Genomic DNA, 72089 nt, shown 5'->3' with positions numbered 1-72089 from the left:
CCTAAAGAAGTAGGAGTTTTCCTTCATATAAAATAAAACCCTTAATACATGACCTGGAGTAGGGTAGCTTCTTAGTTAACTTAATTATTCCAAACTGTTCCTTTGAACATAACCACCGATGGTTCTCCGTCATCATTAAGTCCGGCAGTCAATGTCCGCAAAGAAAAAAGAAAGCAATATAAAGGCCTGCTAAGTCAAAACCTATTAAGGATACTTAGGCAAAATTGGGGCATCCCGCTGACTGTAGTTTTAAAACGAACAGTTCAGGCAAAAATTAGGGATAGCGAAGTCGAAAGGAGGTCACTACATACCCTCGACAAAAGGAAAATGTTACAAGAAAGGAGGATGACTGCCTTTGCAAATAAGCCTTGGATTTTTTAAACCATCATAAACATCAGTATTCCCAAAGTCTTTTGGAGCTTAAACACATAGCTAACTGAGCATAGGACCAGAGGACATCACGAAGATGGGGATGGGTACAAATAAATTTTGAGCCACTATCCTTGTTTCTTAAAACCGTGAACCAGGCCACGTTACAACCCTTAAAAGTCCTAACTGAAGCATGGTTAGTTCGAAAGCATATCATTACCAAAGGTATCCCGACTCCTTGAGGTCTACTATAACTCTTGAGTTGATATCACTTTCTTACAAAAAAAACTTCGTTTTATTCAAAAAAATGTTTTTAAACTTTCAAGACAGACATATGCATTCGCATCTTATGAATTTCATTATAAAGTACACTTGTCTATGTGGATTCAAATGTTTAAACATCAGGGAGAAGTTGCATGGGGCAAGGTTAAATGGCTAAAAATCCTACTGACTGACGAAGTAGCTTTAAAAGCTTGTCAAAAGAAGAAACATCTCTTACGGATGACTGGGATGGCTAATGTGTACACATGGCATGACTCGTCATTATACCATTTACATGGGACAAATCTAATCAAGATCCATAGAATCTCTCAAAGACGCTGAATGGCCCATGGGGCAAGCCCATTACCTGGGGGGCACGTTGCAAAGGTCGCTCAGTATCAGATGGTGTCAATTTCACTCTCAGCCTTTCTAGGTAGTTTTTCGTTGAGTACATCTCTTAACCTCTTCAGGTAGTCTTATTCAAGACAGGTTCAAAAATCTCTTATCCTTTCTAGGAGCCGTGTTCAGAAAGTCTTCTTTAAGACACATCTTCTCGTCCTTTCTATTTTCGAATCTTTTCAGATAGTCTTCTCCAAGACGTATTCCTTTCTAAGAACCTTTCTAGGTAGTCTTCTGTAAGACATTTCTTAACCTTTTTAGTTAATCTTTCTTAAAACACGTTCGAATTTCTCTTATGCTTCCAAGAACCTTGTCAAACTTTGTCTAAAGTACAGAATCTTCTATAAGACAGTCTCCTATCCTTTCTAGGTTAATCTTCTTCAAGATGTCTTTTCCTAAGTTTTGTTTAAAACGCCACAAAAACAGTCTCTATCCTCTATAGGAATCTTTTTGACCCTCTTCACAAACATGTCCCTTTGAGCTTTGTTTAAAGCACAGTCTTGTTTAAGACAACTTCCCATTCTTTCCAAGGACCTCTTCAGGTAATCTTATAGAAAACATCATCTCATTCTGAGTACTCAGCAAATCACTGTCCGTCGAATGCGACCGAAACGCATGACTCACTCTGAAAAGCATCTGCTGCACATTCAAATCAATAATTAGCATCAAGGGTACCTCGAGGTTGGTCTAACCAAAGGCGATCATTTCTGATAAAGACTCTTGAATGGGGAAACCACGTCCAGAGGGTTTTCCTAAAGCAGGGGCATACAATCAAGAATCCTATTGACTAGGGGCATATCTTTCAAGAATTCAAATACTGGGGCAGTACATATCAGGCAAGACATGGTGAAACTTGAGTTCCCTCTAAAGATCCCTCCTTCAGATCAAGGGGCATGTCTCTCAAAATTTCTGATATTGGGGAAATCACACTAGAAGCATTGTTGCATAATTGGTCTTCCCACGCCTGTATTATCTACGACCTGCAATGTAGGATCGTCATACATACATAATTCTCATTTATTTGGAGAATCTCATTACATGACACATACATCATCATGACATTGCATAAAACTAACACTGCCTTTTTAGGTCACTTCATAATCAAAAGGATGTTATCATCCAATTACAGTACAAATACGATCGTATCGACGACTCAATCTTAATAGACACAATTCTAATACCTCATTCCGAGTCTTTCTTCAAAGACAATCCAGAAGCAATCAAAGAATTTCTTACCTTTCCAGGTAGTCTTGTCCAAAACGGTTAACAACATTCCCAAGCAGTCTTGTTTAAGACATATCCTAACCTTTCTGGGTAGTTTTGTTTAAAATGTTTCATAGCCTTTATAGGAACCTTTCTAGGTAGTTTTGTTTAAAACGTCTCACGGCCTTTATAGGAACCTTTCGAGGTAGTTTTGTTTAAAACGTTTCATGTCCTTTATAGGAACCTTTCTAGGTAGTTTTGTTTAAAACGTATCGTGTCCTGTCTAGGAACCTTTCCAGGTAATTTTTGTCTAAAACATATAGTGCCCTTTACAGGAGCCTTTCAAGGTAGTTTTGTTTAAAACGTATCGTGCCCTTTATGGGAACCTTTCTAGGTAGTTTTGTTTAAAACGTATCGCACCCTTTATAGGAACCTTTCTTGGTAGTTTTGTTTAAAACGTATCGTATCCTGTCTAGGAACCTTTCTAGGTAAGTCTTATTTAAGGTATCGCGTATCCTGTCTAAGAGCCTCTCCAGGTAAGTCTTGTGTAAGACGTATCACATCCTTTAAAAAAAAAACTTTTCTAGGTTAGTCTTGTTTAAGACATATCATACCTTTCTAGATAATATCTTTAAAAAAAACATGTATCCAATCCTTCCTCATCCTCTCAAAAGCCTTTCTAGGTCAGTCTTGTTTGAGACATATCTAAGTTAACCTTATAGTCTTGTTTAAGGCATATTGTACCATTCCCAGGAACCTTTCTAGGTTAAATCTTGTTTAAGACGCTTTCATATCCCTTCCAGGAACTCCTTTAGGTTAATCTTGTTTAAGACATTCCATATCCTTTCTAAAAAAAAAAAAACCTCTCTAGGTGAGTCTTGTTTAAGATGTTTCATATCTTTTTAGGAGCCTTTCTAGGTGAGTCTTATTTAAGACATATCATGCCTTTCTAGGTAGCCTTCTTAAAATGTTTATCCAATCTTTTCTAAGACATGCCTAGTTCTTCTAAAGAACTCCTTAGTTAGTCTTCTCCAAGACATTCTTCCTAAGCATTGTTCAAAGCCTAAGCTTCTTCGCATCAACCTTGGGTATACCCTATTCAGGAACCTCTTCAGGTAGTCTTATGTAAGACGTTACTTCACATCTCCTCAGATGTAATCAAATGATCCATGTCTGAGAAGCATATGCTTTATACAAGTATCTTGTCAAGCAACTGGATGGCATCTTTAATCCCATCTCAAAAAATTGTTTCCTACACCGGCAATCGCAAATTTATGGGTATTCTAGTGTTCAATCCTCTTCCACCATCAGATCACGATAGGGGAACAAGCCAATCTACCTCTTCAGGTTTAAGAAGAATGAACATGGGCAGCTGTCATACCCCAAAATTTTCCTTCCATATTCCATTCACAATGATTCAAAGTTCAAGAGATTCATCCAGTCAATCTCCTGAGCAAGAGCCTCCTAAAGCTAGGGTTTGGTATTCTCCTGAGGGAACTAGCAAAACAAGGTCTCTAATGAAGTTCTCCATGGCCCATCATGATCTAAGATACCTCTATGATAAAAGTCAAGGCCCAATTCCAAAGGTCACTTGTTCAAACAGCTCAAAAGATTCACAGTCAACTGGTTTGACCTAAAAGTCAAACATAATCAAAGCACAGTCAAAATCTCCCAAGTTTGGCCAACATCAAGTGTGTGAGAGTATATCCATCATTTGATCAAAGGTTGATCATGATCCATCAATAGAAACTCAGAGATGAACAAATACAAAAAGGTTCAAATTAGGGTTTTCTTTAGGAGAAAGTCAACCCAACTTTGACTGGGCATAACTTTCACATGGAACATCAAAAATGCCCCAATCAAAGCCTATTTTGAAGGAAATTGGATTTTCTACAACTTTGTCTCTCACAAGCCAAGGCCAGAAATGCTTCATTTGAGAGGTGTGATGCAAAAGATTACAGGTCATTTTCAGGCATCCTTCAAAAGCAGTTTTTTGTCAGAGAGGATATGATCAAGATAAAAGCTCCAAATGAAAAATATGTTCCAAAGGGGCTCATAGAGGACATTCTAAGGTTTCCAAAAAGTCCTAGAACTCCCTCATAACTTAAAAATTGAGTGAGATACGCTTGATCAAAGTTGAGCAATTTTTGGAGGCAAAATGTGAAATAAGAAGGTTCAAATTGGAAAATTTTGCAAATGAGCCTATGGTATTATGATGCAATCTTGGTCCACAAGTCATTAGCATGCCCAAAATCATATGCCACGAAATTAAACATTTTATCTGATTTAATATGATTTTTTATTTCATTTTAATGATTTAATTAAGATAAAAATCAAATATTTTGGTAAGGGAGATATTTTGATTGATTCCAATCAATATTAATGGCAAAATATAATACAATTTTCGTGATAATGGGATTGAGAAAGATTGATACAATATTGGTCCAAACATAGCAAGTTTTCATTCAAGAATAAAGTGAATTTTCTCAAACATGGCAATATTGGATGCAAGGACTTTGGGCTCTATTTGTTGACCTAATTTTGTTCTCCTATAAGTATACAACACAAAGCAATGGAATAGGGGTTGAACATTCGGTGCAGAGAGACATATCCAAGAACTCAAAATTCTCCAAGAGGCTTGAATTCGGTTTCAAAGAATTAAGGTGTTTCAACAAGATTTGAAGGTTGCAATAGCTTGCTCGTGGAATTCTGAAGGTGATTGGACATTAGCATAGCATCAACACCCCCAGATAACCTCCATTAAAGCCAAGGTATGTCACGAAAAACTTGAGGTCGGGTATGACGAATCACGCATGTTTATGGAATTTTGTTGGTATATTATTGCTTAGGATGATGTGTTGACTGATTCTGGTTGTTTAATTGAGTTTTTGTGTGTGTTTGCGTGTGATTGCCGTATTAGGGTTCGTGATAAGAATTTTAGGGTTATGTGATTTGGTGCGAATTAAGGTTTGAAACAGAGGCAATTGAATTCGTCTGGCCAAGACAAAGCTAACCGTGGCCTTAATTTGGATTTTGGCGTGTGTTTGGGTGGTTTTGTGATAGGTAGGTGTAATAGATACAAGTTTTTTACAGCTTGCTTGTACAAGCGCTGTAAAAGAACATTTGCAGGTTTCTAATGAAGGAGACGATGAGGTGGCACGATACGGATGGTCTATTTGTATTTTGCGCGCCTATTTTTTGGCTAGCTGGCAACGACCGTATATTTTCTTTGTTACCCATGCTATGAACAACTAACTGAGTTAGTTGAAGTGGTAAGGTGCGCGTGGTGGTCACTCTAGGGTCCTGGGTTCGATCCCTGGCCCTTTACATATTTTTTCTGAATTTCCAATCTCTGATCATATGCGCCTGTAGCCTTAGGGTGTACCATGCGTCCTTAGATCTAACCCCTTAATTCATCACTAACTTATATCCCATGCTCCAGAAATTGGTCCTTATACCATAGTCCTTCCAGCCTGCCACATTGAATCCTAATCCTAATAAACTAAAATAATTTTAATTAAGTTATTTGTTTTAATTAATTCTTTTAATATATTATTCATATAAAAATTATTTTTATAAATAAATTAATATATGATATTGATATTAAAAATCCAATTTGTTGTTCGTTCCGATTAAATCGATTAATCGCGATGGGCAATAATAATTTTAATTAAAATGTTTATTTAATTAAAATGTAATTAATTTCTATTTAGTTAAATGGTTTCAACTATTTTATTAGTTGCGATGATTAACTTATTTTAATTTTCGTACCTTAATTCGTTATTCTTTTTAATCGAATCAATCAATTACGAGGAGTAACGATACAAACTAAATTCATTAAAATGTCTAAAAAATATTCTTATTTGTTATTAGTAATATCAGATCAATTGATTAAAATTGGTAACGATACAATTTCAAATCTGTTAACTATGGCGATCGAATCTATTGATCGTTGCGGTTAATAGTGCAAGATTAAATCAGGGTTGTACGCCCAAACCTCAAAACACTTTTCAAACCTTTCAAAACCTCAATATCAAACTACGGATTTTCATCCTTCTTCAAAACTGCGATAGGCCATTCAAAAAGCCTCTAAAACCATCTCAAATCAAATTTCAACTCTAAGGGCGTACAACCCTTCCCCGAACTACGTAGACTCTGATTCTCCTTAAGGAGATACGTAGGCACTTGGATAACCAAGGCGAGTCCCCCTCCCTAAAATCTCAATTCAGTCCAATCTCAATTTTGCCCTTTTCACTTCTTTAGCTATTATCCTAAATATTTTAGCCATAAGCCTTAACCTTAGATACAAACCTTGGGAAAGGGTTGAGGGTGCCTAACACCTTCCCTTGACCTGAATATAGTATCTTACCCCGATCTCTTAACTGCACAAGGTTTCCTGTTCGCCTTGGTAGAATAGGTGGCGACTCTAAAGGTTAATTTTTAGGCAGGTTGCTACAGCTGTCTCCTTTGCTATCAACCAAATCTGGTTTCAAGACAATTTGGGCTGGTTCAACTCAAACCAAAGTGTTTATATGACAAAAGGAATCACATGTGTCTACACACTTCGCATCTGGCAGAAGATGAATATGAATCAAAAATCTCCCGATATGTTGGCATCACCACTTTGTCTCCCGTTTCCTTCGAACCTGCTTTTTACTCTACCATATATTTTCATCAATGGTGGACAGAATATTATTCTACACAAATCTTCGATGCTGAAAGCCTTACTCGGGAAATAACTGAAGCTTTTGCTGATGTGCAGGAGAATTTCCATAAAGGTACTTCGACTCATATTAAATAAATCCAAGCATTTCAAAAGTTCTTTGAAACTATCTACAGGCCTGATGACCTTAGTCAGACCGTTCGTGAAGCTGCGGTCACTTTACGTGAAAAGTTTTCTTGTAAACTGGATAAGTTGAAATTGCCTACGTCTGTTCGACCTGAACTACGTTATAAAGTGGCTTTTGAACTTCATCCTCCAAAATTTCCTCCACTACCTAGTGCTGATTTTGGGATGGCCTTAAGCCCTCCTTTTCCAGACTAGTTTGTGTGTGGGAATCTCATAAAAATTCTTCAGGAAGAATCTAAAAAACGCGCTGAACGAGTGGTCCCGACTAAGCATACCTTGGATACTTTCAAAGGATATCTTTATATAGATATTGAGCACGTTCGCATTTTGACTCCAATACCTGAAGGTTGGGGTTTAGACAATCCTTCGACTAACTTTTCCTTTTTTCATTGAAATACTGATTTATATTTTGTTCACAGCTGTTACTCGAAAGAAACAAATCAAGGAAGCCCCTGTACAGAAAGGTTCTGGAACTTCAAGGAACACCAAGGCGAGTGGGAGTGATTCTGTCACCACTGGCAAGAAACCCACGGTACATACATACTCTCATATTCTAACATGTGAAACTTTATGAATATTATTCACTTGGTTTTAATATGTACTTCAGAGCTCGAAACCTCCAACGTCTTCGAAGCGAAAATTTCCTCAAACAGCCGATTCGGACGATGAAGATAAATCTCCTCCTCGCACCAGACAAGCGATAAAGAAAAGACAGAAAGCTGCCACCCCTTCAGCCAAAGGAAAGGGATCTGGGACTTCGAAGCTCACTTCTTCGAGTGACAAGGTATCTTCTGAGGACTCACCCTTGAAGGCTGCTAGTACTATCCCCATTGTGGAGAGTCATAACTCAAGCCCAGACAACATTCTAACCAAGGTATTTGGGTTTCATAATTTATTCATTTCTTTACATTCTAATTTTAATGATTAAGTTCACATTTTACCTTGTCAATGCAGGATGATGCTGGTACCACTACTTCTGATCTCAAAGCCTCACGTTTAAACATTGACCTTGACAACCTTCGAGGTAAATGTCTGCTCTTTCGAATGACAGATGAACTTTCTGCCCCTTTTCTGTTTTGATCGATTCTAACTGTCCATCGTAGGTGTTTCTCAACACAAATCTCATGTGCTTTCTCCCGTTCTCGAAGACACTCAACCTCTTGCAACTATCATTCCGACTGCGTCTGCTGAAGAAAGCCATTCAAATGATGAGTCTCCACCCATTCATCAAGATGAAAATATGGAGGAGAAACCGCAATGTTCGAATAGTGGTAACGCAGCTGGACAACCAACTGGAAACAAAGACACTATATCTGAACAAGATGCTGCAGAAGAAACTTCCCAACTGCCTACACCTGGTTCTCATGAAACTTTGAACCTTGGGACTACAGTCACTCCTATGACTACTTCGAAGCAGGCTCCTGCGATGCTTACTCCCTCAGAACTAGAGCAACTCAAGAAAACTGATCTTGTGAGCTTCCTCAAGACCATGATGAGTGTTGATAGTGCTATGCCCCTTGGGCTTGGAACCCCTTCTAATGTCTTGGCAGGTGCCGGTGACAAGGATGATATTCCTAAACTCCTTCGTCAGATAAGGGAGAGGTTCTTTGAAACCAACCTCGTCGAAGCTCTCAGCAAGGATTCCACTAAATATTATGGTCTAAACAACCTTCTGAAGAAAGTGGACTTACTTCTTGTTCCAGTGGAAGTCTCAGAAGTAATTGTTTTATTGAGTTCTCTGATTGAACAACTCCATTCTAATCTCCTTCGAAAATGAGATATTGACGGACAACTCACAGCAAAAGTGACTTCTCACAGTTCTTCATGGGAAGCTGCTAACAATGCAACAAAGAAGGCTGACACCCTTAAGCTCGAGCGTTCGAAGAACCAACAAGAATATGAAGACTGTGAGGCGAATATCAAATCCTGGAAACAGGAAATTAAGCAACTCAAAGGGAAGATAAAGGATGCCCAGTCTCGTCAGGTAGAAATACAAAAAGCCAATCAAGATAAATTAACTGAAGTGGCGCAGTCGAGGATTCGACACTTCGAGACGGCACAAAAGCTAGTGCCAGAGATCGAAGAACTAAAAGGACAACAGACATTGATCGAACGTCATATGTCCTTATGGGAGACTCAGTATTCGAAGATAAAAGATAATCTTCCCAAAGATTTTAATTAACTACTTTGGACCTTAGACTATTCTTCTTGTATTCCGTACTTAGTTTATTTTGTAATCGAACTTCCTCCAAAATCTATATGCAATTTCATCTTTCGCACATCTAATTTTGCAGTTGTCATGAGTAACGTTTTAGCAGTTCCTAACAATTGCCAAAAAATCACTTTATTATCAAAATGCTTTTAATAATGCACCCACGTGACATGATTACCCTTCGCAGCCTCTTAACCCTAGACTTGACGTTTCCACTTCCCTTAGCCGTAACCATCATTAAATGATGACATCACCTTTTTCAAAACGTCTATTTGAGACGTGCGTGCATCAGTTTTCAATCATGATTACTTTTCAACTTCCAAGGTGGGAAACGGCGGAGGCCATAACTTCTCTTTGGAATACCAAACGCAGTCCAATCAAACACTTAAACGTGAACCGTCGTTTCATTGCCAACTTACTCTATATAAAGCGTTAGCCTTCCACTTCTTTTTCATCTTTTCCCTAAACTCTTATCAACATTTTGCTCTCTTCCTCTTGTATCCTCTCAAACACAGAGTTTAACAAAATCTTTTTTCTTTCTCAAATGGCGCAACCCTTAACCTACAATACCATCAGAGCGTGTATCAAGAAAGAATTCAAACTTTCTGAGGAAGAGTTTGATGAAAACCATATTAGTTTCATCGCACTCTTTGCTAACCAACATCTCCAGTTCTCTCCTGAAATCCTGGAGGGATCTGATTATCCCAACATGTTAGCAGATTTCTGGATGTTTGTGTCTCTGCGCATAGATCCGGAAGGGAGGACCACTATCGTATCTGAGGTTCGAAGGGCTCACATTACCATCACACCCTCCACCATCTCTGACTTGCTGAGATGTGAAAATTTTGGAGAAGCTTTTGATGACAACACCATTAACATGACCACCTATCGTATGTTGAGGACCCTCATGGAAAAGGACCCCTTTAGTAATAAAGTCATCAAGATTTGGCACCAGCTTTTGGTGGGCAACTTCCGCCCACGAAGCCATAACCTAGACAGCATCATGATGGAGGATCTGGAGTTTATACTCTGTGCCCTCCGGGGAAAGAAGATAAACTTTCCATTGCTAATCTTCAAAGGGCGTGTCGAAGCTGTTTCCATGGCTGCTTCTCGCCAAGGTGTGGTCACGTGCCTTCCTTATGGAAGATTCTTGTCCTACATGTTCCTTAAAAAGGGCATAGTGAGAAGAATGCATAATTCGGGGTCTCTAGACATTTTCGAAGCAGAAAGCTTGCCCCTGCTATCCTTGCAGGGTTTAGAGCAAAGGATTAACTAGAGGGTGCTTTGTTTGAGGCTTTGACGAAGGCGTTATAGGCCTTAGTTTTTTATTATCCAAAATCCTTTGAGTGCCTTTTTTTATTAACCTCTAGTATATTTCTTTTCATTTGTAGTCCCTTTGTTAATGGAAACATAGTCTTTCCAGAAATGTAATGTATTCCCCAATCTTAATGAAATGTATTTTGATATTGCTTTGTCTGTGTTTTACTTTACTTACCATATAACATTCTTGAACATGAAGCCATTTTGGTGCTTGCTCAACCATTTTGGCCTACGTAGCATCCTTTGAATATCTACGTTTTTGTAATTTTAACTTCGTGCATGCTTGGTTTGTATCTTTTCAGATACTTCCCATTTACCCTTAAAATCCTACGATCTTATGCCAATTCTTCTATCTCATAAGCGTTATTTGAGAACACTTTCAAGATTCAAAAAGGGCCTTCCCAATGTGGGGACCATTTACCTAACGCCTGATTCTTTCGATCTATAGGTAAAATAGCTTTCCAAACTAAGTCATTACTGATAGACGTTTTACCTTTCACCTTTTTATTGTATGCTCTGGATACCCTTTCTTTTTGTCTTTTTATCATCTCCAATGCTCGAAGTCTGTCTTCGTCCAAATCTACTAATTCATTCATCATCAATTCCCAGTAAGTATTTGGAGGTATTTCTACTTGTCTTTGGATCCTGACTGATTGCAAGTAAATTTCGACTGGAAGCACTGCATCGTGTCAAAACGTCAATTGGAAAGGCGTTGTGTTTGTAGCTTCTTTTGGCGATGTTCGACAAGCCCAAAGCGCTTGGTCCAAAGTTTTATGCCAATTCTTGGGTTTTTTCCCTACATGTTTCTTTATAAGACCAATTATTATCTTATTTGCTGCTTCGACTTGTCCATTTTCCTGAGCATAGTAAGGTGTAGAGGTAAACAACTTGAACCCCATATCTTTGGCGAAATCTTGCATCTTTCGCCCAGTGAATACTGATCCTTGGTCTGTGGTTATACTTTCTGGGATTCCGAATCTGTATATAATGTGTTTTTGAATAAACTCAATCACAGCCTCCTGATCCACATTCGCAAGTGGTATCGCTTCGACCCATTTTGTGAAGTAGTCTATTCCTACCAAAATATATCTTTGACCTCTAGAAGACTTAGGGTGAATTTCTCCAATTAAGTCTAATGCCCAATCTCTAAAAGGCCATGGTTTTATTATTGAACTTAACTCGTTTGTAGGAGCATGTTGAATACCTGCATGTTCTTGACATTCTTGGCAACCCTTTGCAAATTCTATGCAATCTTTCAACATAGAAGGCCAATACATTCCATATCGAAACAAAAGCCATTTCATTTTGTGCCCCGCTTGGTGCGCACCACATGCTCCGCTATGTACATTTGAGAGAGCCAAATATGCTTCCGCTTCGCCCAGACACTTTAATAAAACTCCTTCGAGAGTTTTCTTAAATAATTCATTTCCCATTAAAAAGTATGATAAAACACGATATTTTACCTTTCTCTCCGTGTCTGTCGAAGGATCTTTTAAATAGTTCACAATTGGACTTCTCCAATCTGTGTCTGCTAAAGCGTCTATATTCAAAACTTCGAACTCTTCTTTGTTGGCAAAACCTAATTGTGAGTTCTCCAATTCACTTGGGGAGAGTTTGGTAGCCATTGCTTTGCCTCTTACTTCGATCAGTTCTTCTAGTTTTTCTTTTGATACCCTGTATCTTGAAGCTAATTGTGCCAAATCATTCGCTTCTTGATTTTTCAACCTTGAAACGTGATTCAAATTCACGTACTCGAATTTTTTGAGCAGCCTATTTGCTATGACAAAATACATGATCAAATTTTCTTTGATACACTTGTATTCTTTCGTCAACTGCTTAATCACTAGTTCAGAGTCTCCTTTAATTTCGACTCTAGTTGCCCCCAATTCTAACAAAGCTTCAAGTCCAGCAATCAATGCTTCGTATTCAGCTTCGTTGTTGGAGCATAAGGGACCTTCAATCTTGTACTTGAGCTTTGTTGGAATTCCATCAGGAGAAATTATTAGTACTCCAACGCCGGTTCCTTCTCTCTAGGTTGAACCATCGAAGTATAACTTCCAAGGCTTCAATTCTACATATTGTTGATGGTTCTCAACCACTGCATGGTCAACAATGAAATCTGAAACGATCTGACCTTTCATTGCTTTAAGGGGTTGAAATATCAAAGAGTACTACTCAGTAAGGGCCAACGCCCACTTGCCAATTTGACTATGCAATATAGGCTTTGATAGCATGTGTTTAATCACATCACAATGAGACGAAACATAAACATCAACTGGCTTTATATAATACTTTAGTTTGATACAAGAGAAATATAGACAAAGGCAGAGTTTTTCTATTGCGCTATACCTAGTCTCTGCATCATTGAGTACTCTACTTAAGTAATAAATGGCTCTTTCGATGCCATTATCGTCTTCTTGAGCTAACATGCTACCTATTGTATTATCTGACGCTGAAATATACAGGCGCATGTGTTTCTTCCCACTTGGGGGAGATAATATTGGTGGATGCATCAAGTATTGCTTGATCTTCTCGAAAGCTTCTTGATGTTCAGCACGCCATTCGAACTTTCCTTGCTTTAGTCGAAGTAAAGGAGAAAAAGCTTGCGTGCGTCCACTCAAGTTAGAAATGAATCTTCTCAAGAAGTTTATCTTTCCCAGTAAAGACTGTAATTCTTTCTTCGTGGATGGAGGCTTTGTTTCCATAATAGCCTTTGTTTTATTTTGATTAATTTCTATTCCCTTTTTGTGGACAACGAAACCCAAGAAATCTCCAGCCTGCACAAAGAAAGCACATTTAAGGGGGTTCATCTTTAAGCCATGTTTTCTCATTCTCTCGAATGATTGGCTCAGATGGTCCAGATGACTGTTATCCGAAACAGATTTCACCACAATGTCATCTATGTATACTTGCATGAAAGGTTCTATAAAATCTTGGAATATAGAATTCATTGCTATTTGATAAGTTGCCCCAGCATTTTTTAGACCAAAAGGCATTACAACCCATTCGTAGGTGCCTATGGCCCCTGGGAAATGAAAAGCTGTTTTAGACACATCTTCTTCTCCAATGAAGATTTGGTTATACCCAGAATATCCATCCAACATACTGAGATATTCGAAGCCTGCGGCTGAATCTACTAACATTTCTGCCACAGGCATGGGATATTCATCCTTAGGCGTTGCTGCATTAAGATCACGAAAATCTATGCATACTCTTAATGAACCATTCTTTTTAATAACCGGCACAATATTAGCAATCCATTCGACATACCTCGTAGTTCTGATGAACTTGCATCGTAAAAGTCTTTCGACCTCTGCTTTGATCTTCGAATGAATTTCTGGTGCGAACCTTCTAGGAGTTTGCTTGATGGGATTTTTCCCTTCCTTTATGGGCAGCTTTAATTCGACCAAATCTCGCCCTAAACCAGGCATCTCGTCGTAATCCCATGCGAAGCAATCTTTGTTCTCCTTCAACAACGTGATGACTTTTGACTTCAGCGTTGGCGCCAATTTCGCACTGATGTATGTTACCCTCTTTTGATCTTCATCTCCAAGATTTACTTCTTCGAGTGGGTCTTGGGCTAACATTTTGATATTTTCCCCCATTGGGTCTTTCTCGAATCCAAAAGGTTCTTCGTCGTAGATTGCATCCAGCCTTTGACTCATCTCCTCTCCTGAGATTTCTTTGGCTTGAACTGGATCTTCGAGGAATTGGGGGGTAGGATGTATTCCAGAATCCCTCGTTTCTGCTTCTCTTTGAACCGTACTGACTGTCATGTGTGATAACCCGGCTTCGAGAGCCGTGTTTCTTTTGTTCTCGGCTATATAAGCCGAAATCTTTTCGAAAAAAGATGCTTCAGACATGACCAACGTCGTCATCCCAGCCTGTTGGCCGTATTGTTGGTAAATGCTCCTCTGGTGGGGTATCTTCTGGACCGTCCATTATCTCTCTATTCCATTGGAATCCATTAGGATGTAAAGACAGATAGTATAAAGCATTTCTGTTTGGAGTGTATATATCTTCAGCAGCATGGCAAGGTCCTATGTTCGCCAAATTCCTGTCGAAACTAGTTTTATTGACCTGATTGACTTCAGCCAGGTAGTAACTTTGATCTCCTTCGATGTTTTCTACTATGCCGTCTTCTCTCCAAATGGTTAGTCTTTGATGCATCGTCGAAGGCACAGCCGCCACTCCATGGATCCACTCTCTTCCAAGCAAGAGATTGTAATTAGACTTTGCTGGTATCACCATGAACATCGTTGGCCTGGTGACGGAACCCACAGTTAAATTCACTTGAATTACTCCTAAAGTTTGCCCTATCTTGCCTTCATAGTTGGACAGAACCATGTTATGTGGTCTTATATCGGTGTCGAACATACCAATTTTCTTCAACATGTATTGGGGCATTAGGTTCACTGCTGCCCCCCCCCCCCCATCTACTAAGACTTTGTTAATGCCAACATTCTCAATCTTGGCTCTTATGTAGAGTGGTTTCAAAAGATTCCTCATACCTTCATCAGGCCTTTCGAAGAAAGCGTTCTGCTCTTCGACTGCCCCATTGTTCAGCACATAGTAACACACAGGTCTGTGTCTTTCCATCTCTTCCTCATCAGCTTCCTCACAATCTTCAACTTCTGTCTCTTGGTTAAACTCATGAGGGAGTACTGACACAACATTGCAATTTAGGTTTATAGACGATACTCCATCTGAGTCGAAATCATTTGTCATCCTATCGTCTTCCTTCCAAGGGTTGGAATGCATTTTTTCTTCTTCTTTCTCATTTTCAGAATCGAACAACTTACGCTCTGCTGGAGGCTTATTGGTCCTTGCCCCCTGCATTGGAATTTGTTTGCTACTTGATTCCCCAATCTTCCTTGGTTTGTATTCCCTTTGGGCCTTCTTCATCCTCAGGTGCCTTCTCCATTGGGATCTAGACATAGGATTTTTGCCTTTGTAGTTCTCCAACCTGTACATCTCTCGATCGGAAGTCTGGAATTGCTTCCTATATGCCATTGCAATTCTTCCTCCTTGGTCCCAACTTCGCCATTTGTTGGTTCTGGCACCAGCTTGCATCCATCTATCCCTGGGTATGTCTGCAGGAACTTTGAATGTGACCCTTCGAGCTTTAGGGTGTGGGCTGTCAGGCCTCCTTGATGGGGTCCTGTTATCGAACCCATACAAGTTAGGACGAAGTCCCTGAGTTTCCCGACCCATGTAGAAATACACCCTTTCGAATGATCTCGCTAGTAATTCATCATAAACTGCTCCACACCTAGGGCAGAATGCAATCTCAGAGTTATCTTTGTGACATCTGACCAAGAAACCCACCAAGCTTTCTTCAGTCCTTGGGTACACCTTCAGCGGTAAGTTTCCTCCTCTCCAAGGCTGCTCCATTCTTTCTCGCAGGGCCCTCTCGAAATTGGCTTGAACCCTTCGATTTAGCATAACTGAACATCTTGGGCACATAAGCATTTTTCCACCATTTTTCACATGACAATCCCAAAGATAATCCTTCAGACTGTTTCCTCTTGGTGGAATCTCAATGTTTCCTTTCTCCCTTACCAGCCACTTTTCTAGTTCTTCTATTTCAGATAAAGGCCGTCTAACATTGACCATGTTAACAACTGCCGGAGGAGCCTCGGAAATTCGTATCTGCTGAAGCTTCATTTTGAGGTCTTCAGTGGCCTCACTTGTTTTTCCTTTCAGATCTTCGGTCATCTCAACATCAAAGGATTCTTCAACATCAGTATTGAAGATCAAATTGTCATTTAGGCATTCAGTAGCCTGCTTTCCGCTTGAAATTATCTCCGACTCAGCAGCATCAATTTCATATACTTCCACCATGTTGACGTCAAGTGGTTCACACAAGTTAGTGTCAGCCACACTCAAAGGATCTGCGTCAACCTTCATATGCTTCTTGGTTTTGTCAGCAAATTTCAGACGTCCATCCTTGATAGCATTCTGAATTAGATCCCTGAAAAGAAAACATTTTGAAGTTTTATGGCCTAAAAAACCGTGATATTTGCAAAAACCTCGCTTCTTCCGTTGTTCTAACGGAGGAATTTTTGAATTGGGAGGTACTATCATCTGGCCATCTTTTACTATTAAGTCAAATATTTCGTCACATTTAGTGACGTCAAATCTATAGGTTTTCTTAGGAAATCTATCGCTTTTATCATTCTCTACTAGATTTTTTCCATTAGAAGGGGTGAGCAATTTGCAAGAATAAGGTGGCGCCTCTTTTAATTCAGCAAGATCTATTTCGACCTCTTCCATGCTGTACGAATCTTCGAAAGGTTCGCCATCAACATCGTCCGCATCGACGTATGCTACTCTCTCCTTCTTATAATTTTTACTTGCTCTGGCCTTTTCTGCTTTTAGTCGTTCGACTTGTCGAACCCTGTCTGCCAATTGGGCCATATCCCTTAGGTATTGAGTATCCAGTTTCTTTCGAATTGAATAATCTAGGCCACCTGCGGCCATTTCAACTAATTCATGCTCTGGGACAGTCGTGAAGCATCTTGATTTCAACAAACGGAACCTGTTTAAGTAATCATCTATAGACTCCGTGAACTTCCTCTTGATGCTAGCCAATTCTTTCAGACTTATCTTGGTTTGACCCATGTAAAACTGTTCATGGAATAATCTCTGGTGAACCAAACAAAAGCATTTTTTGTTAGCGAACTAGGGAAGTATTTAATCCTTAAATCTTCGTTCCCTGCTAGATCCCCTGCTTCCGTCAGATATCTGGCTATGTGCTCCACGGTAGACTCATTGGTGTCCCCTGAAAATTTAGTGAATTTTGGTACTTTGGTACCCCTTGGTAACTCTGTTTGCATGATATATTCTACTAATGGGGATGTGTAATTTGGATGTCGAAGCCCGGTATTAAGGCCATTGTTAGCCATTATTCTCTCTATCATGGCAGTGAGATTGTTCTCTGTTGCCAAATTGTCTCTCCTAACCCTATGGACCACTTCGTCAGGATGTTCGTTTCTTCTTACTACAACTAGATTAGGCTGTTGCTGGGCATCCGCTTGTTGGCCAACGTTAGTCGTTTGACCTCGAGTTTCTAAATCTATCACTTGGTTTCGTTCAACTGGTGTTGGCCTAGGTGGCTGTATTGCGGTTCGAACTGGTTCTAGAATGGGTTCCCCCTCCTAATAGGTTGATTGGTTGTTTCTTCGCCTATTTTGTGGAACTCCTAAAAAATCCGCCATTCGATTTATTTGTGATGATATTTTCTGGAAAGTTTCCACATTATCCTGGTTAGTCCTGGCAATGTTTGTTGCTAATGGGTTCAAAATCGACCTCAATTCTTTAGCAAGGGTTCCTAACATATCATGGTTACTTGCATCCATTTCTTGTCGAAATGCTGCCTGACTATTTGTAGTGAAAGGGGGTATTTGGGCAGAGAAACCAGTATTCTGTGCGCTTCGACCTATCGAACTGACATTCGGCGAAAATGCCGTCGGGTTAGTTGTAGTGTATGTAGGCCCTTGTCCTCGTAATCCTGTCATATATGAATATGGCATTCCATATGGATTGTTGGGTCTCCATCCTTCAAAGGTGGATGATGGTTCTGGGGAAAATAACTGACTTGCAGCGTTTGTCAAGAAAGGTGGTATCTCGCTTGTGCTGATGAATGGAGGCGCGGTGGTCGAACTCGAAACTGGTATAGTCCCTGTCGTCCCTGTAGTATTTTCGGACATCGCCTGGGAACTACCTATGGGTTCAGATCCTGTCGAAACAGGTATAGCCTGTGCCTCTTGAGTAGAAGTCGAAACGTGCGTAGAATTTGTCGCTACTGTTCCTGACCCTTGTGGGGGATCTTGAGCTCCCCCTCCACTGGCCGCATTGACCATTTTTCTGTTGTACCTTCGTTTAGGAATCGGTTGTGCACTGTTGGTTAATTTACCGTTCCTAAGGTTCATACAAGGTCTTGATATTTTCTAGACAAAACAAAACAATCAATTAATAACAATCTATTTGACACTGTCCCACTGGGCATGCCAATTTGTTTACGGTGATTTCCGGTAAACAACCGCTAGTCCTCCAAACTATAAAATATACTTTGGTTACTCGCAGGATCGACTAGATTGATCCTAGGACATAGTCAAACAAATGTCTTTTGAAATGATTCGATTCATGTTTGCCTGTTCTGACTTCGAGAAAACTCGTTTTGTGATTCGATCTTATGAATGTTCACTTGAAACAATACTGGTTACACACATTAATATAACTTTCGAGGAAACATAAATAAAAGCATGTAAATTGCAGAAAAAGTAAAGTGCAGAAATATAACATGCAATAATGTAAAATGCAGGAATGTAAAGTGCTTCGAAATGAAAGTTTAGACGGAATGAAAGAAATGCAGGAAGACAAATAACGGAAATTAAATGAAAGCAGTAATAATGAAAAGATTCTTGAATAAAGGAAAATACAAATGTATTTAAATTGATGTTGGTGTCATACGTACATTTCTCAGCGAACTCGTTCTCCAAACACTTGATACTTGAGTGATTTGTGAGTGATTTGTACAAAATGAACACACGGAATCCTAACATCAAGACCCTTATTTATACTAAATTCGACCCTAACGGTCCTACACTAATCTGATGCCACGTTGCCTATAAGAATCCTTGGGATGCCATCTGTTTTTGTGCGGTTACACAAACTACTTCGAAATTCAAATCATCCCGCCTGAATCCTCTTTCGACACGTGGCAACGTGACCAGAGTCGAGAATTCCACGAAGACACGTTCAGCCTCAGTACTTTACATATTTCGCAAAAACTTTTAAGTCTTTTAAAGATAATCCTCTTCGAATTAGCTCCAAGTCTAACCATATTTTACTCCAACTCAAACCAACATTCTCGAAACATGGCCATCAGTAGCCATTTTTAATCTCAGAAATGGTCATCAGTAACCATCTTCCTTCGAATTGTAACTCTTCAAAGGATATTCTTTCTAAGCGAAATCTTCAGCCAACACTTGGTAGAATAGGTGGCGACTCTAAAAAGCTTAATTTTTAGGGCAGGTTGCTACACGGGGATTCAACACATCGAAACGGCCCAAAAATTGGTGCCAGAGATCGAATAGTTGAAGAAACAACAGGCCACAATCGAACGCCGCTTGTCCTTATGGGCTTCTCAATACTCTACAATGAAAAACAATCTCCCTGAAGACTTTGACTAATTATGATAGTCTTCATAATGCCTTTTTCATTTTTTCATTTGTCCTGCTTTTTGTAATCGAACTGGCTAATGAATATATATATATATATATATAAATATATATATATATATATATATTATTTGTTTTTTTACTATACATATATTCTACCATGCGATGTCACAAATGACACTTTTAACAATTTTTTTAATTGTCAAAATCTATTCTCTCAACCATCATAATGACCTCGATAGCTTATGCACTTGATATGATTACTCTTCGTAGCCACTTCGTTTTTTGACTTGATGTTTCCATTCTACTAAACGTAACAGTCAGTTAATCATGACTTCACTTTTTCCAAAACGTCTAATTAAGACGTGCGTGTGTCAGTTTCCACTATGAATACACTCCAACTTCCAAGACTAGAAACGGCGGACTCCATATCTTCGCTCGGGGATCCCACACACGGTCCAATGAGATTTCAGAGCGTAACCACTCTTCAAGATAATCACCCTCTATATAAACCTTACCACTTTTATCATTTATTTATCCTCTTCCACATTTTTATCAAGGTTTCATCTTTCTCATACCTCTGTCTTGCAGCGATAATGCCTCTTACTTATAACAATATTATTTCTGCCATCCAAAAAGAGTTTAAACCTTCTGCTGAAGAGTTTCACCAACATGACATTGATCTGGATGAACTGTTTGCCACCCAAAACCTAACGATCTATCTCGGTATCTTAGAAGGTCCTATCTATCCGAACATGCTTGCTGATTTCTGGATGTTTGCATCCATCCAAATGGACCTAGAAGGAAAAACCACAATCGTTTCCTGAGTTTGCGGGTCTCGCATTATCATTTCTCCAGCACTTATTTCTGAAGTGATGAGATGTGATAATACTGGTATCGTTTGCGACGACTCTTTTACCAAGAGCACCTCTGATGTTTTAGCGAGTATTTTCGCTAACAGTCCTTTCAACGCACTCCTATGCAGAGTTTGGCATCAACTTCTGGTGGGTAACTTTCGCCCACGAAAGGAGGATCAAGAAAGCATCATGGTGTGGGACCTTGAGTTCATGCTTTGTGCTCTCCAGAAGCGGAAGATCAACATTCCACTGATGATCTTTAAACATCTCACCGAAGCTGTTGCAGTTTCTTGCCATGGCAAACCCTTTTGTCTTCCTTACGGAAGACTCCTGTCTCATATGTTTGTCAAACTAGGGGTAGCACGAAGGTTGCGCAAGGACGGACCTTTTGACTCTTTCCAGGCGGAAAGCCTGCCTTTGCTAAGCTTAGAGGATTTGCAGCTTAGAGTTAAATGAAGGGGTGTTGCAGATATCGTGGGTCTTTACTTTTACTTGGTTATCTTTTGATTTTTAGTACTTATTTTGTTTAATAGTACTTATCGTAGTTTTAGGTTTGCATATATTGTAACCTATTTTGAACGCATGTATCTCGGTTTCCTTGCAGTAATGAAATATATTTCAACTTCAATTCTCTATTTACTTTATATTACACGTCTTGTCTAAGGATAAAGCCATTTTGGCGAACGTTCACCATTTTAGCCCACGACATATATTTTAATATCTACGTTTTTGCAATCTTTACTTCGTGCATAACTGGCTTGTATCTTTTCAGATACTTTCCGTTTACTCTTAAGATCCTACGATCTTCTGCCAGTTCTTCTATCTCATAGGCATTATTTGAGAATACCTTTAAAATTCGAAAAGGGCCTTTCCAGTGTGGAGACCATTTTCCTAGAGCTTGGTTCTTTCGATCTATAGGGAAAATAACTTTCCAAACTAAATCATTATTAACAAACACTTTACCTTTCACCTTCTTGTTATATGCTCTTGATACCATTTCTTTTTTACTTTTTATCATCTCCAATGCTCGAAGCCTCTCTTCGTCAAGATCAACTAATTCATTCATCATCATTTCCCAATATACATTTGGGGGAATTTCCTCTTGTCTTTGAATCCTGACTGATTGGAAGTATATTTCGACTGGAAGTAGTGCATCATGTCCAAACGTCAGTTGGAATGGTGTAGTATCTTTGGGTGATGTTCGACAAGCCCAAAGTGCCTGGTCCAAAGTCTTATGCCAATTCTTAGGTTTCTTTCCTACATGCTTATTTATCAGCCCAATTATTACTTTATTAGCTGCTTCGACTTGTCCGTTTGCTTGAGCATAATAAGGTGTGGAAGTGAATAACTTGAATCCCATCTCTTTCGCAAACTCTTGCATCTTTCGACCAGTAAACACTGATCCCTGGTCTGTGGTTATGCTTTCTAGGATTCCAAATCTATACACTATATGTTTTTGAATAAACTTGATCACAACCTCTTGGTCCACATTGGCTAGCGGTATTGCTTCGACCCACTTTGTGAAATAGTCTATTCCTACCAATATATACCTTTGGCCTTTGGATGATGTGGGACGGATTTCTCCAATCAAATCTAGTGCCCAACCTCTGAAAGGCCATGGTTTAATGATTGAGCTCAATTCGTTTGCAGGTGCATGTTGAATACTTGCGTGTTCCTGACATTCCTGACAACCCTTGGGAAATTCTATGCAATCTTTTAGCATAGTGGGCCAATACATTCCATAACGAAACAACAACCATTCATTTTGTGTCCCGCTTGATGAGCACCACATGCCCCACTGTGTACGTTCGAGAGTGCCAAGTAAGCCTCTGCTTCGCCAAGACATTTTAATAGGACCCCCTCAGGGGTTTTCTTGAAAAACTCATTTCCCATCAAGAAATATGATAAGGCTCTATATTTTACTTTTCTGTCCGTATCTGTCGAAGGATCTCTTAAGTAGTTAACAATTGGACTTCTCCAATCAGTATCTGCTAAAGAGTCTATATTTAATACTTCGAATTCCTCTTCGTTGGCGAAGCCTAATTGTGAATTCTCTAGGTCGCTTGGAGACAATTTTGTGGCCATTGCCTTTCCTCTTACCTCGATCAACTCTTCTAATTTTTCCTATGATACTTTTTATCCCGAGGCTAACTGTGCCAAATCAATTGCTTCTTGATTGTTTACTCTTGAGACGTGTTTCAAATCCACGTATTCGAATTTTTTGAGCAACCTATTCGTCATTACAAAATACATGATCAAATTCTCTTTGATGCATTTGTACTCTTTTGTCAGTTGCTTTATTACTAATTCTGAATCTCCTTTAATTTCGACTCTGGTTGCCCCCAATTCCAACAAGGCTTCAAGTCCAGCAAGTAATGCTTCGTACATAGCTTCATTGTTGGAGCATAGAGGGCCTTCAATTTTATACTTGAGCTTTGTTGGAATTCCTTCAGGAGAAATTATAAGAATACCGACGCCACTCCCCTATTTGTGTGTTGAACCATCGAAATACAACTTCCAAGGTTTCAAATCAACATATTGTTGAGGTTTCTCAACCACTACATGATCTACAATGAAATCTGATATAACTTGTCCCTTCATTGCCTTAAGAGGCTGAAAGATTAAAGAATACTCAGTAAGGGCCAAAGCCCATTTGCAAATTCGACTATGCAATATTGGTTTAGATAGCATGTGTTTAATAACATCAAAATCAGAGGAAACGTAAACATCAACTGGCTTTATATAATACTTGAGTTTTATACAAGAGAAATATAAACAAAGGCAGAGTTTTTCTATGGCACTGTACCTAGTCTCTGCATCATTGAGTACTCTACTTAAATAATAAATGGTTCTTTCGATGCCATTTTCATCTTCTTGTGCTAACATGCTACCTATTGTAGTATCAGAAGTTGAGATATAAAGTCTCATATGCTTCTTTCCATTTGGGGGGACAAGATGGGTCGGTGCATCAAATATTGCTTGATTTTCTCAAAAGCTTATTGATGTTCAGCGTGCCATTCGAACCTTCCTTGTTTCAGGCAAAGTAAGGGAGAGAAAGCTTACGTACGCCCACTCAAATTAGAGATAAATCTTCTCAAGAAGTTTATCTTTCCCAATAGTGATTGCAACTCTTTCTTCGTGGATAGAGGTTTTGTTTCCATAATAGCCTTCGTTTTATTCTGATTAATTTCTATTCCCTTCTTATGGACTACGAAGCCTAGAAAATCTCCAGCCTGCACAAAGAAAGCACACTTAAGGGGATTCATCTTAAAGCCATGTTTTCTCATTCTTTCGAATGACTGGTTAAGATGATCAAGATGTCTGTCATCTGAAATAGATTTTATAACAATATCATCTATGTACACCTGCATGAATGTTTCTATAAAATCGTGAAATATAGAGTTCATTGCTCTCTGATAAGTTGCCCCAGCATTTTTTAAACCAAAAGGCATAACAACCCACTTGTAAGTGCCTATGGCTCTAGGACAACGAAAAGCTGTTTTGGACACATCTTCTTCTGCAATGAAAATTTGATTGTATCATAAATATCCATCTAGCATACTTAGATATTCGAAACTTGCGGCTGAGTCTACTAACATCTCTGCCACGGGCATAGGATATTCATCTTTAGGGGTCGCTGCATTTAGATCACGAAAATCTATACATACCCTTAAAGAACCATTCTTTTTAATAACAGGTACAATATTAGCAATCCATTTGACATACCTCGTGGTCCTAATGAATTTTCAATGAAGAAGTCTTTCGACCTCTGGTTTAATCTTCGAGAGGATTTCTGGTGCGAATCTTGTAGGAGTTTTCTTGAAGGGCTTCTTCCCTTCTTTTATGGGCAACCTCAATTCGACCAATTCTCTCCCTAAACCAGGCATCTCATCATAGTCCCAGGCGAAGCAATCTTTATTTTCTTTTAGTAACATAATGAATTTTGACTTTAGGGCTGGCTCCAATTTTGCGCTGATATATGTCACCCTTTTTTGACTCTCGTCTCCAAGATTTACTTCTTCGAGTGAGTCCCAAGCTAACATCTTTATATTTGGTGCCATTGGATCCTTTTTGAACCCCAAAGGTTCTTTATCATAGATTGCGTCTAATCTTTGGTCTGCTTCTTTGCCTGGAACCTGTTCGTCATGGATTGTATCGTCAAGTGGTTGTGGAATAAAGTGTATCCCAGGGCCTGATACTTCTGATTCTTTTTGTGTGGCTTCGACAACCATGTTTGATAGTTCGGCCTCAAGAGCCGCTTTCCTTTTATTTTCGGCTATGTAAGCCGAAATCTTTTCGAAGAAAGATGACTCAGACATAATCAACGTCTTCGTCCCAACCAGTTGGTCGTATTCCTGGTAATCCTTCGATGGGCTCTGTCTCTTCTGGACCTTCCATTATTTCTCTGTTCCACTGGAATCCCTTGGGGTGTAAGGATAAATAATACATATCATTTTTATTTAGAGCGTATATATCTTTTACTGCATTGCATGGCCCTATGTAGGCTAGGTTTATGTCGAAACTAGTTTTGTTGACTTGATTCACTTCAGCCATATAGTAACTTTGATCTCCTTCTATGTTTTCGACTATTCCATCTTCTCTCTAGATAGTTAACCTTTGATGCATTGTTGAAGGTACGACAGCAACCCCATGAATCCACTCTCTTCCCAACAAAAGGTTATAATTTGCCTTTGCTGGTATCACCATGAACATAGTTGGCCTTGTGACTGAACCCACAATTAGGTTCACTTGGACAACTCCCAAGGTATGTCCTACTTTTCCTTCATAGTTGGACAAGACCATATTATGTGGCCTTATGTCAATGTCGAACATGCCAATCCTTTTCATCATATATTGGGGCATTAGATTTACCGCTGCCCCTCCATCAACTAGGACCTTATTAATGCCGACATTTTCAATTTTGGCTCTTATGTAAAGCGGTTTCAGATGATTCCTCATACCTTGGTCAGGTCTTTCGAAGAATGCATTCTGCTCTTCGACAGCCCCATTATTCAGCACATAATAACACACTGGTCTGTGTTTCGCCATTTCTTCTTCGTCAACTTCCTCGCAATCTTCGACTTCCGTCTCTTGGTAAAATTCGTGAGGAAGAACTCACACCACATTGCAGTTGAAGTTTATAGATGACACTCCATCTGAATCGAAATCATTAGTCATCCTGTCGTCTTCTTTCCAAGGACTAGACTGCATCTTTTCCTCTTCTTTTTCATTTTCAGAACTGAATAATTTGCGTTCTACCAGAGATTTGCTTGATTTTTCCCCCTGCATTGGGACTTAGGTGCTGCTGGATTCTCCAACATCTTTCGCCTTGGATTCTTTCTGGGCTTTCTTCATTCTCTGGTGTCTCCTCCATTGAGATCTGGACATCGGGTTCCTACCTTTATAATTCTCAGACCTGTATATTTCTCAATTTGACATCTGGAACTGCCTTCTATAAGCCATTGCAGTTCGTTCTCCTTGGTCCCAGCTTCGCCATTTGTTATTCCCTGCACCCGCTTGTTGTTAGACGCTGGCCTTAGGATCTAGAGGGGGGGTGAATAGATCGTTCACAGTTTTACGGATTTAAACGACTTTTCAGCGGAAGTGATTCTGAATCGACTCGCGTCTATTCCGAACCACTATCGAAACGATTATATATGTGTTTAAAAAACCAGTCAAAGACTTGAGGTAAGTGATAAGAGTATATGTTGCAGAATCAAAGCGTTGCTCTTATTGAAAATCAGATTAACTTTTTGTATGATGGACAATGTTTGCAATGCAGTAAGAGTGATAGAAACAAATATACAAACACTTGGTGATAATGATCAAATTGAAGGTAATTCAATGTGTGGTGGATCGTGATGTTTATGTAAGTTCTTAATTCACAATCTTAACACTCGAATCGTTGATCAATTTGCTATTATAACCAAATATGAACAGAATGTAAATGAAAAAGTAAAAGCGACAAGAACACAATATTTGTTTAGGCAGTTCGTCGATCGTCCTCGCTACGACTACGTCTGCCCCCAATTCCAAATTGAAATTGGGTAATCTTTCATTAATGTTGAAAGTAGTATATACAAAGAAGATAACAAAGCGATAAACGATAAACCAATTATGTTGATCCTTTGAATCTTCTTCCCCCTTAATCTTGAGCAAGATCAAGGTTATCCAAGAGCTTCACTTTGATTCCCTTCTGCAGTGTCTTGATTCCTTGAACTCCCTGTTCCTCAATCGTTACACTCAGCCGAATCCTCAATGAACGCCTCTTGATAAAAACCCCCAAGAACCACCCGTCGTGGAGGACAAAACCCGCAGATTTTATTCACCAACAAACCCCACAAACCTTCACCCACTAGGAATCTTCAATTCCGTTCCATGGACGTTATCGAACTCATCACTAACCCGCAACGCAAGAATGATTATGTGTAATTGTGTTGGAGATGATGAAGAACGAAGATGAGAAGCGTTTGTGTATCTTTCAGTCGTTGGTGTTGTGTTGAATAATTGAACCTTTGACAATATATATGATAGCTTAACAGTTGGAGATGAGAGAAACAGAATTTTTGGCATTCTTGATCAGTTAGGTCGACCTCTTGTAGTGCTTAGGTCGACCTAGCAGAGCTTGCAGAATTTTGCTCCCAGTTAGGTCGACCTGTTTAAGGAGTAGGTCGACCAGAATCTTCTTCAAATGCATTCTGGGGACATTTTCTCAGATTAGGTCGACCTAGTTGTTGTGTAGGTCGACCTAGCAGAGGTATATGGATTTTTCTTCATTTTAGGTCGACCTAGGTTGACAGTAGGTTGACCTAACTGCTGCTTTTCTGCATTCTTCTTGTTTTGCTTGTGTTGAGTCAACCTATAAGCATAATAGATCATCCTGTACTATCATGAGTGATCAATGCTTGCTTTTCTTTGAGTTTTCTGCTTCCGCCTTGTTGTTTGAATGCTTATTTGAGTTTGCCATGAATCAAAAACATCTTTGAGTGTAATCTTGTATTCACATACTCCCCCTTTTTGATGATGGCAAACCATTCGTCGAAGCTTTGGTGATAAGTGATAAGGACTCACCAAAGCTCCCCCGTACATTCAGCATCTATCTCTCAACCAAGCAATCTCTTCACAAAGCTCCCCCGTACACTCAGCATCACTCAGCATCTATTGCATCTATCTCCCCCTTTGACAACATCAAAAAGAGAAACAAAGAGACAGAATAGGAGAGTAACAAGAGAAATATAAAGAAGATATCGGCATTCATAGTAATAGATAACATGTAGATATTGAACCAATAAGAGCCAATCATGTTTTAAAGAAACACCACAACATACATAGTAGTCCAAGAGATTTATAGACAATAACACAAAAAAGGTACTACATCATATAGAATTTTAACATAATGCTTAATGAAATGAAATGCAATGAAATGATGATATGATGAAGAATCCATCCTAACGCCTGCCCCTTCTTCCTCTTCCTCTTTGAAATGTATGAGGCCGATCTTCTTCAACTTGTTCCAACAGATCCAGCACAGACATGTTAAGAGTATTGAAGCTTTGACTTATGTTTGCATGACGATGCAATGCCGTTTCCTCAAACTGATTCTGTCTTAGAGTAGAGTTGGAGGCAAAAGTCTCAAAATCGCTTTTGTGGTCTTGAACCAAACTATATAGCGATTGATATTGACGTTGTTGTTCATCATACCTATCTTGTTGAAGCTGCTGTATGGTTTGGAACTGAAGCTGCTGTGTTTCAAAGTTCTGCTGTTGTTGAAGTTGCATAGCTTCAAGCATAGATACTATGTTGGATTGATCAGAAGGAGGTGGAGCAGTGTATCCCCAAGGAATTTCTTCCTCTTGAGACGGAACATATTGCCAATTTGGATCCGTGTCATGAGCTATGTCTTCCATGGTTTGATCCTCATCATTTGCTATTTCTTGATCATTTCCCTCTTCCTCATTTCCTATATTGTTTCCAAACTCCGTGGGATCATCATAGTTGTAGATAACCTTCCCTGTTCCCTTTTGAATGAGATAATAGGTTTTCCTAACAGGATTCCAATGGTATCCCATAAGAGTCAAGGTGGTTTGTGAGAATTCTTGAGATTGATGTATGCGAGTGTAGTGTAAGTGATCAAGTCGCATACCGAAGTGATTGACAATTGTTTGAATGATTGATCCATAACACAGGGCTGTAGTTTTCTGTTGGACCTCATGAAACTTAGCAGCTAGGAAGTGAGGCCAATGTAAACGCGTTCTATTTTGCAGCAGATACATGAGCACCACTTCATTCCTTTCAATTCATGAATACCCTCCTGCCCTTGGTCGAATAATTCTTGAGATTACCCAATTTAAGAGCCTAGGATCTCGCTTCAGATGACCGGCTGTTATTGTTTCATTAGGTCTGTCAAATACGGAAGGGTCTTTGAGGATAGTCTTCATGTAGGCCTCATGGTCATAGTTTCCCGGTACATCCCCGTCTACCATACAGAATTCATCACCTACAATTTTCAGACCAAAGATACTAATCCAAGCCCGTTTGTCAACAACATGCGACCTAGAGCCCATTTTGAAACGGAAATTACAACCATCCCCTTTTGTAAATCCTGCATAGAAAGCCCTAACGGTATTTTCACAGTACGGAGTATCACATTGCACTAAGGGATGAATATTTTGATGTTCAATCAAAGCAGCGACATCAGGGATATGCATGTTTTCGACAAGATTTGGATCATAGGTATATTGCTTAACAATTTTTCTTTTCATCTGCCACTTCTCAAAATTTTCCCTACAATCAGGATGAACAAGAGCACTTACCGGTTGAGATGATGAACTAGAAGCAATTTCCTTTCCTTTTCTTGATTTTGGAGGCATGGTTGGAGATGATTTGTGTGAGAGGGATGATTTTTGGACAATTTTGAGTTTGAGGAATTAGGGTTAGCCGTACCAAATGTGATGAGAATGAGAGGGAATGAAAGAATGGAATGTTTTGAATGAATGAGAATGGGTCGGGTCGACCTAACAGACCTAAATCTGGAAAAATGACAGCAGTAGGTCGACCTAAAGTGAGGCTGGGTCGACCTAACAGAAGTAACAAAAAAATGACCAATTTAGGTCGACCTAAATTATGAGTAGGTCGACGTAACTGGACCTTTTTAGTTTCTGTAAAGAAAATTCTTCTGTAGGTCGACTCAAATACAGAGTAGGTCGACCTAAGTTTCCTTAAATGATGAAAATGCCTTAGAAATGTTTCTATATGATGTATTTTTGTTTTGTCGTTTGCTTGAATGCCCAAACATTGTATGTTATGAATGGAAATGATGAACACATATACATATGTAATTGAGAAGAGTAGATAAGAACACATGAAGTCACTATAAGCATGTTAATTGATAGCATATTATAGCATCAATAAAAATTTTGGAAGTGAACAATAAACATGTTACCGCTTTCACAATATGTAGGTGTTTTGTCATCATTGTGTGGAGTCTTCTTGTTAGTGTCCCATACTCCTAGATTTGATGATGAATTGTTTTGATGGAATGTTTCACAGCTTGATTTGCTTGATTTTTGCGAAAAACTCATCTAGTATCGATTACTTAATGTTCTCCCGGATGCGGGACATAGTCCCAAACAATATTCTGCTAAGAATAGGTTTAAAATCTCTTTGCAATGCAACTTGCCAATTTGCACATCAAGTAATGCGTCCTATGTGTTTTTCGGGTTAACTGTATTTGTGATGTATCTTATACATTTGTGATGGCCAGGTCACCTACATTTCCTCTGCCAAGTATGGTTCTTCAATCTTTCTTTATAGATGACATACCAAGAGTGGTATGTCTTCCTTTATGTGTCTTGAGCACCAGCTGTCAAGGAACCACCACCTTTCGGCGATGTCAAGACACTTTTCCTGCAAAATTAAATTAGAGTGGAAGGTCCCCAATCTTCATTGGGTCCTGAATGGTGAGTACACAATTTGTTGCACTTAGGCAACCATTGAAATACTCCTTTAGGAACTAAAATTCTCCTAAATTTGCATTTTTCAATGGTATGTCCCTTTTTGCAACAATAATGACAGGTAATATGATGAGAATATGGAGTTTTGCTAGTTGATACTTTTGGTACAAAAGTGTATTTACTATATAAAGGAGTATACGATCTTTTGAACTTGTTTGGATCAGCCGCAAAAGTCACTTTTGGTTGTAGAGCCTTGTCTAACTTGGCTTTTAGATCTCTTACTTCTTTTTGCCAAATGTGACATGTCTCACAACCAAACCATGATGTAGGATCTATTTCAACTTTATCCTTTTGAATGTCTAGCATAGATTGTTTTAAAGCTTCCATATCCTTTTCGGTTTTCTCAACTTTTGATTCAAGATATGAAAATATTTTCTTATTTGAGGCCAAAAGTTTGAAAGCTTTAATTGCATCTCTATGTAATTCTTCAAAAGCAAGTTTTAGTTGAGAATGAGATACCTTATCTACGAGTTCAGGTTTAAGATGACTTACAGCTTTCTTTTTCTTGTTTTGATGAGCCATGAAACATAGGTTTGCTGATTCTTCTTCATCGCTTGATGAGCTTTCACTAGATGAATCACTTTCCCATGCTATGTAGGCTCTTTTAGATTTGTTATGACCTTTGCTTTGGTTCTTCTCCTTTTCTTTCTTAAGGTATGGACAATCCGGTTTGTAGTGACCGGCTTTCCCACAATTGAAGCAAAGACCTTTGATTTTTCCCTTGTTGTCGTCATCTTGTTTGAACATGTTTGATTGCTTTCTATAGTTGATCAAGCCTTTGTCAGAATGTTTTGCTCCATTTTTCTTTAGATATTTGTTGTATCTTCGCACAAACAGTCCCATTTCCTCATCATCGGAGTCTTCGTCATCACTTGTGTCACTATCCTTTGGCTCTCGTTTTGAGGTCTTGGAGCTCGAAGCTTTTAGAGCTATTGACTTCTTCTCTACCTCTTTCTCCATGTTCTTTTCTTTCTTTGTCCTTTTCTCATGCATGTCAAGGCATTTAAGGTGTTGTTCATGTTCCTCTAGTTTACCAAATAGAGTTGTGATGTCTAAAGTGTTTAGATCATTTGCTTCCTTTATTGCTGTAACTTTGGGTTGCCATTCCCTGTTCAAACATCTTAATATTTTGTTAGTAGCAACTGCATTTGAAACAGGTCTATCAAGAGAATTTAACCGATTTTTCAGATGAACGAATCTCTTCTGCATGTTTTCGATGGATTCACCATCTTCCATGTGGAAGAGTTCGAACTCTTGAGTTAACGTATTGATCCTAGCTAGTTTGACATCATCCGTTCCCTCGTGGGCAACTTGCAATGTGTCCCACATAGCTTTAGCTGATCTACAATGGGAAACGCGATAGTATTCATCAACTCCTAGAGCTGAGATTAGAATGTTTCTCGCTTTCCAATCGTATGCATATCTCTTTTCATCTTCAGCATCCCAAGTATTTTCTGGTTTTGGAACAACTGCACCAGCTGCATTTGTCATGGTGATCTGAAAGGGACCATTGACAATAGCTGTCCAGATGTTCCTATCAATTGCATTGATGTGGACACACATACAATCCTTCCAATAGCCATAGTTTTCACCGTTGAAAACTGGAGCTCTATTGTGAGCCCCTTTAGGTCCGGAAGCCATCTTTCCAATAAGTGTTTCACGTAGCACGGAATAAACCAGAGCTCTTGATGCCACTTGTTAGACGCTGGCCTTAGGATCTAGAGGGGGGGTGAATAGATCGTTCACAGTTTTACGGATTTAAACGACTTTTCAGCGGAAGTGATTCTGAATCGACTCGCGTCTATTCCGAACCACTATCGAAACGATTATATATGTGTTTAAAAAACCAGTCAAAGACTTGAGGTAAGTGATAAGAGTATATGTTGCAGAATCAAAGCGTTGCTCTTATTGAAAATCAGATTAACTTTTTGTATGATGGACAATGTTTGCAATGCAGTAAGAGTGATAGAAACAAATATACAAACACTTGGTGATAATGATCAAATTGAAGGTAATTCAATGTGTGGTGGATCGTGATGTTTATGTAAGTTCTTAATTCACAATCTTAACACTCGAATCGTTGATCAATTTGCTATTATAACCAAATATGAACAGAATGTAAATGAAAAAGTAAAAGCGACAAGAACACGATATTTGTTTAGGCAGTTCGTCGATCGTCCTCGCTACGACTACGTCTGCCCCCAATTCCAAATTGAAATTGGGTAATCTTTCATTAATGTTGAAAGTAGTATATACAAAGAAGATAACAAAGCGATAAACGATAAACCAATTATGTCGATCCTTTGAATCTTCTTCCCCCTTAATCTTGAGCAAGATCAAGGTTATCCAAGAGCTTCACTTTGATTCCCTTCTGCAGTGTCTTGATTCCTTGAACTCCCCGCTCCTCAATCGTTACACTCAGCCGAATCCTCAATGAACGCCTCTTGATAAAAACCCCCAAGAACCACCCGTCGTGGAGGACAAAACCCGCAGATTTTATTCACCAACAAACCCCACAAACCTTCACCCACTAGGAATCTTCAATTCCGTTCCATGGACGTTATCGAACTCATCACTAACCCGCAACGCAAGAATGATTATGTGTAATTGTGTTGGAGATGATGAAGAACGAAGATGAGAAGCGTTTGTGTATCTTTCAGTCGTTGGTGTTGTGTTGAATAATTGAACCTTTGACAATATATATGATAGCTTAACAGTTGGAGATGAGAGAAACAGAATTTTTGGCATTCTTGATCAGTTAGGTCGACCTCTTGTAGTGCTTAGGTCGACCTAGCAGAGCTTGCAGAATTTTGCTCCCAGTTAGGTCGACCTGTTTAAGGAGTAGGTCGACCAGAATCTTCTTCAAATGCATTCTGGGGACATTTTCTCAGATTAGGTCGACCTAGTTGTTGTGTAGGTCGACCTAGCAGAGGTATATGGATTTTTCTTCATTTTAGGTCGACCTAGGTTGACAGTAGGTCGACCTAACTGCTGCTTTTCTGCATTCTTCTTGTTTTGCTTGTGTTGAGTCAACCTATAAGCATAATAGATCATCCTGTACTATCATGAGTGATCAATGCTTGCTTTTCTTTGAGTTTTCTGCTTCCGCCTTGTTGTTTGAATGCTTATTTGAGTTTGCCATGAATCAAAAACATCTTTGAGTGTAATCTTGTATTCACACTTGTGTCCATCTATCTGTGGGTACTTCTGCGGGGAGTTTGAATGTCACTCTGCGAGCCTTGGGATGAGGGCTATCAGGCCTTCTTGATGGTGTTCGATTGTCGAACACGTACATGTTGGGATTGACTCCTTGAACATCCCAACGTGTAGAGAATAATATCCTTTCGAATGATTCCGCCATCAGATTACCATATACTGCACCACACCTGGGACACATAATGATTTCAGTCTTTGCCTTGTGACATCGAACCAAGAAACTCACAATACTTTCTCCAGGCCTTGGGTAAGCCTTCAGCAACTGATTTCGTTGCCTCCAGTCCCCCTGCATCTTGTTTTGTTGGGCCCTTTCATAGTTAGCTTGGACCCTTCGATTCAGCATAATCGAGCACCTTGGACACATTAGCATTCGTCCAACATTTTTCTCGTGGCACCTCCAGAGATAATCTTTCAAGCTTTCATTTGCTCGTGGATTTCCATAGTTTCCTTTTTCTCTTTCTTTCACCAGACATTTCTCTAGTTCCTCGATTACAGATAAAGGTTGCCCAACGTTCACCATATTGACTCCTGATGGGGGAACTTCAGAAATTCTTATCTGTTGGAGCTTCATCCTGAGGTTTTCAGTGGCCTCACTAGTTTTCTCCTTAAGACCTTCAGTGGCCTTTGACTCGAATGACTCTTCAACATCAATATTGAAGACTACATTGTTGCTTAGGCTCTCAGTAGTCTAATTTCCTGCCAAAATCGTCTCCCATTCTGCGATGTCAGCTCAGACACATCCACCATATTGATGTCGACTGGTTCAGCATAGTTGGTGTCAGCGATATTGAGGGGATCAGTATCGACCTTCATGTTGTTCTTTCCTTTATCAGCGAACTTCAAACGACCATCCTTGATAGCATTCTGAATTAGATCCCTGAAAAGAAAGCATTGTGAGATTTTATGGCCTAAAAATCCATGATATTTACAAAAACCTCGTTCTTCCGTTGTTCCAACGGGGGAACTTTGGAATTGGGAGGCACTATCATCTGGCCATTTTTTACTAGTAAATCAAAGATTTTGTCACATTTAGTGATGTCAAAAGTGTATGTGTTCTTTGGGAATTTATCATTCTTGTCATTTTTGACATGATTTTTCCCATTAGAGGGGGTAAGTAGTTTACAAGAGTATGGAGGTGCTTCTTTTAATTCAGCTAAGTCTATTTCGACTTCTTTGAAATTGTATGAATCTTCGAAGGTTTCACCTTCAGCATCTTCAGCCTCAATATATACTACTCTCTCCTTCTTATAATTCTTATTCGCTATGGCCTTCTCAGCTTTCAATCGTTCGACTTGTCGAACTCTATCTGCCAACTGGGCCATATCTCTCAAATATTGAGTATCCAGTTTCTTTCTAATTGAATAGTCCAAACTTCCTGTAGCCATTTCGACTAATTCATGTTCCATAACAACTGTGAAGCATCTTGATTTCAATAAACGGAACCTATTCAAGTAGTTATCTATAGGCTCTGTGAATTTCCTCTTAATGCTAGCCAATTCTTTCAAACTAATCTTGGTTTGTCCCATGTAGAATTGTTCATGGAACATCCTCTCCAAGTGTGCCCAAGCATCTATGGAATTTGGAGGAAAGGCAGTGAACCATGTGAAAGCATTTTTTGTTAGCAAACTAGGGAAATATTTAATTCTCAAATTTTTGTTGCCCGCTAAATCACCAGCCTCTGTCAAATATCAGGCTATGTGTTCCACAGTCGATTCATTAGTATCCCCTAAAAATTTTGTAAATTTGGGTACTTTGGTACCCCTTGGTAGTTCAGTCTGCAGAATATACTCCGCTATAGGGGAAGTGTAATTTAGACGTCGAAGTCCAATATTAAGGCCATTATTGGCCATAATTCTTTCTACCAGGGTGGTTAGGTTGTTTTCTGTCACCATATTGTCTCTCCTAACCCTGTGCAATACTTCATCTGGATGTTGGTCCCTATTAACTACGACTAACCTAGGTTGTTCTTCGAGAACTTCTTGTTGACTAGTATTGGTCCTTTGGTTCTGATTTTCTAAATCTATCACTTGATTTATTTCACCGGGTCTTTGCCTAGGTGGCTGAACTAAATCTTGAACAAGTGACAAGATTGGTTCATCTTCTCGAACGGTAGCCTGGTTATTCCTTCGTCTAGTAGATGTTTGAGGGGCTCCAAAGAAATCTGCCATACGTCCTATTTGTGAAGATATCTTTTGGTATGTTTCTATATTATCCTGGTTAGTCCTGGAAATGTTTGTTATTATGGGCGAAAAAATCCATTTCTCGAGCAAGGACACCCACCATATCGTGATTTCTTGCATCCATCTCATGCCTAAATGCTGCTTGATTATTTGTAGTTAAGGTAGGCATTTGGCTTGATGGTCCTGGGTTTTGTACACTTCGACCTACTGAACCGGCGTTAGGCGAAAATGTCGCCGTACCAGGTTGAGTGTAAGTAGGCGTCGCTACCGTGAAAATTAACAGAGTCGCCACTAACATATTTATCCTGAAAAGGAAGGGAATGCCAGCAAACCACAAAACAAAACAACGGTCTCACGACCAGATAAAAAAGGTAAGGGAGTCGGTTACACGAGGGGAAGGTGCTAGCACCCCTCGCGCCCATCGTACTCGATGGTATCCACGTCTGTGTCTAAATCTATGGGTGTGTGACAAATCTACGCTAATCTGGACTAAAATGAATGCAGAATGTAGGGAAAAGAAAGGATTATGCTCGCACGGGCCCTACCCCGCTGCCTATGTATCTGTTTTGCAGAATCAGAGCTACCGTAGCTTGGCTAACTAATTTTTGTTTGTTTTGTGTTTTTTAGGTGAACAAGTTACATTCACACCCCGCTACTCGACCTTTGGAGGCTTAGGCTTGGGAATGGAGCGGATATAACAAGCTTTTAAGAAAAGAAAATCAAAGAGTGTGGTTTGTGTTTTAAAGAATGCATGAGGAAGACCTAAGCTAAGGGGGAAAGCTTGCTACCTAATGTTATCATACAAATGATACAAGTCTAAACTAAACTAGCAACCTATGGGGAAAAAGGCCAAAGCAAACAAGAGTATCACACAAACGAGCTCCGCTCGTAAAGCAAACAAAACCAACAGCACTGGCCGAGTGGTAGAAAAGCAGTCCCGCCATAGCCAAGGGGAGCGAATCACCCAAGTCAACCAAACATTAGACCTCACGAAAATGATTGGGAATAGACAAGAGGAGCGGGTCCCTCTCAGCAACCAAGCCGTCACGGATCTGAAAGGGAAACGGTGCGTGCGTACACCGAGCGTCAACGTCGATCAACGTGAGCTAAAGAAACGGCAGGGGTCCGGTTGAATGAACCCTTTTCTTGACATACTCGATAACAAGATCTTGTGCAGGTTCAGAAGCAAGCAACGCGTAACATGCGCATACTGAACGGACTCGATGAGACTGGGCGGGGGTTGATTGCTAACCCTTTCCACATGCCTTCCATGAGGACTTAACGGAGTGCTATATAGGACTTATTACACCGTGACTCCCTGCCGCAAAGCACAAATGTAAACACACCAACAAAAACAGAGCCTCTTTCGAGGGCTTGGCCAGATGTGTAACACCCCTTTTTATACCCCAAAATATGTAACATATAATCAGAGAATAACATGCATATAATTCAAAAGGGCGTTACATCGATGCTTTTAGAAGAACTAAAACCTTAAAAAGAACTGTCAGCCTTTATCTACACACCACAATACTCCTGGTCATTTTAATAACACTCAATATAAAATCACAATTTAACCTGGATATGCATTCACAGCGGAAAATATGATACTCGTGTGATTCATGATGATTCATGTCCCATACCATGATCATACATCGACTAGTAGTCTCAATTCAACATAAAGTATAATCAAAAGGTTTGGCTTATAAGCCTCTCAAAATAACAAGTAATCAACAAATAAGTTCATAAGTCATAGCATAATAAATGAGCAATATAACATGAGTTCAATACACCTAGTCTACCCAGTGTTACATGACCCGAGCATCGACTCACTACCTAGTCTCCAATAACCAAGGAAGAACCTCCGGCTAGGCACACGCGGCTACTAAACTCCAGAACCTGCATGTCGCCAAACGAGGGCAACATTAAAACAGAAGGGTGAGAATACGAATCATTATGAAGAAAGTATAACAAAATATAATAGTTACATCAACACTTCAAGTAATTAGTCATACTATGAAAAATAAAATAGATAATAGTAATCAACACATATTTCACATGTTATCGAGTATACAACAAGCTTAAATAGTATAATATTTCAATTCTACTATTATATTCTCAATTAAGTATACAGTCATAGTTATCACATATTCACACATTTTGTCCAATATGTATTCAAACTTCACCCGTTTCAACTATCAAACTCATACACATATCACAACTACATCAACTTCACATAATCAATTATCGCATAATTTTAATGTGACTCAATGCAAGATATGTGACACTAATGCATGTGGTACCGAATTGTGAACCCAAAGTTTCACCGCTTTCCGATTCAATATCTAGAATCCAAGCCACGCTTCCGATCCGGAGAAGACCAAAGCCCACCAAAATGTAAACACATAGTCTACCGCCTCCGATTCACTCTAGAATCTAAGCCTCGATTTTGTTTCAAAGCAAACCACCTTTGTTTCAAGGCACACCATGACATGAATGTATGTACAATGTTAACAAACATATGTAATTAAGATCATCTCTACCATCTTAATATCTAGCATATCACAATAATCCACTCTATGAATTATCCACAATATTGTACACAACATTCTCATCACATACGCATTATTCACATATAGTAGTCAACACGCAAATTTCCAATCCACATTTCAATTAATACTAATAATTAATATTTATGACATGCTAATTCATAATTTATCATTTATATAGGAGTTATTCTTTTCATAAATAAAAAATAAGCTAAGAAGCCATATGAATATACCATTTAAATACCCAGAGGAGTTGCAACCCTTGTAATAATCAAGGAATATCTCCATTTATTAATTACTATATATATATATACATACTCACCACGCTTCCATCACTTGTGTATGATGTACTCACGTTCCTCTCTTAAGTGACTAGACCATATACAGCAATATTCATATCACTAAAAAAAATAGATTGGTCTCGCGTGTGATGTTTAACAAAATAACATCATCAATCTAATAAGTGAATAAGGGGAACATTTAATGAAACAAGTATATTTTTCCTTTTGACCGAAAAAACTAGTCAGCAAGGAAAGTATTCTATCCATAAGAAAATTTAAGTGGTTCACGTTTCCCCCCCTGCGCAACAGTCAACAATGGAAAAAGTATATATTCATTTAATAATAATAGAAAAAAAATGTTGATTCAAGTTTCCATATAATAAAGTTAAACGCTACAGTGAAGGGGCATTCCAAATGGTGTTTTCACGTTTCCTCATGGCCCAGGAATGGTAAAAGTGGCGTGTAAGCTCAAGGAGGAGAGCCGACCACGTTGTTAATATAAACACCAAGTATTCCAGTTTTTCTTTGTGCCAATGAATAGTAGTAGCAGCAATTCTATCAAAAAGGTACATTGGTTCACATCTTGAAATTTAAATAAGAATTAGAGGTTATCAGCTAAGTAACACAATATGGATGGAGTACGTTTCTCAACGTAGCACAACAACAGCTTCGTCCCGTAGCTAAAGACATTTTTTTTACATTTTCGTTTGTTAAAAACAATTTTCATGAACACAGAGTAGTTGTTTTCCGGCATTAAGTTTTAGTTTTAAAATTCCAGTTTCTCTACAGGTTCTAATACACTAAACAGAATTTAAAACACACATTTCATAATATTCAACCATGAACAAATATCAATATGTTAATCTACCAATTACCCCATTATACTAGCCCACAATGATTAGGGATTCTCCCCCTTACCTCTTGATTTCTCCTCCAAAACCCTAACTTTCCTCTTCTTGTTCCTCTCCTCCACTTCTATTCTTGAAAAGCAGAAAAATGAAAATGATGCTTCTCCCCTTATTTTCTCTCTTACTATGTTTATTTATTATATTGGGCTTTAAAATTAATAACACCCCCTAATTCCTTATAACTCCAATAAATAGGCCCAATTAATCTAACTCTCTAATAACTTAATTAATTCTATTAAACACAAATGCACTCAAGTTTAATTAATTAAATTAATAATTAAATCTCATAATAGTTAAATAATTAATTAACACACTAAAAAAATAAAAAAATATAAAATATTATAATAAAATAAATACTATAAAAAAACGGGTTGTTACAACTCTCCCCAACTTAAAAGATTTTCGGCATCGAAAATTACCTCAAACAAACAACTCCGGATACGATTCCTTCATCTTATCCTCGAGTTCCCAAGTGATGTTGCCATTGGCGACTCCGCCCCATACCACCTTCACCTAAGCGATTTCCTTGCCACGAAGCTTCTTCACTTCACGATCCTCAATCCGCATAGGTGTTGTATCAACCGTCAAATTATCTCTTACTTGAACATCATCCAACTGAACAACATGCGATGGATCCGCAATATATCTCCTCAATTGTGACACATGAAATACGTCATGGAGATTAGAAAGAGACGGTGGCAACTCAATCCGATAAGCTACTTCACCCACCCTTTCCGAAATTTGGTAAGGGCCAATAAAACGCGGTGTTAACTTATGTGACTTCAACGCTCTACCAACTCCCGTTATTGGCGTAACACGAAGAAACACATGATCATCCTTCTCGAATTCAAGAGCCTTCCTTCTCTTAGGCTTAAATACACTTTTGGTCCCTGTAAGTTAGCGAGTTTTTGATTTTCGTCCCTGTAAGTTATTTTTTTTTGTTTTAGTCCCTATATCTTACTTTTTGCTTGAGGTTTAGTCCCTAAAGCCAAAATCCGCAGGAAAATCTGCAGGTTACCTGCGGATTTTCCTGTGAAATTTCCTGCGGATTTTGATTTTAGGGACTAAAACGAACGCGAAAGTGAAATATAGGGACTAAAACAAAAAAATTTAACTTACAGGGACGAAAATCAAAAACTCGCTAACTTACAGGGACGAAAAGTGCATTTAAGCCCTTCTCTTATCATGGTAACTCTTTTGACGGCTTTGAGAAGCCTTCATCTTCTCTTGAATCATCTTAATTTTATCCGTAGTCTCTTGGATTAATTCGGGTCCACCCACAGCACTCTCTCCCGACTCATACCAACACAAAGGAGTTCTACACCTCCTACCATAGAGAGCCTCAAAAGGTGTCATTCCAATACTCAAATGGAAACGGTTGTTATAAGTAAACTCGATCAACGACAAGAAACTATCCCAATTTCCTCCTTGTTCCAAAACACAAGACCTTAAAAGATCTTCATGTGACTGAATAGTCCTCTCCGTTTAACCATTGGTTTGGGATGATACGCTGAGCTCAAACGCAACTTCGTACCTAATGCACTTTGCAAACCTTCCCAAAATCTCGAAGTGAACATCGGATCTCTATCCGAAACAATACTCGACGGGATACCATGCAAGCACACAATTCTCTCGATGTATAACCTAGCAAGTCTTTCCATTGAATAATCCATCCTCATCGGAATAAAATGAGCACATTTAGTCAACCGATCTACAATTACCCAAATTGCCTCACAATTACTCGATGTTCTCGGCAAACCTGAAACAAAATCCATCGAGATACTATCCCACTTCCACTCGGGAATAGATAACGGTTGCATCAAGCCAGACGGTTTTTGACGTTCAATCTTTGACTTTTGACAAGTCAAACAATAATACACAAATTCCGCTATGTCCTTCTTCATACCTTGCCACCAAAATATTTTCCTCAGATCTTGATACATTTTAGTAGCGCCCGGATGAATACCCAAACCACTTCTATGTCCTTCCTCAAGAATCCTCTTTCTCAAGTCCGCAACATCTGGAACACAAATTCGATCACGACACTTCATAATACCATTCTCATCAATTCGAAAGTCACCGCCTTTTCCTTGATTAATCAATGTGAATCGATCAACCAAACCCAAATCAGATTTCTGTCCTTCTCGAATCTCATCCAAAATACCACTAGTAAGCTTCAACATACCAAGCTTCACACCACTAGAAGTCTCTTCGCATAACAAACTCAAGTCTCTAAATTGTTCCAACAATTCAAACTCTCGAACCATGAACATAGACATGTGTAATGACTTCCGACTCAAGGCATCGGCTACAACATTCGCTTTACCAGGGTGATAGTTTAAACCAAAATCGTAGTCCTTCAAGAACTCTAACCATCTTCTTTGTCTCATATTCAACTCCTTCTGATCGAACAAGTACTTCAAGCTCTTGTGATCACTAAACACATCAAACCTTGATCCAAACAAATAATGTATCCAGAGTTTTAACACAAATACCACAGCTGCTAACTCCAAATCATGTGTAGGATAATTCCTCTCATGAACCTTGAGTTGCCTTGAAGCATAAGCTACAACTTGTCCTTTTTGCATCAGAACACCTCCCAAACCCAACAAGGAAGCATCACAATAAACCACGAAAGGTTCTAACGGATCCGGTAAAATCAAAATGGGAGCAGAAGTCAATCTTCTCTGGAGTTCTTGGAAATTCTCTTCACATTGCGAAGTCCAAATAAAGGCTTGTCCCTTTCTAGTCAACTGCGTCAACGGTAACGACAACTTAGAAAACCCCTCAATGAACTTCCTGTAATAACCAGCCAAACCAAGAAAACTTCTAATCTCAGCAACAGACTTAGGAGCTTCCCATTGGGATAGAGCTTCTATCTTCGAAGGATCAACAGAAATGCCTCCACTTGAAATCACATGCCCATGAAAGCTTACTTCACTTAACCAAAATTCACATTTAGATAGCCTAGCAAACAACTTCTTCTCTTTCAACACGGACAAAACAACCCTCAAATGCTCAACATGCTCTTCCTCACTCTTAGAGTAAATCAGGATGTCATCAATGAATACCACAACAAACTTATCCAGGTAGTCATGAAAGATTTTATTCATATATTCCATGAACACACCAGGTGCATTAGTCACACCAAACGGCATCACAGAATATTCGTAATGACCATACCTCGTTCGAAAAGCAGTTTTCTGAATATCTTCAGTTCTAACACGAATCTGATGATACCCAGACCTCAAATCAATCTTGCTAAATACACATGCTCCAACCAACTGATCCATCAAGTCATCAATTCTCGGAAGTGGATATCGGTTCTTAATCGTCACTTTGTTCAATTGTCTATAATCAACATATAATCTCATCGAACCTTCTTTCTTCTTGACCAATAGAACAGGTGCACCCCACGGAGATACACTAGGATGAATAAATCTCTTCCCAAGCAATTCGTCTAGTTGACTCTTCAACTCTCTCAGCTCTGAAGCGGACATCCTATATGGAGCCATCGACACAGGACTAGTTCTCGGAACTAAATCAATCGAAAACTCAACTTCTTGTTCTGGTGGTAAATCAATTATATCATCAGGAAATACCTCCGCAAATTCCCAAACTATAGGCAAATCTTCAATGGTTCTCTTCTCGCGCACATCTAAGGTCGCTAACAACATAAACAATTCAGCTCCACCTTGAACTGATTTGTCGACTTGCTTAGCGGACAAGAATAAATCTTCTTTAACACAATTCTCAGGAAAGATGACCGTCTTATCAAAACAGTTGATATACACACGATTAAATTCCAACCAATTCATACCCAAAATCACATCAAGTTGTTCTAAAGGAAGACAAACTAAATCGATCCCAAAACCTCTACCAAAGATACTCAATGGACAATTCAGACATACATAAGAAGTAGAAACAGAACCCATAGCAGGTGTATCAATAACCATACTTCTACGCATGTCAGATAATACAAGATTCAATCTTCTAGCACAATCCAAGGAAATGAAAGAATGTGTCGCACCGGTATCAATAATAGCAATCAAAGGTGTACCATTAATGAAGCACGTACCTTGGATTAGTCTCTCATCAGTAGTGGCTCCCACACCAGACAATGCGAACACTTTTCCTTTTGCTTGCTCCTTCTTTGGCTTGTTGCATTTTGTACTAACATGGCCTTTCTCTCCACAGTTGAAACAAGTCACATTCGAACCACCTCTACAATTAGTAGCTATGTGACCATACTTGCCACACTTGAAACAAGTAGTAACCTCCTTCTTGCACTCCGCAGCTTTATGACCCTCAACACCACATTTGAAGCACTTAGGTGAAGTAGAAGATCCTCCCCAACTTGGCTTCTTGCCAAAACCAGCTTGTTTCCTCTTGTCATCATACGGTTTCCCACGATCCTGATTCTTTCCTTTCAAACTCTTGTAGAGAGAAGCACTCTCTCTACTATCCTCATCATAAATCCGACTCTTGTTAACCAATTCAGTAAAACGGGTAATCTGTTGGTAACCAATAGCCTTCTTGATATCATGTCTCAAGCCATTCACAAACTTCAAGCATTTAGATCTCTCAGCATTAGCAGTATTATAGTGAGGACAATACTTGATAAGCTCTTGAAAATTAGCAGCATAAACAGCAACAGTACCATTTCCTTGCTTCAACTCAAGGAACTCCACCTCTTTCTTCCCACGACAATCTTCTGGAAAGTAGTTCTCCAAGAAGACATCACGGAAAAGATCCCAAGTAACCTCAATGCCATCTTCTTCAAACCTCTAAAGAGTGTTATTCCACCAATCTTCAGCTTCCTTTTCCAGCATATGAGTACCAAACTGCACTTTCTAAGCATCAGTACAGTTCATAACTCTGAAGATCTTCTCAATAGCCTTCAGCCAAGCTTGAGCTTTATCAGGTTCATGTTCACCCTCAAAGACAGGAGGATTGTTCCTCTGGAATCTCCCGAAAGCACGGTACTCATCATCATCTCCATTCCGGTTACCCGCATTCGCTGGAGGAATCTGACCAATAGCACCAGCCAACATCGCCAATGCCTCAGCAATAGCATCATCATTCCTGCCTGCAACCATCGTCCTAGACAACCAAACAACCAGACAAACAGTATCGATTTTTTCAGATACACAAATCAAATACAACAAGATAAGAAAACATTAACTACTATTGACCAACTGGTCGACCATGCTCTGATACCACTAATGTAACACCCCTTTTTATACCCCAAAATATTTAACATGTAATCAGAGAATAACATGCATATAATTCAAAAGGGCGTCACATCGATGCTTTTAGAAGAACTAAAACCTTAAAAAAAACTGTCAGCCTTTATCTACACACCACAATACTCCTGGTCATTTTAATAACACTCAATATAAAATCACAATTTAACCTGGATATGCATTCACAGCGGAAAATATGATACTCGTGTGATTCATGATGATTCATGTCCCATACCATGATCATACATCGACTAGTAGTCTCAATTCAACATAAAGTATAATCAAAAGGTTTGGCTTATAAGCCTCTCAAAATAACAAGTAATCAACAAATAAGTTCATAAGTCATAGCATAATAAATGAGCAATATAACATGAGTTCAATACACCTAGTCTACCCAGTGTTACATGACCAGAGCATCGACTCACTACCTAGTCTCCAATAACCAAGGAAGAACCTCCGGCTAGGCACACGCGACTACTAAACTCCAGAACCTGCATGTCGCCAAACGAGGGCAACATTAAAACAGAAGGGTGAGAATACGAACCATTATGAAGAAAGTATAACAGAATATAATAGTTACATCAACACTTCAAGTAATTAGTCATACTATGAAAAACAAAATAGATAATAGTAATCAACACATATTTCACATTTTATCGAGTATACAACAAGCTTAAATAGTATAATATTTCAATTCTACTATTATATTCTCAATTAAGTATACAGTCATAGTTATCACATATTCACACATTTTGTCCAATATGTATTCAAACTTCACCCGTTTCAACTATCAAACTCATACACATATCACAACTACATCAACTTCACATACTCAATTATCGCATAATTTTAATGTGACTCAATGCAAGATATGTGACACTAATGCATGTGGTACCGAATTGTGAACCCAAAGTTTCACCGCTTTCCGATTCAATATCTAGAATCCAAGCCACGCTTCCGATCCGGAGAAGACCAAAGCCCACCAAAATGTAAACACATAGTCTACCGCCTCCGATTCACTCTAGAATCTAAGCCTCGCTTTTGTTTCAAAGCAAACCACCTTTGTTTCAAGGCACACCATGACATGAATATATGTACAATGTTAAAAAACATATGCAATTAAGATCATCTCTACCATCTTAATATCTAGCACATCACAATAATCCACTCTATGAATTATCCACAATATTGTACACAACATTCTCATCACATACGCATTATTCACATATAGTAGTCAACACGCAAATTTCCAATCCACATTTCAATTAACACTAATAATTAATATTTATCACATGCTAATTCATAATTTATCATTTACATAGGAGTTATTCTTTTCATAAAAAAAATAAGCTAAGAAGCCATATGAGTATACCATTTAAATACCTAGAGGAGTTGCAACCCTTGTAATAATCAAGGAATATCTCCATTTATTAATTAATATATATATATATATATATATATATATATATATATATATATATATATATATATATATATATATATATATATATATATATATATATATATATATATATATATATATATATATACATACTCACCACGCTTCCATCACTTGTGTATGATGTACTCACGTTCCTCTCTTAAGTGACTAGACCATATACAACAATATTCATATCACTAAAAAAAATAGATTGGTCTCACGTGTGATGTTTAACAAAGTAACATCATCAATCTAATAATTGAATAAGGGGAACATTTAATGAAACAAGTATATTTTTCCTTTGGACCAAAAAAACTAGTCAGCAAGGAAAGTATTCTATCCATAAGAAAATTTAAGTGGTTCAAGTTTCCTCCCCTGCGCAACAGTTAGCGGCAGTGGTATTACATAAACAAGTGCTATTCATTTAATGATAAGAAGTATATAATCATTCAATGGAAAAAGTATATATTCATTTAATAATAATAGAAAAAAAATGTTGATTCAAGTTTCCATATAATATAGTTAAACGCTACAGTGAAGGGGCATTCCAAATGGTGTTTTCACGTTTCCTCATGGCCCATGAATGGTAAAAGTGGCGTGTAAGCTCAAGGAGGAGAGCCGGCCACGTTGTTAATATAAACACCAAGTATTCCAGTTTTTCTTTGTGCCAATGAATAGTAGTAGCAGCAATTCTATCAAAAAGGTACATTGGTTCACATCTTGAAATTTAAATAAGAATTAGAGGTTATTAGCTAAGTAACACAATATGGATGGAGTACGTTTCTCAACGTAGCACAAAAACAGCTTCGTCCCGTAGCTAAAGACATTTTTTTTACAATTTCGTTTGTTAAAAACAATTTTCATGAACACAAAGTAGTTGTTTTCCGGCATTAAGTTTTAGTTTTAAAATTCCAGTTTCTCTACAGGTTCTAATACACTAAACAGAATTTAAAACACACATTTCATAATATTCAACCATGAACAAATATCAATATGTTAATCTACCAATTACCCCATTATACTAGCCCACAATGATTAGGGATTCTCCCCCTTACCTCTTGATTTCTCCTCCAAAACCCTAGCTTTCCTCTTCTTGTTCCTCTCCTCCACTTCTATTCTTGAAAACCAGAAAAATGAAAATGATGCTTCTCCCCTTATTTTCTCTCTTACTATGTTTATTTATTATATTGGGCTTTAAAATTAATAACACCCCCTAATTCCTTATAACTCCAATAAATAGGCCCAATTAATCTAACTCTCTAATAACTTAATTAATTCTATTAAACACAAATGCACTCAAGTTTAATTAAATTAATAATTAAATCTCATAATAGTTAAATAATTAATTAACACACTAAAAAAATAAAAAATAAAAAATATTATAATAAAATAAATACTATAAAAAAACGGGTTGTTACAAGATGCATGTCTAGGTCCTACTTCTCATGTTAAGGGATGATGCGAGAAAGCGATAAAGTACAGAAAGAAGTAAAAAGGAATAGGGAACGATACCAAACGGATAGTAAATCCGCAATGAGCTAGCAAGCGTAAGCAAAGAAGTTCGGAATACTTCGCGTAAGCCATCATCAAGCAAAGCAAGTCAGAAAGCGTCGTCGTAAAAATAAATCACGAGCGACATGTGGTACACGTCGAGCATAACCACATGAGCAACCTGCAAGAGAAACAATCCAGACAATACAAGAGTATACATCTCAATGAATGAGAGATCAGGTGGCTGGCATCGGAAATAGGTTCGTGTCCCACAAATAAAGTGGAACACGACGCAAATCAAGACGTAAGACAAATCGCACTGGAAGCGAATTCGTGTCCCACATCTCAGGTCGAATACAATTGAAGGCTCTCTCAAAGTATCTCGCACATCTCAGCAAACAAATCAGTAGTAACAAGGAAATACGCTATAGAAAATACTAGCAATTAAGTTCTAATTAAATTCTAAAACAAAATCTAACAAGGCTAATATTTTTCATGACATTTTCATCTAAAAGTAAGAACAAAACTATGTAACAAAACAACTAAATTTTAATAAGAAAAAGATTACATGTTTTTATTCATCTAAAACAAATATAGAAAACAAAATCTAATTCTAACTAAAAAGATTACATGTTTTTATTCATTATCGATTTTATCATGCAAAAACTAACAACAAAATATTCAATTTTTTTATGTTTTTATTACATGAAAGAAATAGGGAACAAAACTAGTTAAAACAACTAATTCTAATGTGAATTAAAATGAAACAGAGGGGTTTAAGTGTGAAAATCAATGGTGTAGCTAAGTAAGGAATGCAGATCCAAGAATATGGCCCAAACAGAGTGTTTTATTGTTTCAAAAATCTGAAGCCAAAAAGAACTATGATTGGGCCGAAGCTAGGGTTTGGCTAGCATATCGTATGGACAAGGCCCAAGGACTGTTTTTGTTTCAGCTTTCTGTGACCAAAAAATAGTATGGTGTTGGGCTAAGGAGGAGAAATTCGTTAAAGGCCCACCAGTCATATGATGATCCATGGCCAATGCAATATATTGATTCAACAGTTGCAAATTACTCTAACGTTGATATCAGACTTAACTAATCAAATTAATTCAGATTTGATCACATTAATCTTATGCTAATCCATATTTTATTAACAGTAATGTTCAGATTAAACAAAAATTGAAAGAGGAATTAGGGTATTACACTTGTGGCTTCAGCTTGGCATCGCTCTCGACCTCTCTCACTCTCCTTCAACAACGGCGACAGCGGCGTTCCTCCCTTCTCCGGCGAGTCGCGACACACCCCTCTCTTGTTTCCACCTCACTCGTACGAAGACGGCAACCGGAAATTGACTCCTCTCCTCCAATCCGAAGTTCACCGCGCCGCCACACCACCGCTGTCACTACCTCGTCTCACTCTCGTTCTCTCTTCCACTCGATTCATGTTCTCACATCACTCATCTCTCTTTCAAATTCATCTCCGATTGTAGATCGTTGTTTTCGCAATCACCGAATCGGATCCACAAACACGCACGCTCATCATTCAACGACGGAGAGGTGCGTAGACTTTCTCTTCTTCTTCCTTTCTAATTCTTGCAATTCGTTTTCAGTTGTGAACTGAGGTGTTGTTGTTCTTGCTATGTAGTTGCGAAGATGAACATGAACGTTGTTGAGGATCGCAGTTGAAGAATAGTCGACGATGAATGATTGCACTGGTGATTAAAGTGTGGATTTATGAAATCGGAGATGATGTGAAGTTGAAGGTTGAATTCAATTCAGATGTTTGAAGGTGATGAATCGGTGAAGGTCCAAGGTTGATGATGAGGACGAGTTGCTTTGCTGACTGATGATGAATTCAGTGAAGTTGATTGAAACGGCGTGAAGAATTAACGTTGAAGATCCTTGAAGGTTGAAGGTTATGGTGGTTGCGATCTCTGTTAGATATTTTTGTTACTTTTTTGTGAATCTTCTTCTTCTGTGAGTTTTCTGTTAGATTTTTCTGATGACTGATTGCAGAATCAATTGAAGATCTTGTTGATTGTGGATTCTCTGCAGAGAGGTTGAAGATTGGTGATAAGATTGGAGAGGATCTGTGATGGCGGATGGTTGAAGGTGATTGAAGATTGATGGAAGAAGCTTGAAGAAGATGAAGATTGGAGAGAGTTTGTTACCGATTCGGGTAGAGGTTGTTCTCCAATTCTGTTATCGTTTTTTTTTTTCTGTTCCGTCCTTTTTTGTTGATATTTTTTCTCTGTTATGAATCCTCCCTCTCATTTTGTGCAGGTACGGTTTTTTTTAGAATCTGTAGAATTCAAATTTGCAACTGGTTTGTCAACCAATATGGGCTGGGCTTTCAATTTCTAACGGTTTCTATCAAGTCGCAGAGCGCAGCTTCGGGTTTTATTTTGCACTATGTCGCCTGAATTTTGGTTGTTGGCTTCTCTTATAATCGAGGAGAGTCCTTTACCTTTTGCAACATGGGCTACTGGTGCCAAATTTGTAATGGTGACAATTTGAATGTATTTAAATGGACTTTCCCTTCCAAGTATTTTTTGTAACTTCCATACTTTTTCTATTTTGTGAATGAACCTTGCGTATACATGTTACAATGAGTCTTGAAGGAACTTTGTGATGAATCTGGATAGAAATTTAAATGGGCCTTTCTTTTGTAATCGGGACATCAAACAATTCAATACCTTAATTCAACCAAACTTGCATTAACAACAACAAACAATTGCTTCGATCATAAGGAATTCACAACTTCATATTTCGCACCATGACACAAATTTCCTCAATTGACGAGCACAACATGCCTCGATTCAAAGACCCCTAAGAGATCATCATATGAAAATTCTCATTCATTATTCCTTGAGCGGTAAACCATAAAATCATGACTTGTACGAGTAATTGGAGAAGACCTTTGCACCGAACTGTCTTAAAAATAACGAAAGCTCTTTTAATTTTCTCTTGATTTTCAAGTGACGAAATAAACGTCAACATAACTTATGGCACGAAGAAGAGGGCAAATTTTGGGGTGCAACAGCTGCCCCTATTCAAACTTCTTGAACCTGACGAGTGAGAAACGAAAGTTTCGAACCGTCGAGGAGGAAGGAGATTGAATACCAGAATGAACTCAAAAATTTACGCTCTTGATCAATAGAAGATTCCATCTTGCAATAAGAAGGAATGTATCACCCCGCAAGCAGGGAGAAAAAACTTCAATTGACCTGGATAATTAAATAAGCTCCAACTTGCGATAAGAAGGAACGAGCACCCACAGGCAGGGGAAAACACTTCAAATGATCTGGTTATCAAGAGAAGGAACATCTCGACTGATGTGAGTATCAGACGTAGCAGATGTCTCTGAACTTACATCGGGATAGATGTCTTAAGTCGACCTGGGAATTGAGGGAGATACATCGATTGATTCGGACATCAACGGGTAATAAGTATCTTTGATCTGGGAATCATGATCTGGGAATCAAGGCAGACATCTCTTCTGATGCAATTAAATCATCAGGTAGATATTCCTACTAATCTGGGAATTAGCGGCTAGCTCCTTCGTATGACCACGGGGATCTGGAGGCGGTTCCTTCAAAACTGAACTGGAAATTAGGATAGGAACAATATCTCTTCCGAACTGTGTACGCCGGGGAAAGAATGCCTTTAAACTGATCTGGAGATGATGCCAGAAAATAAGTAGGACAATCTTCATCTAAAAGACAAAGTCGATCAGGTAGACATCTCCATCTGATCTGATGATATCAGTGGCTTGCTCCTTCGGAAGATCGACAGAGATCCGGAGGCGGTTCCTTCAACTAATTTGAATCTGAATATTAGGATAGGAACAGATATCTCTTCCGAACTGTGTACGCCGGGAAAAGAAAACATCTTCAACTGATAGTAAGCATCAGGACTGGGCAGACGAGTTCTTCTTCTGAACAAAAATAAATCGTCAGGACGTAGATATTTCCAACTGATCTGATGTATCAGAGGGCTTGCTCCTTCGGAAGATCGACAGAGATCTGGAGGCAGTTCCTTCAAAACTGAACTGAATATCAGGATAGGAACAAATATCTTCCACCGATCTAGGGGCATCGGGAATAGGAATGTCTTTGAACTGATCTGAACTGCGTCAGAAAATAAGTAGAACAATCCTCCTCTGATTCAAAACATCGGGATAAGCGCCTGTAATGACTAGGCGAATATTACTCTCTAGGGAGCATTTGAATCTGGATAACTTTCCTGCAAAAAGAAACAGATATGATATCATTTATGCATGATGCATGTATGAATGTATATGGAATAACGCTCCCGAGAGGGAAGGCGCTATACGCTTAGAGAAAGTAATGCGAATGATGCATGATTCGAACGTTGCTTAGGGAGACAACGGATGAGCACTGAATTGCTGAAGCAGTCTTGGAGAGAGTATAGAACTCTGCGGGGAGGACAAGATGAGTGACCAAGAGTCACAAACTGCGAGCTGGCAAAGATGGATCAGAAATTTGCTAGAGACGATCAAATCTGGATGCGAGCTCTGTTTGGGGAATAAATCCTGCTTGGGGAATATGAACATCCCAATTGACTGCTTGGGGAATACCCTGGAAACTTCACTGGAGAAGCAAATTCTCGACACACTGGGGATGAGGAGATAAGAGCAAGTCATGGAGATAACTCTGATAGGAATAACCAACTTGCTTGTGCAGGACATATTCCACTGGGGAAGTCCTCGACGGACATAGATTCTGCTGAGGATGCAAGTGAAACTCTACTGAGGAGAGACCCAGTGGAGAAGATGAATACTTCCGCATAATGGTCCGTTGAGGAGATAAGAAATTTGCTGAGGATAAGGAACTCAGCATAAGAACCTCTTGTTAAGACAACTCCACTGAGGAATAAGATCACTCTCTTGGGGAAAACAAGTCAATCTGTTGGGGAGAGAAAACACTCTACTAGGGAGAATGAGGAACTCTGGCAAGGAACCTCATTAAGAGCTTGCTGGGGAATCAGATACCATTCAATCATGATTCAACTAGGAGAGGATATTCCCCCGGGGAATAGGGCTTCTGAAGCATGGAGATTGCATTTAGATGTGCTTTGCTGAGGAGATGAGAATCTTGGAACAAAGAAAACCTCATCTAGATACACTCAGCTGGGGAATGAAGATCTCTCGCTTGGCTGGATCCGCTAATGCGCTGACATGGTGTACTCAAAAGGATGTACCTGCGAGATAAATAGACGAAAATGCCCCAGGATATAGCATAACATCTTCACGGGGTTTCCTCACATGACAGAGGATAGTGATGCTCACTGTAATACAGTGTCATTCTTTTGATACTCGTCTGTATCTTCCCTTTGATGCTCGTATGTGTCATTCTTTCGATACTCGTCTGGATCTCCTTTTGATGCTCGTATGTGTCATTCTTTCGATACTCGTCTGTATCTCCTTTTGATGCTCGTATGTGTCATTCTTTCGATACTCGTCTGTATCTTCTTTTGATGCTCGTCTGTGTCATTCTTTCGATACTCGTCTGTATCTCCTTTTGATGCTCGTATGTGTCATTCCTTTGGTACTCGTCTGTATCATCTTTCGATGCTCGTATGTGTCATTCTTGCGATACTCGTCTGTATCTCCTTTTGATGCTCGTCTGTGTCATTCTTTCGATACTCGTCTGTATCTTCTTTTGATGCTCGTCTGTGTCATTCCTTTGGTACTCGTCTGTATTTTCTTTTGATGCTGGTATGTGTCATTCTTTCGATACTCGTCTGTATCTCCTTTCGATGCTCGTATGTGTCCTTCTTTCGATACTCGTCTGTATCTCCTTTTGATGCTCGTATGTGTCATTCTTTCGATACTCGTCTGTATCTTCTTTTGATGCTCGTATGTGTCATTCCTCTGGTACTCGTTTGTATTTTCTTCCGATATTCGTCTATATATATCTCTTAAAACATCCGTCTATGTTACCTTATCTTTCTGTTAAACCTATTTCTTTTCCAATCACTTTTATGCATCAACCACTTCCATTGAGAACCTTGTATTGGCACCTTGGCTACGTTACAAGCTATCACCATCCAACTATTGCTTACCATAAATCCCTCCCTCATAAAAACAAAAATTTCTCTTTCCCCAGCAGATATCAAAAACAAAAAAATAAGGATAACACTTGCACCGTCTTTTCAGGACAAATTTCTGGTCTTGGTATTTAATCTTCTTCTACATCGAATGTTCGAAAGGCTAACGCTAATCTCACTTTCAGGTTCAAGATGATCAAATAGGGGCAGCTGTCATACCCCAAATTTGTCCTACCCCAAACTAATTTTAACTGGCTTAGACTTTTACATTCATCTGCATACTCCATTAGGGGATTAACATGACATTGCATTCATTCATTAAATGAACATCTAAAAGCATGGGATCAAAAATCCTCTGGTGAATCGGGTTCTTACTGGTTTAAGGTTCCTACTACAGACAAGTTGGTTGAAATATGGAATCAGGGCTCTTGGTTCATGAATATTGGTCTCTTTCAATTGCAAGTTAGTGGTCCACATTAATCACAAACTGAAAAAAGAAAAAACATGCAGCAGGTACACAATTTTAACATACTTTTCAGAGCAATTAAAATTCATAGTTCAGAGCATCATGGGTCATATTTATCTACAGCCAGTCACAGTCAAATAAATCATGAGATAACCTATGCATAAATGACTCCCTCTATGCTATCACCAGTCCTGCATACAAGCTCAATATCATTCACCAAATACCAAATACAATCACCATTCTATGACTCTAACAGTTTGGTAACTAACTTTCAAATCGTGCCAGCTCAGCATATTCCATAACTAACTTCTAACTAAACTTCTAACAACCTAAACCACCCTTAACTGAACACTAACTTCTTCCAACAGAACCTAACTAACCAAAACAGAAATAACAACCTCTGGCCAATTCATAAACCGCCAAAACCTTTCAATCCTCACCCTCAATCTCCTAACCGATTCTCTCTGATCCAATGGCCCTCAATCCTTACTCTCTAACTGAAAACTCCTCCCTCTAACTAACTCTTCAGCCTTCAAACCTCTATATAACAGAACTTCCCTCCACAATTCAAACACCACGCCATAATTCACCTTCACACACCATTCATCCACCTTCCACTCTTCATTCTTCTCTCAACCTTCATCTATCACACTCTGCTTTCTCTGCAACCTTCCTCCATAACCATTCTTCTACACGCCATTCTCACACTTCACTAATCATCATCTTCATCTCTCTCAATTCATCACCATCTTCTTCCTCTTTCCATCTTCTGATTATTTCGTCTTCACACCATTCTCACACTTCACCAAAGCTCATCACCAAAGTTGTTGGAGTTTCAACCTTTGAAACTCCTTCAACCGAGCTAAACCTCCATCACACATCCTCGAATCAATCAAACACTCCCTCAATCAAAAACCGCAACACGATTTCACAACACAGAGGCGAATTCAAAGAAAAAGAAGAGTCCGGGAAGAAGAACAGAGGAAGGTAACACAAGAAGAAGAAGAATACAGAAGATTACCTGGATCGAAGAACTCTGCGTTTATTTCGTCAATTTCTCGAAGAACCTCTCCAATCCTTGCGTTTATTTCGCACCGAAGCTTCGAAGACTTCATCTCTGAACTTCTCAATCTCCCATCGCTCTGCAAATCCAGGTAAACCTTATAATGCATTTAATCTCGCGTTTTGTGCTTGGCTATTGTGATTATGTTTGATTCGGAGAGGAGGTGGAAGATGATACAAGCTCTGCCTCATTGCGATTCACGACGGAGGGAAGTCGATGGAGGTTTCGTGACGGAGAGGCTGAGATGTTTCGGTTAGAGACGACGAGATTCTCCGTCACCGTCGTTGTGTGTAGAAGGAGACGGGAACGAGAGAGTGAAGTGCAAGAGAAGTGGAAACGGCGCATTGCAGGTGAACCCTAATCCTCTTTGCGATTTCATCTGTTTATTCATTTTATTTTTCTTTTTAATTGAATAATAGTCTGAATGAAAAACTGTGGTGAATCAAACAACCAAGCCTGGGCCTTCACGAATTACTATCCTCACCCCCACCAGGCCCACGCTTCACACTCCTCCTTTGATGCTGAACAAAAAGCTCCTTGGGCCTAATTGCCACTCGCACCCCCTGTGGCCCGATGCTGAGCCATTTTTTTTGGCTAGACAGAATCTGCAACAAAAACGCCCTGGGCCTTGACCCTGGGCCTTGCGCCTTTACTATTCAGACAACTTAATTTTCAGCATGCACCCCCTGTTAATGATAATAATAATAAAAATGGATTTTCTCTAATTCCTTTTTCACATTAATTCACTTTTTCTTAAATAAAAAATGACAAAAACATTTTTCACCCAATTAAACTTTTAGGAATTTTATTAGAATTTTAATTGGTAGTTTTTTCTTGATTCCTAATTGGTTGATAACTCATAAAAATGACATTAAAAAAAAACTCATAAAAAATTTTAAATAGATTTTAGGTTAATTTTGACATTAATCTTTTGAACTCATTTCTTTCATAAAAAAAGTCACATAAAAATAATAGTACTTTTAATTCACTTTTGTGCTTGTCCTTTTTTATGCTTTTATGCTATTTTCAATATTCTACTTAGTGCTTTATTTTTCATGTTTCTTTTAATCCTAACCTTAGGTAGAAGCCATGATAATATTAGGTAGAAATTCCCATTCATATTAGGCTAGTTTACTTAGGCTAGTTTCCTTTTCCTCCCTCAAACTCTAAAACATCTAAAAATATTCAAATAAAAAACCCCTTTAAAAAATACAAAGAAAATACTTAAAACACTAATAATCAAAGTGAAAATCTTAAAAAGGGGATGGAAGCTTGGATCTCCCTTGCTTTAGGGAATCATTCGAGTGCTTGGATCTCCCTTGCTTTAGGGTCCCATTCAGGCGTAAGTTCCCAACTTCTAAAAGACACAAACCAAAGAGTAACTCGAGTTTCCCTTGCTTTAGGGATTTCCTCGAAACACTCAAACTCTCTCTCTCTCTTATCTCCTTTCTTAAGGGCATTGTTATCTCCGCTCCATTGCATCCTAGGCTGTCCCCTTATGCAAGAGCGCGAGCGTTAACTCCGCCCAACTAAAAAACACAAAACAAACAAAACTATGGAGCCGAACTACGGCGCTCTGATTCCTGAAAAGGATACGTAGGCATCAAGTCGCGGGGCTCTTGCTACGATCGAGCTTGACATGGGGTACCACAACTGGGCGAGGTTCTTTCATGGAACACTGTGTCTGGCACGCTTGTTGCCTCAAACACTTTGTACCCCATGGGAACTGTAGACCCTGGTGACCATTAGGGGACCACTTGTCCGTGTCTAGACTACATACCCGTGAGATTGGGGTGGGACAGGAAACCTTGACTCCTACATACCTTTGGCTCTTCATATTTGAGGTCGGACCTTTATTTGGTCTGTTCTCATGGTGCTTGGCATTCTGGTGTTCGAAAGGACGTCGGACCTTTGATCGTGTGACATTTGGCCTGTACAGAGGTTTCACATCAGTTATCCAGAGGGTTGTGTGGTGGTTACTAAGATTATATGGACCTTGATCCCATTCTTTGCATTGCATAACATCATTGCTTTATCCACTTCGTTTGTGGGGGGTCCTAAAGTCTATGTCAAAAAAAAAAAAGAGAGAAAAAAAAAGATAAAAAAATAGAAAAAAAAATAGAAAAAAAAAAGAAAAGAAAAGGTACTCCATATAAAAAAGGCTTCGATTCCAAAAGAGAACAAAAAGTGTGAAAGGACTTTAGGATCCCTTGGAAATGAAACATGCATTCATACCATCATGCATTTCATGGTTCTATCAGCAACTTGTGGGGGCCTTTTCTACTCAAATTCTGATTTCAGCAACACAATTGACTTCTCACCGTTACATGCTCAAATGTTGATATTGGAACAACTCTGTGTATTTTAAATGAGATGAAAACAGAAATGGAGACTGACATGAATCAGTGTATGGAGGTTATTCAAGCCTTTTCTCTTTTACAAGAAGAATTGAGACATGTTCCTCAGAGGCCTATGAGAAGGTCTTATGTATCAGAATGTTTGAAATGATGTTGAGATTCCTATTCTTGGTGAGGAGAATTCACATCATTGAAGTCTTCAAGTTTCCAAGTATTGAATTTGACAAAAGGTTTCACCTCTTGGAGAAAAGATTGAAATCCATAAAAAAGTCGTGACTCCACTGATTCAGATGTTGTTGGTTTGTGCCTAATTCTTGATATCAAGAAATGCAAGGATCATCCACTCTCACTCCTAATGCTGGACATGCAAGCCGAAGTGATAATCATCTCTTGCACATATGTGGAAATTTCTTGGGGCTCCCGCACGAGGGATAAGCAAGACGTACTCTTATCTTGAGCATCGCATCATTCGTATTGCTCGAATCCCTAAAAGCGTTACAAATTCCTGGATGACTTTGTCAAAATCTCTTTCCATGTGGTAATCAAGAGTGTTCTTCACAACGCTTCTCATTCTCAAGGTTCTACTTCATATATCAGTTGCCTTTTCTCAAGATCTCCTTCTCAGTGGCCTTGCTAGTTAACAGAGACGAGAAGAATATGAGAAACAAATTGATGTGATTCTATTGCCTTGTGCCCATTCGTTTCCTTGTTTGTTGGAATCACAATTGGTCAAGATTCTAGTATTGGGTCTTCTTCACCACAAGTAGATCTCCTCAATTTGATGATCATACAAGATTCTTTCCATTTATGATGGCGATTACTACTCTAGCAACTATGCTTGGGGCTCCCGCACGAGGGATAAGCAAGACGTACTCTTATCTTGAGCATTGCATCACTCGCATTGCTCGAATCCCTAAAGCAAGGCAAAAGTTTACGACTCATGGGTGACTTCGTTGGAGTTCTCTTTTGGAGTAATCTGAAGTGTTTGGAAAGAACTGTAAAAAGTATTCAAGATCAATAAGTCCAGACGGAGTCAAGTCTCCTCAACAATGGCATTCATTTAGTTTCTTTATTGCATTCTCATTTGTAACATTTCATTGTTTGGTTAGGCATTTATAGCATGTAAAAACTTGTTAATTTCTGAATGAAAATCATAATACATTGTTTATGTTTGTCTTGAAGAAACCCATTCGTTTTCACTCATAAAATGTTTTTGGCATTACGATACCAACTTTACTAATTGCTTGCTTAGGCAAAGAGCGGAGGGAGAATGATGAAAAATAAAAATGCAAAATCTCTAATCGTGTGTTTTTGAATAAAACCCTACTGAGGATGTACAGTCATTATTTCAAATCCCCAAACACCGGAGATATAAGGGAGATTGACCCTCGATAACCCCTTTGAGCCTTGAAGTAGGAGTTTCTTTTTTAATCATAAAAACCCTTATTTTAACCTTGGGGCAGGGTAGTGTTCATTTAACTTGATCGAGCTTTCAAAACTCGCCAAAAGTGTATGCATCTAAGGATACAACAATGGTTATCCTTCAAAAGGTTGAGGAATGTCAAAACCGCAACGATTATCCTTATTCCATCAAGAGATCGAGAGATGACGATACCACAACGGTAATCCTTCATCAAATCAAGAAGTGAGACGGTCACAATCACCTCCAACGAATCAAAGACTATGCGAGGTCACACGACTTGTTCAAAAAAAGAGCAAAAAAAAAATGGCAAAAAACAACGAAAATAAAAAAGGATGAAAAGAAAATGACAAAAGAAACGAAAGAAAAAGACGATGAAATTGCCAAGCAAGAACAAAGTCGTGTGACAATGAATCAGAAGAATAAAAGGTGAGCGACCGCCATGTCCAAGGAACCTCATTGATTCCTCAACCATTTCAAATTCCTTGTGAGGGATGAACGCTCATGTCGAGTTAATCGAACCTAGGAATGGAGAACATCACGAAGGGGGTGGGCACCAAATAATTTTGAGCCTGAAAATCCTTTGTTTCTAAAACCGTGAACCTGGCCAAATTACAACCCTTAAAAGTCCTAATTGAAGTAGGGTTTATTTTAAAAACGCACTCCGATGAGATAGTGTTTAACTGACTCCCAATGAAGCGTAACACATATCCATGTTGGTATCATACGCTTGCTCTGTCTTCCATATGCAAAAATCGAGGTTGTGTCAACTAGTGATCCATTCACAAGAGGTCGCAACCTCATTTCATAAAAAGTTTCTTTAAACTTCAAGACTAACATAGGCTTTGCATTAGAATTATCATTCTTAGAATTAACATTCTTTTGCATACAAATATGTGCTTAACATCAAGGAAATTACCATGATGAGAATCAGTGAGTAACTTGATCATATCAAAGCACAAGAGACTTGAGAACTCCGAGGAGTAAAGGCTAATCATCTCAAATGTTGACCATCGAGGGGCAGGTTTCCTGAAAAATCCGTTGGGCATGAACTGTTGATGCATTCTTTGATTACTCTGTGGGGAAGAGTTTGAAGACACTGTTGAGCGTGGTAAAGTTGTTTCCACGTTTGTTTGACTTCAAAACAAAGAAAGCTTGAGGATCCTAGTAAGATGTACCTAATCAGGGGCAATTAAGTCGAGGTTTGACCTCTCAAATTCAGCATATCTGGGGCAATCATGTCGATAAATCTCTTCAAGCTTTGATCAATATGGGGCAATCACGTCGAGGAATCTCTCTCAAATTCAACCAATCTGGGGCAGTTACGTCGAGATTTGACAAATCTCTCCAAGGATCCTGTGGGGCAATTTCCTTCATGGGTCATGAAACTTGGGGCACGATCTTCTGAGTTTTATTGTCCTCTCCCTAATCATAGGAGTTTATTTCTCCTGGAACCTTGGTCTCTCCCCAAGCATGGAGTTTATTTCTCCTGAGAGTTTGTTCCATTCCTCAAGCATAGGAGTTTATTTCTCCTAGGAGTTGTCCTACTTCCCTAACCAAGGCTCGTTATCTGGATCTCTCATCCCCAACATGGTGAATCGAGGGAATCTCCTCAAGCTGAAAATCCTCCAAACAATGGCATGTGGTGAGAAGTCAGAATTTTTTCTTCAAGTCAAAGAAGGAGCATCTTACAAACACAAAGTCCAATATCTATTGGCACCTCCACATGGTCCTTAACACTAAGGGGATTCTCCCTGGTGTTTACCTCACTAATGCCTTTATTTGGCACTCTGCATATAGTTTCCACTGCATATAACATTGCATCCTCAAAAGCGTAGCATATCCATCAAAATGGAGCATTACGCCATAGAAAAATTCAAACATGCATACTAAGCATAAGCCAGATAATACAAATCATCCCTCAACCAAGGCGATGTTACTTCCCCACTGGAGAAATGTCTTTACGTATTCCGATTGATATCTGCTACTCCATTACAAATCTCCTCCATCCACGGTGCCGATACTTGGTTTCCTCAACCCCAAAAGAAATCTCCCCAATATGGATTGGATACGATACCTTTCTTCGTCAGAATCGTTGTCTTCGAGGTTATTTCCCGTGTGCCGCGCGAAAATTAGAGTGCGAATGAGGGTGGGCATTCAACCCATTTCATTTTTCAATCGTTTGAATAATCATACTTGGTGTGTGGCGATTCGAACGATTGCCACTCTTGAAGAGTTACACCCCGCCTTTGGCCTGAGGGATTAATGTAATTCTTATGCTTCGTAAGCATCGATATCCCCGTAATCCCCCGTGGTTACTGTCATCTTATTGCCGAGCCTAGTCGTCCCTAGTCTCCGTGATTCCTTCCCTCGTACGGGAAAATTTTTCAGATCCAACCCCCATGTTGCGTATCCTTTGTCTTCCGTCCTGGCAAATCATTTCAAGACAAAATCCCAATCCCCAGTAAGTCCATCTACCAAGCTTCTCAAGCACTCGTCTGTGTCATTCTTTGGTACTCGTCTGTATCTTCTTTTGATGCTCGTCTGTGTCATTCCTTTGGTACTCGTCTGTATCTCTCCTTTTGATGCTCGTATGTGTCATTCTTTCGATACTCGTATGTATCTCCTTTTGATGCTCGTATGTGTCATTCTTTCGATACTCGTCTGTATCTCCTTTTGATGCTCGTATGTGTCATTCTTTTGATACTCGTCTCTATCTCCTTTTGATGCTCGTATGTGTCATTCTTTCGATACTCGTCTGTATCTCCTTTTGATGCTCGTATGTGTCATTCCTTTGGTACTCGTCTGTATCATCTTTTGATGCTCGTATGTGTCATTCTTTTGATACTCGTCTGTATCTTCCCTTTGATGCTCGTATGTGTCATTCTTTCGATACTCGTCTGTATCTCCTTTTGATGCTCGTATGTGTCATTCTTTCGATACTCGTCTGTATCTTCTTTTGATGCTCGTCTGTGTCATTCTTTCGATACTCGTCTGTATCTCCTTTTGATGCTCGTATGTGTCATTCCTTTGGTACTCGTCTGTATCATCTTTCGATGCTCGTATGTGTCATTCTTGCGATACTCGTCTGTATCTCCTTTTGATGCTCGTCTGTGTCATTCTTTCGATACTCGTCTGTATCTTCTTTTGATGCTCGTCTGTGTCATTCCTTTGGTACTCGTCTGTATCTTCTTTTGATGCTCGTATGTGTCATTCTTTCGATACTCGTCTGTATCTCCTTTCAATGCTCGTATGTGTCATTCCTTTGGTACTCGCCTGTATCATCTTTTGATGCTCGTATGTGTCATTCTTTTGATACTCGTCTGTATCTTCCCTTTGATGCTCGTATGTTTCATTCTTTCAATACTCGTCTGTATCTCCTTTTGATGCTCGTATGTGTCATTCTTTCGATACTCGTCTGTATCTCCTTTTGATGCTCGTATGTGTCATTCTTTCGATACTCGTCTGTATCTTCTTTTGATGCTCGTCTGTGTCATTCTTTCGATACTCGTCTGTATCTCTTTTTGATGCTCGTATGTGTCATTCCTTTGGTACTCGTCTGTATCATCTTTCGATGCTCGTATGTGTCATTCTTGCGATACTCGTCTGTATCTCCTTTTGATGCTCGTCTGTGTCATTCTTTCGATACTCGTCTGTATCTTCTTTTGATGCTCGTCTGTGTCATTCCTTTGGTACTCGTCTGTATTTTCTTTTGATGCTCGTATGTGTCATTCTTTCAATACTCGTCTGTATCTCCTTTCGATGCTCGTATGTGTCCTTTTTTCGATACTCGTCTGTATCTCCTTTTGATGCTCGTATGTGTCATTCTTTCGATACTCGTCTGTATCTTCTTTTGATGCTCGTATGTGTCATTCCTCTGGTACTCGTTTGTATTTTCTTCCGATATTCGTCTATATCTCTCTTAAAACATCCGTCTATGTTACCTTATCTTTCTGTTAAACCTATTTCTTTTCCAATCACTTTTATGCATCAACCACTTCCATTGAGAACCTTGTATTGGCACCTTGGCTACGTTACAAGCTATCACCATCCAACTATTGCTTACCATAAATCCCTCCCTCATAAAAACAAAAATTTCTCTTTCCCCAGCAGATATCAAAAACAAAAAAATAAGGATAACACTTGCACCGTCTTTTCAGGACAAATTTCTGGTCTTGGTATTTAATCTTCTTCTACCTCGAATGTTCGAAAGGCTAACGCCAATCTCACTTTCAGGTTCAAGATGATTAAATAGGGGCAGCTGTCATACCCCAAATTTGTCCTACCCCAAACTAATTTTAACTGGCTTAGACTTTTACATTCATCTGCATACTCCATTAGGGGATTAACATGACATTGCATTCATTCATTAAATGAACATCTAAAAGCATGGGATCAAAAATCCTCTGGTGAATCGGGTTCTTACTGGTTTAAGGTTCCTACTACAGACAAGTTGGTTGAAATATGGAATCAGGGCTCTTGGTTCATGAATATTGCTCTCTTTCAATTGCAAGTTAGTGGTCCACATTAATACTGCTATTTTAAGGGAGAAAGGTGATTGCTTTTGAGAGGATAAAAGTGCAAGCATGGATATTAAAATGAGACATGGCGTTTTCAAGCCTTGAGAAGCTATTTGCAAAGACTTTGACTTTTGGTCAAAAGTCAACAGTGAGGTTGAGTTTTGAATCGTTCCAATTGGGTTTCTCCATTCGAGTTGCAATTGAAGAAAGATCCGAAATTCAAATAATGCATATGGAGGGAAAATGAGAATTCAAACATTATTTGGAACCTATCAAAAATATGGTCAGGGATATCACAAAGTCTATACTACATCCATTCAATTGTGTTACTGGAAAGATTACAAAAAGGGTCTACATCAGCTACAAATTCAAGCCCATTATATTCATTGGTACACAAAGAAGAATTCATGTCCAAGGGTCCAAACATCATTCGATTCAACATTGTTCAAATTCAAACATTTCCCATCAGTTCTCATTCAAAGTACTACACAAGTATACAAATTCCATTCAACACCCCTATCATTACATTCAAAAGGAAAATTACAAAAAAGGGGAGCTGATTGACAAATAGTTGGCCGAAGTCAACCATGATCCTAGACTTATTGCCCTTCTGAACTTCAGAGTCTTTCACTTCAGCTCCATGAGTCATACTCTTACGCATCATGCATCTTCAAACTTCAAGCTTCAAGCCTTGTAGCTTCTAATGCTAAAAGTTCATTCAAAATAAATCCTGCAACACACACAAGAACATATTCAGCATATCTAATTCACAATTCAATTAACCAGAGTCCACATCTCACCTGCAGTTCACTTCCAAAACAAAGAAACAAGATACATTCAAAACATCTTTTAGTGCGTTACATACTGCAGGGAAACACCAGAGACTAAACCATACAACAATCCTCATACAATTCACATTAGCATACACATTACTAACATAAACCTACTAACTGATTCATTCACAAACCATATATTCAAATAAACTAACTACCTAACCAACCATAACAAACTTTCCAACAGCATAAACTAACTTCCAAATATAAACAGCTCCAAACAGTACCTCTAAAACCATTTGATAACCAAAAAAATCTCAGTTTTATTTGATTACCAACAACCCATTCATAACTGACTTTGCTAACCCACTCTTGATTCTCATAACAGTCCCGAACTCACTAGTATTACTAACAGCTTCATCCACCATATACATCACAAACTGAAAAAAGAAAAAACATGCAGCAGGTACACAATTTTAACATACTTTTCAGAGCAATTAAAATTCATAGTTCAGAGCATCATGGGTCATATTTATCTACAGCCAGTCACAGTCAAATAAATCATGAGATAACCTATGCATAAATGACTCCATCTATGCTATCACCAGTCCTGCATACAAGCTCAATATCATTCACCAAATACCAAATACAATCACCATTCTATGACTCTAACAGTTTGGTAACTAACTTTCAAATCGTGCCAGCTCAGCATATTCCATAACTAACTTCTAACTAAACTTCTAACAACCTAAACCACCCTTAACTGAACACTAACTTCTTCCAACAGAACCTAACTAACCAAAACAGAAATAACAACCTCTGGCCAATTCATAAACCGCCAAAACCTTTCAATCCTCACCCTCAATATCCTAACCGATTCTCTCTGATCCAATGGCCCTCTATCCTTACTCTCTAACTGAAAACTCCTCCCTCTAACTAACTCTTCAGCCTTCAAACCTCTATATAACAGAACTTCCCTCCACAATTCAAACACCACGCCATAATTCACCTTCACACACCATTCATCCACCTTCCACTCTTCATTCTTCTCTCAACCTTCATCTCTCACACTCTGCTTTCTCTGCAACCTTCCTCCATAACCATTCTTCTACACGCCATTCTCACACTTCACTAATCATCATCTTCATCTCTCTCAATTCATCACCATCTTCTTCCTCTTTCCATCTTCTGATTATTTCGTCTTCACACCATTCTCACACTTCACAAAAGCTCATCACCAAAGTTGTTGGAGTTTCAACCTTTGAAACTCCTTCAACCGAGCTAAACCTCCATCACACATCCTCGAATCAATCAAACACTCCCTCAATCAAAAACCGCAACACGATTTCACAACACAGAGGCGAATTCAAAGAAAAAGAAGAGTCCGGGAAGAAGAACAGAGGAAGGTAACACAAGAAGAAGAAGAATACAGAAGATTACCTGGATCGAAGAACTCTGCGTTTATTTCGTCAATTTCTCGAAGAACCTCTCCAATCCTTGCGTTTATTTCGCACCGAAGCTTCGAAGACTTCATCTCTGAACTTCTCAATCTCCCATCGCTCTGCAAATCCAGGTAAACCTTATAATGCATTTAATCTCGCGTTTTGTGCTTGGCTATTGTGATTATGTTTGATTCGGAGAGGAGGTGGAAGATGATACAAGCTCTGCCTCATTGCGATTCACGACGGAGGGAAGTCGATGGAGGTTTCGTGACGGAGAGGCTGAGATGTTTCGGTCAGAGACGACGAGATTCTCCGTCACCGTCGTTGTGTGTAGAAGGAGACGGGAACGAGAGAGTGAAGTGCAAGAGAAGTGGAAACGGCGCATTGCAGGTGAACCCTAATCCTCTTTGCGATTTCATCTGTTTATTCATTTTATTTTTCTTTTTAATTGAATAATAGTCTGAATGAAAAACTGTGGTGAATCAAACAACCAAGCCTGGGCCTTCACGAATTACTATCCTCACCCCCACCAGGCCCATGCTTCACACTCCTCCTTTGATGCTGAACAAAAAGCTCCTTGGGCCTAATTGCCACTCGCACCCCCTGTGGCCCGATGCTGAGCCATTTTTTTTGGCTAGACAGAATCTGCAACAAAAACGCCCTGGGCCTTGACCCCGGGCCTTGCGCCTTTACTATTCAGACAACTTAATTTTCAGCATGCACCCCCTGTTAATGATAATAATAATAAAAATGGATTTTCTCTAATTCCTTTTTCACATTAATTCACTTTTTCTTAAATAAAAAATGACAAAAACATTTTTCACCCAATTAAACTTTTAGGAATTTTATTAGAATTTTAATTGGTAGTTTTTTCTTGATTCCTAATTGGTTGATAACTCATAAAAATGACATTAAAAAAAAACTCATAAAAAATTTTAAATAGATTTTAGGTTAATTTTGACATTAATCTTTTGAACTCATTTCTTTCATAAAAAAAGTCACATAAAAATAATAGTACTTTTAATTCACTTTTGTGCTTGTCCTTTTTTATGCTTTTATGCTATTTTCAATATTCTACTTAGTGCTTTATTTTTCATGTTTCTTTTAATCCTAACCTTAGGTAGAAGCCATGATAATATTAGGTAGAAATTCCCATTCATATTAGGCTAGTTTACTTAGGCTAGTTTCCTTTTCCTCCCTCAAACTCTAAAACATCTAAAAATATTCAAATAAAAAACCCCTTTAAAAAATACAAAGAAAATACTTAAAACACTAATAATCAAAGTGAAAATCTTAAAAAGGGGATGGAAGCTTGGATCTCCCTTGCTTTAGGGAATCATTCGAGTGCTTGGATCTCCCTTGCTTTAGGGTCCCATTCAGGCGTAAGTTCCCAACTTCTAAAAGACACAAACCAAAGAGTAACTCGAGTTTCCCTTGCTTTAGGGATTTCCTCGAAACACTCAAACTCTCTCTCTCTTCTCTCCTTTCTTAAGGGCATTGTTATCTCCGCTCCATTGCATCCTAGGCTGTCCCCTTATGCAAGAGTGCGAGCGTTAACTCCGCCCAACTAAAAAACACAAAACAAACAAAACTATGGAGCCGAACTACGGCGCTCTGATTCCTGAAAAGGATACGTAGGCATCAAGTCGCGGGGCTTGAACGAGCACATTTGTAAATAATTCCTTCTTTTCCCCGTATTTCTTTTGCATTCATTCGCATGTAGACATAGACATAGTACACACCCTTTAGATAGAAACAAACATAGGTGGATACCATCGAGTACGATGGGCGCGAGGGGTGCTAATACCTTCCCCTTGCGTAACCGACTCCCGTACCTTGATTCTCTGGTCGCAAGACCTTGTTCCTTTCTTTGTTAGGTTTCCTGATATTCATTTCCCTTAGGGGATAAATATATTGGTGGCGACTCTGTTCATTTTTCGCGAGCGTGCGACAGGGAATACCCTGGAAACTTCACTGGAGAAGCAAATTCTCGACACACTGGGGATGAGGAGATAAGAGCAAGTCATGGAGATAACTCTGATAGGAATAACCAACTTGCTTGTGCAGGACATATTCCACTGGGGAAGTCCTCGACGGACATAGATTCTGCTGAGGATGCAAGTGAAACTCTACTGAGGAGAGACCCAGTGGAGAAGATGAATACTTCCGCATAATGGTCCGTTGAGGAGATAAGAAATTTGCTGAGGATAAGGAACTCAACATAAGAACCTCTTGTTAAGACAACTCCACTGAGGAATAAGATCACTCTCTTGGGGAAAACAAGTCAATCTGTTGGGGAGAGAAAACACTCTACTAGGGAGAATGAGGAACTCTGGCAAGGAACCTCATTAAGAGCTTGCTGGGGAATCAGATACCATTCAATCATGATTCAACTAGGAGAGGATATTCCCCCGGGGAATAGGGCTTCTGAAGCATGGAGATTGCACTTAGATGTGCTTTGCTGAGGAGATGAGAATCTTGGAACAAAGAAAACCTCATCTAGATACACTCAGCTGGGGAATGAAGATCTCTCGCTTGGCTGGATCCGCTAATGCGCTGACATGGTGTACTCAAAAGGATGTACCTGCGAGATAAATAGACGAAAATGCCCCATGATATAGCATAACATCTTCACGGGGTTTCCTCACATGACAGAGGATAGTGATGCTCACTGTAATACGGTGAACTGACTTTATCGGAATGTCGCGATTAAGCAAGAGTCGCCACCGACTTTTATTTTATCCAAATTAATCAGAAAGGATAAAAGAACAGGAAAAACCTTTTAAATAAAAATTGAGTTCGGGGGTAATTTATGCAAAGGGAAGGTGTAAGGCACCCTTTGCATCCATGGTTTTCCATGGGCTCTTAATTGCTTTGCTCTTTTTCGTTCAGAAATGTAGAAGAAGTGAATACGGACTTTAGCTCGTAAATGAACGTAGCCATTTTGAAGGTTTATGAGAAAGAATAAGAAAAGGATTTTAGCTAGAGCAAGGCAATTAGGAGCAATTACCTTAATAATGTATAAAATAGTTCTTTTAGCCTTTAAAGGTGAAAGGGTCTATCCATGCCATAAGAGGGCAGGAAGCCATTCATTTGGAGGTTGAAGGGTCGTCGCAATGTCGTTCGCCATAAGACTGTCCCATGCCATAGAGAGACAGGTAGTCTAAGGGAAGGACCAGAATAGCCTTTCGTTTAGGCAACCAGAGGATACCTCAGCCTTTCGTAGGCAACTTCCGAGGGACAAGATCATATTAGCGTATCGAAGTCAGCATCATTAGGGACCTATGATCTTTGCATAATCGAGGCAACATGACTGAGGTATCCTCATATTCGAGGGACATGGCTATTCTGCAAAAAACACAAGGCAACATGCAACAGGCAACAGGCAACAAGGCAACAAGAGGGGTTACCAAAAAGTGTGTGTGGGTGCAGCAATCACGTGATTAATTCAGATATTTATCTTATAAAAATTAAATGACTCTAAGTTTAATTTCAAGGTTATCACTCCCTAGGGTTACTAACCACGCAATAGTATAAACAATATAATTAAAGCAATATAGGGAAGGGAAAAAGAAACCAGCGGGGGGAAAGGGAGAATGAAACCAGCGGGTTTGACATAAGTAATAATAATAAGAGAAATAGAAGAGGTTAAGGTTTTAGGGTTACCGACTATTTGAGCTTTGGCGGTAGGCAAACCCTAAAAATGTGGGAAAAATAGAAACTAAAGGGAAGTGAGTGCATTATCGATTCATTGACAACTAGGGTTAATCATAATTTGAAAAACAAAGTAAAATGAAATAAAACAAATATTTAAGATAAAAATAACACTTAGCTTTTGATTTGATCTGATAGGGTTGGCAGTCGGAGGTTGCCTTGAGCATTGGCTCTGATCATCTGTGAATTGACAGAAAAAACGACAGACAGTGAGTGTATGACAATTCTTTTATTGACAAGGCAGAATAAATATTATAAAAGAAAAAGAAAAAGAAATAATTAAAAGAAATTCGATCGGGACTTAGCTTTGTGAAGGGCATGGCGCGTGATCGGAAGGCATCGGGAAAGTCGACCCTGAAAAGGACACAGAAAAATAACATTTTTTAGTGTAGGGCTAATTCTCGTAAACCCTGATTCGGACGTAAATTGAATAAAGTGACAAATCGATTTAATTAATAATTGGTTTCACAACCTAATTAATTAAATCGAAGAAAGAAAATAAAATCAGGTAATAAAACATTTTTATGATTTTTTATGAATTAAAATAAAAATATATATGAATTATTGAAAAAATAAAATATTTAATTAAAATAAATAAATATATAAATAAAATAGATAAATAAAAATATATTAATAATATAAAAGAAATAAATTAAATATAATACATATTATTATTATAAAAAAGGGTTTTAGAAAATATAGTTTTTATAAGTAAAAAGAAAAAAAAACAAATAATAAAACATATATATATATAAATATATAAACATTTAAATGCAATTATGTAATTAAATATAAAAAAAATTGGAAAAAACTTAGCTGGATCCAGTGTGGCGCGCGCTGAGGGAGTATGGTGCGCCTCGAGCCTTGCTTGCGTTGGATCTGAGAATTGATGAGGTGAATGGCCTGGATGGAGAGGGCACACGGTAAGACATGTTTCATGTCGCATCAGATCCACCTGGAAACCCAAAACCAAAACGTGCGCGAAGCAATTCAAACTGGCCAATCAGGAGACGACACCTCGTCGTCTTCTTCCTCCAGTCTCCACTTTTAACAGCGCTTAACTTTCCAGTAACGTTAAACAAACCACAATGAAGAATATTATGCGTTCAATTTATGTTTATGCTTCATGAATTAATGCAATCGAATCAAGAAAGGTTTCGACAAACCTTGGCTTATTGGAGGCAGTTCTGGAGTTGTTGATGTCGAGCAAGGGTCCAAACACTTTCAATGATCCTCAGGGAACGTGTATGAATGATTAAAACACCTTGAATTGGCCTTAATCTCAGAATTGGAATTTGAGATTTTCTTGAATTCTTTCACTCGGGTTTGATGGTTTTTGAGGCAAAAATCTGTAACCCTTGGCATATGACTTGATTATGTATTTATAGAGGAAGCTTTAGGTCAACAGAAACTGATCAAATCTCTTTTAAATCTTTGATTGCCATTGAAGAAAAATTTGATTGAAATTGGTTTCTAATTATGTCTAAATTGGTTCAATCTTTTCCCATAATCATGTGCATGAAATTTTCTTGTTTATGAGGCTTGAATGATGATTGGAATTGGTTATGAATGAATCCCCAATCATATCTTTGATTTTTCTTTGAATATTTGATTTAAATTATATTTTTAATGGAATAAAAATTCACTAAAAATCAAATAATTGTCAGTAATTTGTGGCATTGGATTTTTAGGTCTTGGATAACTTGTGGATCAAGATTGAATCAAAATAACTTGGGCCCATTTGCAAAAATAATTCAATTCTTTCACATTTTTCCTTCCAAAATAGTCCAACTTTGACAAGGTCTATCTCTCTCAATTTTTGAGGTATGGAAGTGTTCTAGGACTTTTTAGAAACCTTAGAGAGTCCTCTAACCAGTGTCTTTGATTTCATGTCAAAATAATTTTCTATGCTCCTTATATGTCCTTTTGAAAAAAGTGACTTTTTGTTGACTTTTGAAAAGGACCTATAATGTTTTGGCCCATATCTCTCAAATGAAGCATTTTTAGCCTTGGCTTGTGAGGCACCAATTTGTAGAGAATCCAATTTCCTTCAAAATGAGCTTTGGATGGGAAATTTCTAATGTTCCATGTGAGAGTTATGGCTGGTCAAAGTTCAGTTGACTTTCTCCTATACAAACCCTAATTTAGAAACTTTTTGATTTGTTGATTTTTGATCTTTCCTTGATGAACCATGATCAATTCTAGATCAAATGGTGAATGATACTTCAATATGAGGATCTTGACAAAAAATCAGGAGTTTTGACTGTACTTTGACCACAGTTGACT

General features: G+C 38.8%; 1 protein-coding gene and 1 long non-coding RNA gene across 3 annotated transcripts; one reads left to right on the top strand and one right to left on the bottom strand.

Annotated features, from left to right (window-relative positions):
• Window positions 1-43225: 43225 nt before the first annotated feature.
• Window positions 43226-44853, bottom strand: LOC131630767 (uncharacterized). The gene is made up of 5 exons (XM_058901512.1): window positions 44677-44853; window positions 44362-44586; window positions 43878-44106; window positions 43402-43466; window positions 43226-43300 (listed from the first exon to the last, which is right to left on the bottom strand). The coding sequence occupies exons 1-5, from the start codon at window positions 44851-44853 to the stop codon at window positions 43226-43228; spliced, it is 771 nt and encodes a 256-aa protein (XP_058757495.1).
• Window positions 44854-49066: 4213 nt separating this feature from the next.
• On the top strand, window positions 49067-50588 carry LOC131630761 (uncharacterized). 2 transcript variants are annotated; one of them, XR_009292465.1, is made up of 4 exons: window positions 49067-49533; window positions 49622-49891; window positions 50032-50161; window positions 50260-50588. It is a non-coding gene; the product is annotated as an uncharacterized LOC131630761 (long non-coding RNA). The 2 variants fall into 2 exon arrangements; XR_009292464.1 differs by having other exon boundaries at window positions 49622-50161.
• The last annotated feature ends 21501 nt before the right edge of the window (window positions 50589-72089 follow it).

The sequence above is a fragment of the Vicia villosa genome, unplaced genomic scaffold (assembly GCF_029867415.1).
Source record: "Vicia villosa cultivar HV-30 ecotype Madison, WI unplaced genomic scaffold, Vvil1.0 ctg.000732F_1_1, whole genome shotgun sequence".
Lineage (NCBI taxonomy): Eukaryota > Viridiplantae > Streptophyta > Magnoliopsida > Fabales > Fabaceae > Vicia > Vicia villosa.
This window is presented reverse-complemented; position numbering and strand designations above follow the sequence as displayed.

Excerpts from the sequence above, each read along its gene's own strand:
- LOC131630767 (XM_058901512.1), bottom strand. The coding sequence starts at position 44,853 with ATGTTGGCTGGTGCTATTGGTCAGATTCCTCCAGCGAATGCGGGTAAC. Across the intron at positions 44,587-44,676 it reads CTATTGAGAAGATCTTCAGA|AGGTTTGAAGAAGATGGCAT; the intron begins GTTATGAACTGT and ends AACACTCTTTAG. Across the intron at positions 44,107-44,361 it reads GATCTAAATGCTTGAAGTTT|GGTCATAAAGCTGCGGAGTG; the intron begins GTGAATGGCTTG and ends TGTGGTGTTGAG.